The sequence below is a fragment of the Lolium perenne genome, chromosome 1 (genome assembly GCF_019359855.2).
Source record: "Lolium perenne isolate Kyuss_39 chromosome 1, Kyuss_2.0, whole genome shotgun sequence".
NCBI lineage: Eukaryota > Viridiplantae > Streptophyta > Magnoliopsida > Poales > Poaceae > Lolium > Lolium perenne.
Genome location: NC_067244.2, coordinates 4,789,936 through 4,860,981, shown reverse-complemented (window position 1 = coordinate 4,860,981; position 71,046 = coordinate 4,789,936). Strand labels below are relative to the sequence as shown.

The 71,046-nt window shown below is 48.1% G+C and overlaps 3 protein-coding genes and 1 long non-coding RNA gene across 5 annotated transcripts in view; all 4 read right to left on the bottom strand.

Moving 5' to 3' along the window:
* Window positions 1-21,832: 21,832 nt before the first annotated feature.
* On the bottom strand, window positions 21,833-24,252 carry LOC139835959 (uncharacterized). 2 transcript variants are annotated; one of them, XM_071825873.1, is made up of 3 exons: window positions 23,550-24,252; window positions 23,158-23,468; window positions 21,833-23,083 (listed from the first exon to the last, which is right to left on the bottom strand). In XM_071825873.1, the coding sequence occupies exons 1-3, from the start codon at window positions 24,045-24,047 to the stop codon at window positions 22,480-22,482; spliced, it is 1,413 nt and encodes a 470-aa protein (XP_071681974.1). In that variant the 5' UTR covers window positions 24,048-24,252; the 3' UTR covers window positions 21,833-22,479. The 2 variants fall into 2 exon arrangements, with proteins under 2 accessions (XP_071681974.1, XP_071681971.1); XM_071825870.1 differs by having other exon boundaries at window positions 23,158-24,252.
* An 18,037-nt stretch (window positions 24,253-42,289) lies between these two features.
* On the bottom strand, window positions 42,290-42,866 carry LOC127348441 (uncharacterized). Its single transcript, XR_011751367.1, has 3 exons — window positions 42,816-42,866; window positions 42,654-42,726; window positions 42,290-42,571 (listed from the first exon to the last, which is right to left on the bottom strand). It is a non-coding gene; the product is annotated as an uncharacterized lncRNA (long non-coding RNA).
* A 5,666-nt stretch (window positions 42,867-48,532) lies between these two features.
* On the bottom strand, window positions 48,533-50,246 carry LOC127311455 (uncharacterized). Its single transcript, XM_051342207.1, has 3 exons — window positions 49,203-50,246; window positions 48,796-49,122; window positions 48,533-48,718 (listed from the first exon to the last, which is right to left on the bottom strand). The coding sequence occupies exons 1-2, from the start codon at window positions 50,145-50,147 to the stop codon at window positions 48,904-48,906; spliced, it is 1,164 nt and encodes a 387-aa protein (XP_051198167.1). The 5' UTR covers window positions 50,148-50,246; the 3' UTR covers window positions 48,533-48,718; window positions 48,796-48,903.
* An 18,470-nt stretch (window positions 50,247-68,716) lies between these two features.
* LOC127341670 (phosphoinositide phosphatase SAC7) overlaps window positions 68,717-71,046 on the bottom strand; it is a 16,912-nt gene continuing 14,582 nt past the window's right edge. Inside the window, exons 16-19 of the mRNA XM_051367553.1 lie at window positions 70,261-70,354; window positions 69,949-70,032; window positions 69,767-69,833; window positions 68,717-69,193 (exon numbers count right to left, since the gene is read on the bottom strand). Of these exons, the coding sequence (XP_051223513.1) occupies window positions 69,063-69,193; window positions 69,767-69,833; window positions 69,949-70,032; window positions 70,261-70,354 (376 nt within the window). The 3' untranslated portion in view covers window positions 68,717-69,062. The remainder of the gene's footprint in view (window positions 69,194-69,766; window positions 69,834-69,948; window positions 70,033-70,260; window positions 70,355-71,046) is intronic.

Sequence of the window (71,046 nt, the reverse complement as noted above, 5' to 3'; positions counted from 1 at the left end):
TTAAATGAGAAGACAACCTCCCATAAGATTTAACACATAGTTGTAACTAGGTTAACACTACCATTGAGGTGATTTTACATCCTCAACAATTCATTGGCTATTCTAACGATACTTGTACTCATACCAATATTCCAATTACACCTATAATACAAAAAAGGGTGCATTGGTTGTGGGGTTTGAGAAAATAATTTCCTCTCTCTACATGGAAATGATAATTTCCATCTAGGGTTGGAGAAACACTTCTCTCTTATTGAAAACTTCTTAAGATTTAATTTCTCAAACAATCATACATGAAATCATGTTGACTCAGGTCAACCATTCATTATCATTATTTGAGAAATAGATTTAAATGAGGTAAAATACCTCATACCATTTAATAACACTACCTATGATTTAAATCTCTTAGCAATTCATATAGGTGAGTTTGGCCAGGGGTCCAAACATCACATGAATTCATTTGAGACAAGATTTAAATGAAGTATATGACTTCATATGAATTACTTAATAGTTTTGGACAATATCAACTAGTTAAACTAGCCATATTGCACACTGCTTAAGTTAGGGCATGATCATGCAAAGTGACCACCCCATTTTCTTGTAGAAACAATTAGTGTAAGTCAAATGTGAGCTAAAGGTGTTGGAATTAACTTAAAATCATTTGTGGTTGATTTTTAAGAATTAATCTAAGGCAGAAAAGTCCCTGACTTGTTATTTTTGTCAGATTAATTCTACAAAGAGATTGACCATGAGGCCAGTGGCATTGGATAGATATTTTCCTAAGCTTTCCAAAAATATAAAATTCACTAGATTTGGTTTAGCCAATTTGAAATGGCTGAATTTCAAAATGGAGGCAGTATTGAAAAAGTTTGAAAAGGATTTAAATAAAATTCCCTAGACGGGCTGGCGGGAAACTAAACGGGCCAAAAGATTTAAAAATGCCCGGGGGCAGCCCAACTAGCGCTGCGGGCCAGCTGACAAAGGGGCCCGCGCGTCAGTGAGTGAAACTCACCGAAACGGTACGGGAGAAGGTGGGCGGTTGGATTAGATGCAGATCGGGCGGCTGTGGATCGTCGTCGTCGTCGACGAGAGGCAGACGCGGGCACGGCGGAGGTAGGGGGTCGGAGCGGTCGTCGGAGCTCCGGCGGTTGACGGCGAGGTGCGCAGCGACGTTGTCGAAGACGGCGGTCCTCCTGGTAGCAGTGGCGTCTCCGGGGAGGGCTCCAATCGACGGCGGCGTCTGCGGCAGCTTGCGGGTCTCCGGCGACGAATTGGCTTGCTCCGGCGGCCAATGTGGTTGGGGAAGGAGTAGAGGGGGTTCAGAGAGGGGAGGGAATGATGCGGGTGTGCAGAAAGAGTCGAGGGGAGGCTCCCTTTTATAGGCGCGTGAAGGTGCTGAGGCGCGGCGATGATGGCGACTAGGGCGCGGCTTCTCCGGCGATGGAGAGGGGTAGGAGGGAGCAGGGCGAGGTAGAGGGTGTCTGGGCGGTGCTAGGGAGCTAGCAGGCGAGGTGGGGGACGGTCCGGTGACGACGCGCGACGGTGACGTTCTGGCGGCAGGGTTGCGGGAAAGCGGCGAGCTGGTCGTCGGCGACGGCGCTCGCGGGGACACGGGCGCTTGCCTGGCGGGTTCAGGGTGCGGCGGTGAGGCTCGACGCGCAGAGAGGGGGTCCAGGGGAGGCGTGCTGCGGCGAGGCGACGCGTGCCCAGTGACGTCGGCTGTGGGCATGCTCGCGACGTCCTCGGCATGCCGATGCCGTTCTGGGCGCGCTTCGTCCGGCGGCTGTCGTCGTTCTCCTCGACACTGGAGGGGCTAGGGTGGTGTAGGGATGCATGGTGGCGGTTTTGGGCACCAGGGCCAGAAGTGGAGAGCAAGGGGAAGAGGGGGAGCACGGCATGGCCGGCATGCTATGGCATGGCCATGGCTAGGCCATGTCTTGCCCTTCCCTAGGGTTGCTGTGGTGGTGTGAGGCAGAGAGGGAGCAAGGGGACAGTATGGTGTAGGTTGGGGTAGATTATGGGTAGTGTAGGACACTATTTCAAATAGTGTGTGTTGTTCCCTATTTATGTTTCATCAAATTTTGCCCAAATTTGAATTGGCTCAAAAGGTTGACAATTTTGAAAGGGGTGTAATTGGTTTGGTTCTAAATGACCAGAGGCAAAGAAAGGTGGTGGTGGAATTTAGAAAATCAAAATATAGCAAATTCCCTAAGTGGGAGATTGTTCCACTTAATTAAAAGTGCCAACTTTGGATGAGCAAAGCAATTGATTCATAAGGATTTTGGCAGGGTGGTCTTTACAAAAAGTGCTCATCTTGATGTCCTCTTGGATGGCATGCAAAGAGTTGAGAAAGTTTAGATTGAAAAACTTGAAATGGAGATGCTCAAAGTAGTGACCAGAATAATAATGGCAGAATTGACCATTATCACATGTGATCCCCAATTGAGTTTGAAATTGATTTGAATTGGGTTTCTTGGATTCCAAAAGTTGTAATAGATGTTTAGCATCATTATACAACTAATGGTGAAGGCCAAAATGGGCTAGGGTCAAAATTTAGAAAAATGGCATAAGCCCTATGTGAGGTTTTGTGAATTTCTAACTATTTAAACTTTTATTTTTCTTGGCCTTGCTTTGACAAGGGTGAGGTTTATTTGGTGTTAGATGAAGTTGGATGAAAGGTTCCAACCATTTTGAGGCAAGGTTGGTGCCTAGATCAAGAGTTGATAAATTGGCCCTATGTGTATGTGAGGAAAATGGAAATATCCCACTATTGGGTTTCTCTCCATTTGATTGGACTTGACTTGACTCCAATGTCATTCTTATTAGTTTAGAAGCAATTTCAAACCATTGAAACCATTCCAAGAGGTCTAGCTCAAAGATTTGTAAAATTGGCCAAAACACATAGGAGATGACAAGTCAAGATTTCTTATTCTTGTCAGATGCTCCCCTTGCTTTACTTGAGCAAGGGTGAGGGTCAATTTAGGATTAGACTGGGTTCAGAGATGGGTTCACACCATTGGGAAAAGGTAGAAGTGCCAAGGACAAGAATTGGTGAAAATGGCTACGGATCACATATGCCTCTATGCATATGTGGCACTTGATTTTTATTGAACTTGGCTTGACCCAATTGATGTTGTTGAGAGTTGAAATGGTATCTAGGAGTGATCCACCCATTCAACTTCAAGTCTAGGGTCAGGATCCTCAATTCCACAAATTGATATTTTGCTCTCATATACCTCTATGGCATTATTACTCTCTTTTTGAAAACCTTGTGTTCCACTTTGGATGGTGTTGGAAAAGTACTAGATAAGGTTTAAGAATACTTTCCAATTCTCTACATAAAGTAGAGAGGCCTAGGGGAAGTTTTACAAAATAGCCATAGGCATATATGCTTCTTTCTAAAATAAGATTTTTCCTTTTTATTCTATTTTTCAAAGATTGATGTCAAGAGGGATGTGGTTTAGGGTTTAACAAGTTTTACAATGGTGCACCACCATTTAGCAAAAAGAGAAAGTAGGGTTCAAGATTTACCTATTAGGGCTATAGGCCCACATATAGCTTTCTTCTATTTTGGGTTTCTCAAAACAAGATCCAAATGATTTTGGAAAAGGTTTAGGGTTCTTCTTATTTGATTTCTTTCTTCCTTAATTTTGTTTGGGTTAGTGATCTTCACTTGATCACTCTAGGGTTTTGGGGTTTATCACACAAGTATACCACACTCATCAAGGCAAGAACACAAGTAATAGGTAGGAGCACTAGGCATAACACTCTAATTCAGAAAAGCTTTTGTTGGTCCTCATTTTTGGAAAAAGAAAATTCATCTTTGCTTTGTTTTGAAATTTGGGGTGTTACAATAACTGTCTGGTTTTACATTTATGTTGAACTAAACAAATTAAACCGAGGCATGAACAGAATCTAGATACCAAATTGCGGGAAGGTGGGGATAAAACCTGATACAAAATTGACCTGATACAAAATTGGGAAGGGGAAGTGCCAGAATAGAACTTGATACTACAAAATAGAGGAGGGCAAGCGCCCTACAGAAAAATTGCTAGTTCACACAGTTGAAGATGCCACAGGAGACTTGTGACGAGCTACTACGATCACTTGGCATACGCAAATGGTACCTTCGCGGAGCGATTAATGGCGTGAAATATTGTGTGATGCCAATGTCTAGACGTGCCCACACAAGCGTTACCACCAAGGGGAGAAGATCAGGGCTGCAAAATTATGGTATCAAAAAGGCATTAGAATCAAGTTGCAAGTTAATCAATAGTTATTAAGTATTATAACCTAAACTCATTTCATTCCATCCCACTTAGATTGTTCCAACCAAACGGAATATGGGATCACCAAATATGGACCATTCCATCCCCAAAAATCTGGATGATCCATCCCATCCCTCTCAAGTCAGCAACCAAACGCACGCTAAGGGCATGTACAATACTACGGAAGACTAGCATCCTCTTACCGGTCCACGCCATCTAGAGAAGATAATATATATAAGTTGTACAATGCATTATCTCTTATTGTCATCATTAGCAACAAATGAGAATTAATTAAATTTTGGTAGAAAATTGCGTTGCTAAGGGAAGACAAATGGTATAATCGAGAAAATAGTCTTCTCTTATTTCGTAAGAGATCATCTCTTAGCTAAGGGAAGACAACTTTCTATTTCTTAATTCTCTCTCCTCCAACTAAGCAAAAATCCGACGTGGCAAGCGTAAGGGAAGGCTGACGCCACCCAGCACTTGTACTCTTCATAGAGGTGCGCCCGCACCATGTCGGCTGCAGGAAGGAGCGCGTGAAACTCCTCCACGAGGTCGATCACCCGCCGACAGTTTGAAACCACCTCCGCAGGCCTCTTACGTGCGCGAGCCCACTTCTTCGAGGCCGCACGAGTCCACTTAAGGGACGCAGATGGTTCTGCGGACGAGCCCACATGTCCGACACCAAGGCACGATACGAAAAACCCACGAGCGTTCAAATCGGAAGGTTTGGCTCGCAGGTGCGCGGTGAGCGTGGTGTTGAACAGCCGTTCCGCCCCCACCCCACCCCAAGCGGATTTGATGAGGGCTCGATATCAAGGTGTCCATTCGACCAGGTGAACCGCATGTCTAGCAGCGGCAGCTCCTGCAACTCCAAGTCATCAACGAGGCCGTTCAAACCATCGGCATCACGTACATCAAAGTTGTCGTTGTTCCAGTCCGTTGAAATCCCCAACAATCAGCCACGGGACGCCATCAAGGTCAGCGAGAGACCTGACCTCGTCGAGGAACGCGGTGTCGCAGGGGGCGTACACATTGGTGATGGCGAAACATTTAATCGAGAAATGATTGGTCTAAAGTTTGCCCTAACGAAACATAATATTTTTAATAAAAATATTAAACTGAAGCCCCATGCAAAATGAGCACCTAAGAAAAAGAAGAAAAAAAGAGTATCGCGGAGGAACCTGGGCTTGGACGATGTCGATTTCGTGGGATTATATGTCTCGGTGCCGGCTAGTTCAATTTATGGCACGATATGGCTGTGACCTGCTTGATTGTTTTTTGGTCCAGATTTTTCTGCCAGGACACAGACACAAGCACCGAAAAGCCTAATAAGACATCACACAAGTATGGCATTGTGAAGGACCGCGTGTGAGAGAAAAGAACCCCGTTGGGGAATATGACCGCTAGGTTCTCCTCTCGCGCTCTCTGGAAGGCGACTCTGAGGCAACCACGGGCACGACGCAGTGGTGCGCCGCCCCGCCGGCCTCCGCACTTCCAGGGAGCTCCACGCCCTGCGGTGGTCGCTTCTGCGCTCTGGCCAGCGAGTGCTTTGATGAGGAGGAGGTAGACGAGTGTGAGCTTGAGCCGGGGACCGGCGCAGCGGCACCCGTTCCTAGGGCGGGGCCAGCAACGGTAACCCTTGGGGACTACCTCGATCGGGCATGGACTTCGGTCAGGAAGCTTTCGCGGCGTGCAGAAAGACGCCGACGGGCGGCGCTTGCCCCTGGTTGTCGGTGTCGAGGGATCACCTCGCCAATGCCTACGGATTGTAGACTTGGGTTTCGGAGAAGAGCGATGATGGAGATTCCGGGAGCGAGATTGGGCACACGATATACCCAGCTTCGGGTCCCCTCGGTGGCGGATCCCTACGTGCTACTAGTATATTTACAGGGGGCCGCTGTAGGTGGAACTATGTCGTCTCTCTTATCTATATTGCTCTGTTGTCTCTATCCCCCCCCCCTATCGGGTGCCCTGGCTGGCTTTATATATACAACCAGCCTAGGGTTTTACAAGAGTCCTGGTCGACTACTTCTTCAGGTTGCCTTCTTGGGCCTTCTCCATATTGGGCCGAGCAGGGTATGGTAATAATGGGTACCCGAAAGGTATGCCCATGACAGTAGCCCCTGAGTATCTAGAGAAGTCGAAGACTTGCGTAAAGACTCCAATCATAATCATCTCCGAAGTCGAAGAAATACAAGGCGAGGCCATTGATCCGGAAATATATCAGGTCAATGCCGTAGATCATAAGTAGCATAGACGCTGTCAACGATTTTCGAAGTTATTTTTCTATCGGGTGCGCGACCAGCGCTCCCGATGGGAGTAGCCCCCGAGTCTATGGGCAGGTGTTTGCACCTGGGCATAGACTCAAGTTGTACTACTCGATGAAGAACTTGACTATATTCCTGGGCGCAGCCCCTCTTTTTATCGACTCCTGCTGGAGGACTTGATATAATTGTCGAGTCCTGTTGGAGAACTTGATGAAATCCATGTGCTCCCGATGGGAGTAGGCTCCACTCGAGTCGCAGAGTCGAGTTGAGTCTAGAAACCTTGATTTATTAACCATGAAAATATTGGATCGAAGAATCGGGTTGAATCTCTGAACCCTGACTTTTCTTCTTGATTTTTTCAACTCCAGGCCATCGCTATTTTTATTCGACATCTATATTGCACAGGGATATTGGTAAATGCGGCTGGTGCTTCTGACATATCAGGAACCAGTTAATTGCTCTTGTGGCAAATCCGGATAAACCTACTTCAGACCCGAGTCACTGGACTCGAATTCGGGATACTAGCGTAATTCAGGACGTGCCGCTTTAGAACTTATCGAAAACTGAATTCCAACTAAGTTATCGGGTACCCAACGCGTCCGCTGGGATTTTCTTCACATATGTTGATGTGGATAAAGTGGGAGAGCGCATTCGGGTGCGATGCCACGCCACACAGGACGGATCCTGGGGTCTTACCTTCGTGACCCTTTTACAATTCACGGCATTCAGAGTTTTAACCGCGGCGGACGCGCTCTGAAAATATATTGTCGAGTGCCTTTGTTCGGCTGATGGAACGACCCATTTTTTGGGTTCTTCTATATTTTTCTCGGGCGTGATGCAATAGCCAAATGTATTGGGTTTTTCTATATTATCGTCGGGTACACCGCCGGTGCTGTCGATGGGAATAAATAACAAGTCTGCGGACTCGAAGATTTTTCCATCTCTATTTTGTCATCTTCTTTCTTTGAAGAATTTTTTCGTCAACTTCCCTTGAAGTAATTTTTTCAGCTAGTATGCGATTGAAATAAATGACGAGTCAGTAGACTTGAAGATTTTTCCATCTATATTTTGTTGCCTCCTTTCTTTGAAGAAAATTATTCGGCGCAGCCCCCAAGTGTCGATGAAATCGTCGGGCACAACGAATAAGTAGTGTCAAAGTAGAAACTGTCGAGTAACGTATGTGAAGGCCACCAAGTCGTTGATGAAGAAACCGCCGAGCCCCCGAGTGTTGCTGGGACGATGTCATAATCATTCTTAGACGTCCTATTGCAATTGTGACCAAGGACAAAGTCGTCGTCGAGCCCCCGAGTGTTGGCTCCATGGATACGTGATCTTGTGTAAAAAAATAATACCAAGTGGAGAAAATTCGATTGCATATTTAAATTTACAAAATGAGACAATTAAATGGATGAATAGCACATGTTCTTTGTTTCGCCTAGAGAATCATGACCACACACGCCTGGATCACGACGAAGGTTGCGACATCTTCTGTTTATTTTTTACTTCCGATAGAGAATTTGATGAAATTGTCGACCCCATTGAAGATTGAAGATTACGCCATTAAATATGAAGCATATATTGAAGATGAATCCGCTGATATCATAGAGGATGAATCCATTGACCCGAAGAAAATAAATCCAATAATAATCATAGATGATAAATCCATTGACCCGGAAATACGTCGAGTAGTATTATATTAGATGAAACCAATGATAACCCGAAGAAGATAAATCCACTGAGCCGAAGAAGATAAATCCACTAAGCCGAAGAAGATAAATCCACTGAGCCGGGGAAGATACATCCAGAGCTGAAGAAGATAAATCCACTAAGCCAAAGAAAATAAATCCACTGAGACGAGGAAGATATATTCACTGAGCCGAAAAAGATAAATTCACTAAGCCAAAGAAGATAAATTCACTGAGCCAGGGAAGATATATCCAGAGCCGAAGAAGATAAATCCACTAAGCCGAAGAAAATAAATCCACTGAGCCGGGGAAGATATATTCACTGAGCCGAAGAAGATAAATTCACTGAGCTGAAGAAGATAAATTCACTGAGCCGAAGAAAATAAATCCACTGAACCGGGGAAGATATATTCACTGAGCCGAAGAAGATAAATTCACTGATCCAAAAGTGCATCAGGTCAGTATTATATAACTTGCCGCAAAATCCATGCAAACAATGGTAATGTTTCTTGCCCTCACGCATAGTAGTGCTTAGCCTTATCGCATAAGTGCACAACTTTTCCAATATCATAATTGAAGTCAAAGTAAATGGTCTTGCCTATCGTAACCAACAAATTCTCGTATAGTAGAAAACAAATTCACAAAGATAAATTACAATAAAAGATTAACATCCAAGAAAAATTATTGTTGAAATATTCTAACGATGAAAAAGACGTGTTTATGCATTTGATAGTCAGGTACTTGAATGCTATATCAATTAGGTCATTGCATATATAAATGAAATAATACGCAGAAAGAACGGGTTACCGATGAGTTTTACTTCGCAGTACCCGAGTAATCGAGTGTATTTGCGGTAACGATGTAATGGTGCATCCCCGAGTATTCGGGTGTGGCGAAAGTAAATAATAATTAACTCTTGGAAGAGGAAAACTTAGCTTTTTTATCGACTGCGACGGAGTCGACATGGAAGTAGGTCGTCCGGCAGACGGAGTCGACGAAGCGGACGCAGCCGATGAAGCGGAACCATGCGGCGTTTAGCCGAAAATATTCGACACGGTGGAAGTAGTCAGCATGGAGGAGAGAATCATCGAGTTCGCGGCGGTCGAGCCCCGAGCGAGGCAAGTGCGCGTTGTCGGGTTTACGGCGGGCGAGCCCCGGAGCATGTGACTGCACGCGGCGAAGTAATCGGAGCTTGTTCCGATCTGAAGTTGTATTGGAGCGCGGAAATCTGCGCGCAAATAACAGCACGAGCCGAAAAATATTTGGCCAAATAAATTTTACGAATAGTAATTAATTGGAAATATAGCACCTGATGATCTCTTCGTCGGATGACGAAATCGTGATGGTATGTCCGAACGGGATGAGTCCATGACGAGTTGTGCTCTTCCTCGGGACTTGATCTTTTTCCTTCTTCGTGGAAATTGTTAAGACATCTGGTTGCTTGCATCCTTGACGTCGCACGCGACGTACTGCTTGAGGCGACGCGTACTGTCGGGTACAACTTCGGTTGTCTGTGACGTTGATTTTTCCGAGTAGCGCGCCAGCTCTTGCGTACGCGCCTTTTTTCCGATTGACCCCTGCCGTAAATTGACGATGAACCGGCCAGATGAGATCTGGTGATTGTTGATGACGAACTCAATGGATCCCGCCCGAATAACGAAATCCAATCATCGTGATTCCCACAGACGGCGTCAATTATCGAGGGATCACCTCGCCAATGCCTACGGATTGTAGACTTGGGTTTCGGAGAAGAGCGACGATGGAGATTCCGGGAGCGAGATTGGGCACATGATATACCTAGCTTCGGGTCCCCTCGGTGGAGGATCCCTACGTGTTGCTAGCAATCTAGTATATGATCATAAGTATGTTTACAGGGGGGCGCGGTAGGCAGAACTATGTCGTCTCTCTTGTCTATATTGCTCTGTTGTCTATACCCCCCCTATCGGGTGCCCTGGCTGGCTTTATATACACAACCAGCCTAGGGTTTTACAAGAGTCCTAGTCGACTACTTCTTCGGGTTGACTTCTTGGGCATTCTCCATATTGGGCCGAGCCGGGTATGGTAATAATGGGTACCTGAAAGGTATGCCCATGATAGTCGGGGTTCGCGGTTTGGCCGGTGTGGCCAAATTGGGACATCGCGCCCCCAAATCCAGTGCTCGGCGGCCCCAGCGGTGGCCTCGGCATCCCGGATCCCATGGGGGCATCACAGAGCACCACGAGGCAGGGCTCTCCTTCTCATCCCCTGGCTTCGCCGGCCCCTTCATTGGCGGCGTGCAATCTCAGTGAAGGAGAGGGAGCTGGAGACGGTGGGAAGCAGAGCGGCCTAGATCGGGGCCCAGGGGCACAGTGGGCCGCGGCCTAGGCTACAGCCCACCGTGCGGAAGCTTCCAGACAACACTCTACAGCTCCGTTACATGACGGCCACGTTACCAGGCAGGCCAATCCTACGGCCTCGCCCGCTAAAAGGCCTTTCGGCCCAGCAAGAAGCCCACGCTCGAGTCAGTCACCATTTTAGTGGCTGTGGGTGCCTGTCGGAACCCTAGATCCCATTCTAGGCTTCGCCGCCACACTCACAGACATCCGTGCTTGGTTGCGTGCCACCAGATCCACAGCCACCATCCCCCGCCGTCTCTCACCACCATCCGTGCAGCCAGCTGGCTCTGGTGTGCCATTCTCAATGGACCGTGGGAGAAATGACAAACGCGCGGGAAGCAAGCGCTCCTTCGACGAGTTCAGGGTGGATGAAAGGAGAAGGTTTGATCTGGAAATCCTTCAGTGCAGGGAGTACGATGATGAGCGCCGTCGCTGGGAGAGGGGCAGCGGGGTGATCCGCGGCGGCGTGAAGCCGAGCCTCGATTCGAGGCGGGTCCCTCCAACACCTAGGACCGTCCCAAGAGAAAGAAGATCGGGGTTCGCAAGGTGAACTCCAGGACAAAGGCAAGGGCGGCAGAGCCAGCTCAGGTGCAATCTGCTCCGATTCCCTCGGTGGTTCACTCGTCGCAGATGGCAACACCTGACCCAATAGCGCCGGTGAAGAAGACAGGTCTCAAGTGCTTCAATTGTAGCAGGGACGGGCACTATCAATTGGGCTGCCACTTTCCAACTCACTAGAGTGTGTGCAATATGGACATCCATACTACAGGTATGTGCCCCAAGGCGACCAAGCTGGCGTCTCTCCAGTGGTACATGAACGCGGTGGATGGAGTTGGTTTCCACTGCTTGGAGGTGAATGATGATATCCTTGACCCTGGCGTGAGAAGCCCGGCCCACGCGGCGTCGGTGATTGCAGCGGAGAACAAGCTCTCTTGCCAGCTTCTCACACAAGATCTGAAAGAGCTGGTGGAGGAAAACTAGAACTAGCAAGTTCACCAGATGAATGCAACAGATTTCGCGGTGGCATTCCCATCTGAGGCTAGTTTGACCTTGTGCAAGCGTTTATGCAAGAACGTGGGTAGGATTGTACTCCCAGTGAGCAAGGTGTCCGTGCTTTTTGCTGATGTGCCAGCTGATCCACAAGCCTGCACCGTGCTATCCAAGGTGTGGGTTCACCTCAAGGGAGTGCGAGACTACTTCCGCAATTCTGAATTGTTGCTTGAAGGTACCAAGATGATAGGAAGGCCAAGTATGGTGGACGAGGAGTCCTTGTCGGACCTGCAGGGCCCGGTGCACATGTTGTTTCACTCTCAGGCACCGGACAAGCTCCCGAAGAACGTGCTCATCTACACCAACATGCAGGGCTTCAATATAGGAGTGGAAGTTGAATTTGCCAAGCGCACAGGGGGAGATCTTTCGCATCCGCCGCCAGGGCCTGATGATAAAGATCAAGATGATGATGATGAGGAGGAGGAGGACGACGAAACTGAGGACTAGAGTCAATATGAACGACACTGGAAGCGTCCTAGTGCTAAAGACAGGGCGAAAGGAAAATAAAGTGAAGTGTCGACCAAGCAGCGTGAGGGGACAGACACATCGCAGCCGGTGCAAGCAGTTCAGATCGCCAAAAGTCCAGTCTCAATCACTCAGGTGTACCAGAAGAGACGGGGCATGAAGGTAGGCGCCAAATCTTTGGTGGGTAGCAGCAGTGTGCCACTTCCCTCTGCGAAGGATCATTCCGCTACAAAACCTGCCTCGGCTCCGGTTAAAGTCAAGTTGCAGCCGATCCCGTTCAACCAGTATGGCTCCAATCTGTTTGATTCGAACGTGTTTGGCCCCTAGTTGATTACGATGCAGTCTCAGTCTATCCAAGTTGATATGGCTATGGACAAGGTCACTGAAACCCCGGTTACTCCCCTAGTTGACTCCACTACTCCCTCCCCTTCAATTCTAAAATCTGCTAAGCTCTCAGTGGCGGAGCGTGTGGAGATTGGGTGGGAGAGCCCGTATGATTAGGAGTTTGACAACGAAACTCTCGCATGCGAGCTTGCCAAGTTGAAGCAGAAACAAGATGGCGAGGTGGAGAACCCTCCGATAGTGGAGGAGAAGCAAGTGCTGGACCTTGCGGTGGAGGTGGCAGCTGCAACCCCGGTGTCCAAGGCCAAGCGTTCATCCCCTGTGGCTCCCGTATCTGGCACCCACCGAAGTGCGAAAGGAAAGGGCGCTGAGGCGGAGCCGATGCTCACGAAGGTGACGCTGCGCGCGATGGAGCTAGAAACAGGTAACTCTGTCACCCCTGACGTGATGTTTTTGGCTCTTCCTTCTCTCCCCGACTCGCATTTTCTTGGAGTGGCTCTCGATTGCGGTTTGCATTTCGATCTCCTCTCTGGCTCCACCACGGCTGTTATTTATCTCGTTCGGGCGAAGGAATTGGCACAAGCTAAACTGACAGAAGCGATTGCAACGCAAAAGATAGTGGAGGAAGAAAAGAAGAGTGCTGAAGCTCTAGCGCAATCATAGCCATCGTACCCACCTACTGCAACTGGTGCAGTTGCACAGGACTCGCAACCATCCAGTGCAGAGTGGGCTGACTGTTGTGGGTATACTTCATGGGTGTACCATCGACAGTGCCTAGATCCGGCAAGCCCGGGTGGCCCACAGACGGTGATGAGGCATGTGGCCCATCGGGCGGCCCAGTTGCTGTTGATCATGAAGGAAGAAGTCCAGCCCAGGATCAGCAGGCCGGATCCGTACCGACCTTAGGAGTAACCCGGATCCATGGAGGCCCATGAGGAACCCGGATCCAGTACGACGTGTATGGAAGGCGGATCCGTGACGTGCACGGCAAGATATTGTACCGTAGCTAGGCTATCTGTAATCCGGCTAGGACTCTCCATGTAAACCCTAGATCCGTGCGCCTTTATAAGCCGGATCCCGGGACCCCTAGAGGGACAATCACAACTCATTGTAACAACGCGAAAGCGCCCAGATAATTCCAGACAAGCAGCAGTAGGCCCTGTCATCGTGCAGGTGTTCCGAAGCTGGGTAACTCGCGTACCACCGTCCCGAGTGCACTCCGCCCTATGGCCCCTACTTCTTCTCCCCCTCGTGAGGATCCCTCCTCCGAGGTACCGTCGATTAGGCAACGACAGTTGGCGCCCACCGTGGGGCCTGTGGCGTCTGGAGGCCGGAACCGGGAGGGTTCCGCCATGGGAAGCTACGACGACACCATCGCTGTGGGACGCGTCCTTTACGCCGGGAATCTGCCGATCGTCCCTCCGGATGAGTGCTGGATTCCGGCTAGGACAAACCCCGTCAAGCTCTCCATCGTCCCAATTGGCGGCATACACATCTTCATCGGGGAAACCGTCGATTCCGACGGAAACCCACTGGTGAGTAACGCAGACGCGGCCGCCGCAGAGCTGGACGCTGTCGCGAAGATCCGATCTAAGACGCAGGAGCTTCCCAAGGAAGATTCTGCCTTGGATCTGGAAATTTCAAAGCCCACCCAATCCGCCCCTGAGCAGGAAACAAAGGTGGAAGACCAATGCAGATCCGCCTGGGTCTCCCAGGTGTTAGAAAAGCAGAGGTGCCACTTCGTACACTTCTTGGCCCATACCGCCGGAACCGCCCCTCAAGAAGACGGAGCCGGTCCTGAGCAGGAAGAGGCACCGGAACACAACGCGGATCCGGATCAGGCTGAGCTGGTCGGAGAGAGCGAGACTCCGGTTGAAGAGTCGATTTTGGGCAACCTGAGCCCAATTTCCGGAGATACCCCCTCCATGGAATCTGATGACTTCGTTCGCAAGATAAGGGAATACGGATACAGTGATCAGCCTGAAGTCGACTCCGCCCAGCCTAAGCAGGTTCTCGCAACGGTAGCAGCGCTGGGACAAACTGGATCTGGAGACCAAACAAGCCAATCTGACCCTCAACCATCCCAACAAGGATCTCCAATGTCTCGGGTACGACCCCAAAGGGATTCTTCCTCGGAGGAAATCCTGTCAGCAGAGGAGGTGGCCGCGCGAGCAGTTCTTAACACACCTATAACCCCGGGCGACGCCGCAGATCTGGAGGCCCTAGAAACCACCAGAAAGGAGATGCTGGCCACAGCCAAGAAGCTCGCCGATACCGAAGCTGCGTTAAAGGTAGGGAGGGCAGATCATGCAGCCTGGGCGGAAAACTTCGACAGACAGGACCACGAGATTGCTGCCACACTCGAGCAAGTCAAGAGCATGAGGGCTGAGTGGGAAGTAAAGATGATCTATGCACAGGCGGAGGCCGATCGAATTGTTAGAGAAGCAATTCCGCCTCGCAGGATACCCTTCAACACGCCCGCAGAGCACCAGCCGCTCGAAACCCCAAAGGACAACATGCTAAAAGCTGCGGAACTACTGCAGAAGAAGGACGAAGAGGTTGATATCAACTATCTTCGCACTCTCGTCGCTTCAGCAATGCAGCAGCAGAGCAAGGCGGATACTTCGCGCAGGTTGGAATCCAATCCGGATAACTGTATATCTACCGCGCAGAAGGACGCCCGCGCTGATCGGCGACCCGATGACGAATCACACACCGGATCCTCGGAGCGCAGAAGGAAAGCCAGGGAACACCCAAATCCGATCCCCGTACCGTCAAAGACGCCACCGTCAGACCCAAGAAAGGGGAAGGATGCGATGTACTCTGGACGAGACAAATACCGCAACCCCTCTCCTCCGCCCAATGGTTACCCGCGACCCCCTCGCCGCCGTAGTCCAGCCGGAAACACCAGGCCCCCAGGGCATGGTGGGATTGTTATCCGCGACAACGTGCTGCCAAGAAACAGAAACAGGGAGCGCTCGCCGGAACCTCGCCGGAACCAGAACATTGTTCATGAGCCCGAGCCCAGGAGGAGTCGGAATGAGGACCGCGGTCCAGAACCTCGCCGGAGCCGGGACCCAGAGCCTCGCCGGAGCCGTGATCCGGAGCCTCGCCGGAACGACCAGGGCAGCCAGCGCCAAGGCGAAGGCAGCCACAGGAGCCGGAGCCAGCACCAGGAAGGCCGAGGAGATTCAGATGGCGGAAGCAAGAGGTCAGACCGCCCACCTCGCAGGTCTCCCTCACCACCACCTAGCGGTGGCGGCGGAGGTGGAGGCGGAGGCAATAGCCGGAGATCTCGCTCTCGCTCAAAATCTCCTCGCCACGGCTCGCGCGACGCGCGGGACCGCCTTAACGAGTACAGAACCGACTACATTGGTCCGAAGTGCTTTGGCAGGATGATTCGAGAGGAACCAAAGCCAAGGATGAACCTCAAGCTACCCGGAAACCTGAAGCATTATGATGGCACCGAAAGGCCGGATACCTGGATTGAGGATTACTACAATGCTGTAACCTTCGCCGGAGGAACCCCTAACATCGCCTGCCGCATGCTCCAGTTGTACCTTGTAGGTCCAGCCCGGATCTGGCTCAGTGACCTCGAGAAGAACTCCATCTTTTGCTGGTTCGACCTGAAGAACGCTTTTGAGAAACACTTCAGGGGCACCTACAAGAGACCTGCCACAACAAGCGACCTACAGGCATGCATCCAGAAGAAGGGCGAAACATCGAGGAACTTCCTCACCCAATGGTTGGCATGCAGAAACGAGTGCGAGAACGTCGACAACCGCACAGCAATGCACGCTTTCATTGGGGGCTTGCAGCGGGGAGGATTGCTGCGACACAAGCTAACTTGCTTGGTCAATGCAAATAAACTGACGTTGGATGACATGATCACCATCGCTAGCGATCACACTGCCGCCGATGACGACGCAGGCGGTGATCTCGCAGCTACAGCAATCCCCCTGCATCAACAAAAGAAGAACCGTGACAACGGCGGCAGCAGCAGCCATAAGCGCAAGAACCCTGATGACCAGAAGAGTGGTGGATCCGAGATGGTCGCCATGGCGTTTCAACGCGGAGGTCCAGGAGGCGGAAGAGGACGCGGACGCGGAGGCGGAGCCAGCAGGGGTCAGCAGCATACCTCCGAGGTCACTGCTGCCGGATCCCGCGCCCCGCAAACCTATGAGGAGTACAGAGACATGCCCTGCCTGGCCCATCTGGATCCGGTTACAGGGAAGTCCACTCATACCAACCGCAACTGCAAGTGGGTCAATGATCTAAAGAACGACCCGGAGGCCGGATACAAGCGCGCCCGGAAGCACCGCCCTCGCGGAAAAGGTGGCAAGGGCAAGAACAAAGACAAGGAGGACGATAGTTCCGAGGCGATGGATGAGGATGATAACTCGCCGGATCCCAAGGCAGGAGCCGCAGGTAAATACAATCCATTCGACAAAAAGAGCGTGGGGGCTTACCACACTTTCCTCGGAACCCCAACAGTACGCGCCTCCAAGTCAGCTACCCGGATCCTGAACGCCATAGTTCCGGCTGTGCCGCAGTACGTCAGGTGGTCGGAAATTACGTGCACATTTGATCGGAAGGATCATCCCGCAATTGTGCCAAAGGAATGCTACGCCTTGGTTGTAAGTCCCCACATAGACGGGTATGACTTCTCCAAGTGCCTCATGGATGGCGGAGCCAGCTTGAACATCATGTACCTGGAGACTCTAGAGCGGATAAACCTCACCAAGGAACAGCTCAAACACAGCACCACTGAGTTTCATGGTGTGGTTCCGGGTAAGAAGGCAAACTCCCTCGGCAGCATCACACTTCCCGTGGCTTTTGGCGATGTTCATAATTTCCGCGAAGAGAAGATCACGTTTGAAGTTGTGCCCTTCAAGAGCTCCTACCACGTCATCTTCGGCAGGCCCACCTACCACAAGTTCCACGCAAGAGCGTGCTACATCTACAACAAGCTCAAGATTCCGGGTCCTAAAGGTATGATTACCGTATCCGGAGACTACAAAAAGGCTCATGAGTGCGAGTTAGGCGAAGCCGCCTTCGCAGAGTCTGTGATATCCGGAGAAGAGCTGAAAGGCTACGAGGAGCCGCGGTGGATCCGATCGAGATGCAGACCACCAAGAAGCAGATCTCCGAGCAGAAAACCTCCTTCAAGCCCGCGATAGAAACCAAGAAGCATGACCTCATTCCAGGTGACTCTTCCAAGCAGGTTTCAGTCGGAGCCAACATGGACCCCAAATAGGAAAGCGCGCTCGTCGAGTTCCTCCGCGCTAACATGGATATCTTCGCATGGCAACCTTCTGACATGTCCGGAGTACCTAGGGAACTCGCCGAGCACTACCTCAACATAAATCCGGGGGCCAAACCAGTGAAGCAAGCTATGCGACGCTTTGGAGATAAGAAGCGCCGCGCCATAGGAATGGAACTAGCAAAGTTACTAGAAGCAGGTTTTGTAATAGAAGTTATCCATACCGATTGGGTCGCGAATCCCGTCCTTGTACCCAAAAAGAACACTGAAATACTAAGAATGTGCATCGATTACTCTGGCTTGAACAAACATTGCCCGAAGGATCCGTTCCCCTTGCCGCGCATTGACCAAGTCATTGATTCGACGGCAGGGGCGGAACTTCTGTGTTTTCTTGATGCGTATTCCGGGTATCATCAGATCCGGATGAAGGAATCCGACCAAAAGGCGACTTCATTCATTACCCCGTTCGGTACTTACTGCTATGTTACTATGCCCTTTGGTTTGAAAAATGCAGGTGCTACCTACCAACGTACGATGCAGCGGTGCCTGAAGGACCAAATTGGCCGGAACGTGCACGCTTACGTCGACGACATCGCGGTCATGACCCGGAAAGGATCCGACTTGATCAGCGACCTCACAGAAACCTTTGACAACCTCCGTAGGTACAAGATGATGTTGAATCCGCTGAAGTGCGTCTTTGGCGTGCCAGCCGGAAAACTCCTTGGCTTCATAGTCTCTCACAGAGGCATTGAGGTTAACCCGGAAAAGATCAAGGCAATCCTGTGCATCAAAAGGCCAACTTGTCTCAAAGATGTGCAACGACTAACTGGTTGTGTTGCAGCAATCAGTAGGTTTGTTAGCCGTCTTGGCGAGAAGGCGCTACCTCTGTACAAGTTGCTGAAGAAAACAGACAAATTTGTCTGGGACGACGCAGCTGACGCAGCTCTACGCTTGTTGAAGGAAATTCTCACCTCCCCACCTATCTTGGCAGCTCCAGCAGAGTCAGAGCCAATGCTCCTTTATCTGGCAGCTACCAACAAAGTCATCAGCCTCGTCATCGTGGTGGAGCGAAAGGAAGAAGGTCATGAATATGACGTCCAGAGACCTGTCTACTACATTAGCGAGGTGCTGACGGAGTCAAAACAAAGGTACCCTCACTTTCAGAAGCTAGCCTATGGAGTGTTCCTGGGTAGCCGGAAGTTGAGGCACTATTTCCAAGAGCATCCAGTAACAGTCGTGAGCAAGGCTCCGCTGTCTACAATTCTCAACAACGCTGACGCAACAGGACGTACGGCTAAATGGGGCATCGAATTATCCGCCTTCGACATCGCTTACAAGCCCAGGACTGCGGTTAAATCCCAAGTCTTGGCAGATTTCGTCGCAGATTGGACAGAAGCTCCGGATGCAAGTCTGGAGCCGGAACCAGAAACATGGGTCATGCACTTCGACGGATCCAAGCAGCATCAAGGCTCAGGAGCCGGAGTCACCCTGAAGTCCCCTACCGGAGAAGAACTGCAGTATGTTCTGCAGATCCACTTCGAAGCTACTAACAACATGGCGGAATATGAGGCTCTACTACACGGTCTGCGCATCGCTAAGGAAATTGGGATCAAGCACATCATATGCTGTGGAGATTCCGACCTGGTGGCACAACAAGTAGCCGGAACCTGGAACGCCAGAAATTCCGTCATGGCGGCCTACAGAGACGAAGTTGATGAGCTCGCCAAGTGCTTCCTCGGATACGAAGTCAAGTACGTCAGAAGAGACGACAACACAGCGGCAGACATGCTATCCAAGCTCGGATCCGGCAGGAAACAAATTCCGCCTGGCATTTTCCTGGAGCATCTCCGGATACCCTCAGTTAAGGGCGCTAACCCGGAAAACCCAGAGGTGGCAGTGTCTCTGGCTAGGGAAGTGATGGCTATCATTCCAGCTTGGACACAGCCTTTCCTGGACTACCTCATCGATCAAAATTTGCCAGAGGACGAGGTCCTCGCACGACAGATCGTCAGACGAGCAAGAACCTACACAATAGTTGATGGACAGCTCTACAAACGAAGTGCAGCAGGGGTATTTCTTAAATGCGTCTCCAATCAAGATGGCATTGAAATCCTCAGAGAGATCCACGCAGGGGATTGCGGGCATCATGCCGCTCCCAGATCACTCGTTGCAAAAGCTTTTCGGTTAGGTTTCTATTGGCTTACAGCTAAAGAAGACGCTGATAAAATAGTCAAGACCTGCCGAGGTTGTCAGTACTACGCTACTCAACCAAACGCTCCAGCCCAAGAGCTGAAGACCATACCTATCACCTGGCCGTTTGCGGTCTGGGGGCTCGATATGGTTGGTAAGTTAAAAAGATCATCTCCTGGCGGTTTTGAGTACCTCCTGGTCGCTGTTGACAAGTTCAGCAAATGGATCGAGGCTAAGCCAGTGAGAAAAGCCGACGGTGCTACGGCACTAAAATTCGTCTGCAGCCTCGTGATGAGATTCGGCATCCCACACAGCATAATCACAGATAATGGCACAAACTTCGCTCAGGGAGAGTTAAGGGATTATTGTGACACCGGTCCTCCGCCTTCGACAGGTGAAAGACCATAAGCTGCAATCTCCATGGGAAGGACCCTTCGTCGTTAGCAAAGTGCTTCATAACGGGTCGTACTACCTTGTTGATTTCCGCGAGCTAAGGGATAGACCTGCTAACTGGCACCGGAAACGCAAGCGTGAGGATCCGGATGACATCTACGATGAAACAGATCGCCCTTGGAATATCGCACAGCTACGTCCTTTCTACACTTAGCATATTTTTTCCGAGTTATAAACTCTGTAATAGTTATACATGATCAATGAAATAAAGCTTATGGTTCACTCTTTGAGTCTTTTACCTCCTTTACTTGTTCATTTTAGATTGTGTATGTTTTTCCGACTAAAACCGCAGAGCTGGATATTTCCGCCTAGGCGTATATGAAAGTTGTGATTTTCAAAATCGTCCTTTAGGACGTAAGCTTAAGTTTTCTGATTAAGTTGTTATCTGTTGCGAACTCGTGGATTCCTAGTAGCGATTTCCGGCACCTATGCTTGGGGGCTTGTTTCCGCGGTTATGGACGGACTGCCATTGGGCTTCGTCGCCGCTGGCGAGCGTTTCCGGCTAAGGTTTTCCGGCTCGTGGAAGGTCAAGCGGGCAAGCCGAAAAATAACGAAGTCAGCACTTGCTTTCCGACATAAAACGAAACATGCACATAATATTTAACGGATAGCAGGATAAGTGTTTCGGCCCCATGCATAATCGTTTCGTTCCTAGCTACTTAAGAATTTAAAGTCTTATTACAAACCCTCGCTGGGGCCAAAATGATGCATTGTTTTTCCCGCAGGAATAAAAGTTTTCACTCCCCCTTAGCCGGAGAAGTCTTGCCCTCTGGATCCTGTTCCTTGGCGCCTTCGGCCGGAGAAGACACGTCTTCTTCACTTTCTTTCTCTTCAGAAGCAGCGGTGCTGGTCTTGGGTTCCTCTTGGGGAGCATCCTTGGAGCTGGTCCAGGTAAACTGGGTTCCGGATTCCGCAGGTCGCGCCTTGGCCTCGAGTTCCTCTTGAAGTTCCGCTTCTAAGGGCTCGTCCGCAGGGAGGACGACCTTGTCGTAGAATTCCTCGTGCCGGATCCTGCACGCGATACGGGTGTCGTAGCCGCTCACTGCATCAAGCAGCGCGCCGACATCCGCATCCGGAGGAACGCCCGTGGTCACTTCATCAAGTTCAAGACCCGGAGTATGTGCTAGGCACATGGTCAAGGCCATTGCAGCTGCGCCTCGGGCTGAAGATGCTTGCAGATCTGTCACCAGCTCCGGCAGAACATCCATCTTACCAATAAGCTTGCGCACGTCGCAAGTGCGGCTCCTCTTGACGTTCAAGTTATAGCATATCTTGCGGGAGGCGGAGATGAGATCTTTGCAGTCATCGCCCGCGAGTTGCAGAAGGTCGTCCCGCGGGAACAAATTCCGGCGCTGTTCCGGGTACCCAAGTGGCTCTGCATAAAAGATAATCAGGATATAAGCACGCAATTTGAGCGCAAAGTAAAAAAAATCGGAGCAAATATCTTGACAAGGTTCCGATATCATACCCAAGATGTTCTCATTGAGCAAGTCCCAGTGCTGCTCCGCCGTCTCCATATATTTCCGGAGTCCATTGAGCTCTTTTTGCTGCCTCCTGATGGTCTCGCTATCAGCATTCTTTTTCAGCTCCAGCTCGCCCTTTTCCCTGATATGCTCGGAGTTTCTCTCCGCCAGCTGCTTTTCGGCCTGCTCCCTTTTAAGTTCCGCCTCCTTTAGTTTCGTCTCCAGCTCTTGGTACGAGGAGCGCAGGTTCTCAAGTTCAGACGAAGCTGTTGCAAGGGAGGAGGATGCGCCTATAATAACATAAGTTAACAGCAAATCTAAAGTCGGAATTTGGTTAATGACGAAGAAGGCGGAAACCAACCTTGGGCGTCCGCCAGTTGTTTAGCCAGTTCTGCATTTTCATCCTTCAGGGTCCGGATATTTTCCGCCTGACTCAGAGTAACGCGGCGCTGCAGGGCAATGTTCTTGTGCAGCTCGTAGTGCAGCACCTGCTGTTCCTGTAAAATTTAAACAGTGCAGGAGTAAAAATTCCGCCTGTAGCAGTGGTTTCTTTTAAAGCATCATTGCCGGAACTTTTCCGCCATAATGCTTGGGGGCTACTGGTCCATTCTAAAAAACTTTCCCGGAAGTAATCTTTCTCTAAGCATCTAAGCGCTAACTACTTTTTGAGTTTCCGCCTACATGCTTGGGGGCTACTGGGGAGTACCTTTTGCTTGCAGATAAGTTGATCGCAGAACTGGCCAACGTTTTTCTTGAAGTCCTGGATTTCCGATGTCCTGGAATCAGGCTTCCCCCAGGCGTTGTTCAGCATGGCGTTGAGCAGGTCTTGTTCAAGCTCCCACTTCTCCGCTTCAGTCAGCTTGTTGAAAAACTTAGTGGCATACGCCTTGGGGGTGGAAGTGGTGTCAGCCGGATCTCCAAAGTTCTTCGGAAAAACGACCATGTCGCCAGCGCCCTCTCCAGCTTTCTCGGAAGAAGTTACTTCAACCTCTCCTTGGCCTTGTTTTTCCGCCTCTTCTTGGGCAGGGCCTTTGGCCTTAGGATCTTCTTCGCCCGCATGCCCGCTGCTAACCGGAATTATTTCCGGTGGAGTGTTTGCGGCAGGTGGGGGAGATGGATCAGCCTGAGGGGGCGACGGTTGGGGAGTTGGGTGGGAGACGCTTGGTGGAACTGGAGTAGAGGGACCAACAGCCGGAGATTTCTTCATGTATTTTGTGATGGGCTCCTGGCTGGTGGTCCGCGTGGCAGCGGTTTTCGGATTCCTGCAAACAAGTGAAAGGGTTTAGACAAGAGATAATTTCGCTAAGTTAAAATTGCATCATGCTCGGAAACTTACGGGGCGCCGGGGATGATGGGGCGTGTGCCCTGGCCAGCTGTCGAGAGCATTCTTAGACGCGCACGCTCCGCTTTCCTTGAGTCTAGCGGAGGTGGTTTTGTCGTCTTCGGCTTCTTGGCGGAGGCCTCGCCGCTAGCTCCGGCTTCAGAGCCGGAAGCTTTGGCGCGGGGACGCTTTGTAGGTCGAGGGGCCGCCTTGCGGGGTGCCTGGTCCTCTTCCTCCTCGTCGTCTTCCGGAGCCTCCTCCGCCGTGTCGCCGGTGACGGGGACGCGAATGATGGTGCGGAAGTTTTCCTCCGCCAAAGTGTTGAGCTGGAAGGAAAATGAACAAGAGTTAGAGTTAAACATCAAAAAACTTGGGAAGTTTGAAGCAACGGAAAGAACAAAGCTTACCGGAGGACACTGATCGTTCGTGTAAATATCCTTGAACAGTTCCGGGACCTGTTGGCCCCTCGGAATCTTCACCAGCGTCTTGAACCTTCTCTTCAGAGAGTCGGCCGGAAGATCGTGGCGGGTAACCCGGAGAAGATCATCCGCCCCAGTATAAGCGCACATCAGGCGCGCGTTGTAGCGTAGAGGCTGGATTCTCCGGGAAAACCAGCTAAGTGTGAGCTGGGCTCCGGTCAGTCCGTCGTGGACTAGCCAGGAGATTCTCCGCGCGGCCTTCTCCAAGATCGGAGTCAGGGCGAGTGAAGGGACGAAGCTCCAGCTTGCAAGTTCTTCCGGAGGTTCGTTGACAAACTGGGGCAGGCCTTCGTGGACTTCCGGGACTGAAGCATTCTTCTCATAGAACCATCCGGCATTCCAGTACCGGACGGATTCATGCGAGTCGTGGGGAGGATACATGCGGTTAGGGCGGAGCATAAATGTCATGCTTCCGCAGTTCACCATTGCTTTGTCCTTGGTTTCTTTCTTCACCCGGAAAAAGAATTGCCACAACTTGACATCTGGCCGGATCCCAAGATGTCCTTCACAGAGAGTCACGAAGTTGGACAAGAGAAGGTATGAATTTGGGCAAATGTTGTGGGGCTGGAGCCCGTAGGTGTTGAGGATGGAGAGAAAAAATTCCGAACAAGGGAGTGAAAGTCCGCGTTCCACCCAAGCCTTGGTCAAGACAATTTCTCCGGCTTCTGGCTTGGGGACGTCGGAGTCACGAGTGAAACTCCAGTGTGTGGAGATCATGCCCTCGTTCTGGAGCTCTCTAAGCTCCACGTCGGTGGTCGCGCAAGGCCACCATTGACCCCGTTCTCCTTCGCGGATCCGGGCCTTGGACGCCCTCTTGTTTTCCGCTTCCTGCACCTTTGCTGCCATCCGAGCTTGTCCCTCGAGTTCTTCTTGGAGCTCTTGGAGGGTAGGGATCCGGCCTGGAGCGGTGCTGGAAGATGCGGAAAAAGGTTGAGCTAGTCTGATGTCGGAAACATACGGTGGCAGGAATGATATGGGATCCGGGCATATGTGTTCTATTTGGTTGGGATCCGGGCTACTCGAAGAGCTACCAGTACAAAGTGACAATTTGAGTGGCATGCTTCCGGCTGCACCCATACAAAGTGTTTGAGTACCCGGATCACTAAGTCTATCTTCTACACTAGGTTGTCTTCTACAAAGCCGGCGTACTTACCGCTAATGGCGCGGTGGCTCGACGGAACTCCGGCGAAGATGAGGTCGCCGAACTTGAAGGAAATCGTCCCGCGTGACCACGAATCGGCGGCGGAGCGAATTTCTCATTCAAACGTGGGAATCTTGGCGCGAGGGGAACCTTGGTTCGGCGGCGCGCGAAGTTCACCGTGGCGAAGCTCGCCGGAATCGAGATCTGGCGGGCGGAGCGGCGCGAGGAGGAAGACGATGTGGTGAGAGGGGGTGAAAAGAATGGATTTTTACCGGGCCGCGGAGTATTTATAGGCCGCGCTCGGAGATTCGGGATCCGGATCCAATGGTGGAAACTGAACGGTCACGCCGTTGGATGGATGACACGTGTTTAGGTCAACTGCGGTAAAACGACGTGGAGGTAACTTAACCCTGCGCTCCCGAAAATTCCGGCTGAAGATTTGCATCTGCGAAAATTTAGCGCGGGAAATGAGGAAGTTGTGTGCGGGAAATGTGGAACTTCCGTTGTTAAGTATGATCTGAAGATGAAGGATTTCCGGAACCGTTTGAGTCTTTTAAGATTCCGGGTAATTCCGTAAAGATAAGTTGTCTCTCATTCGAGCAGGGAGTAACCCGGAAATGTTCTTTGGAACGTCGATGGATGAAGTCTCGCGGGATGGGAGCATTTTCCGGCTATAAGTTGGAAAAAGAAGAAAATGCAAAGTTGGAGCTCTTCAAGTTTCTCCGCGTTACCAACGTTTGCCGAAGATCATGATGGACCAGCAAGGCGGAAACTGCAGGCGAAACTCGGAGAACTCTGGGGGCTACTGTTGTGGGTATACTTCATGGGTGTACCATCGACAGTGCCTAGATCCGGCAAGCCCGGGTGGCCCACAGACGGTGATGAGGCATGTGGCCCATCGGGCGGCCCAGTTGCTGTTGATCATGAAGGAAGAAGTCCAGCCCAGGATCAGCAGGCCGGATCCGTACCGACCTTAGGAGTAACCCGGATCCATGGAGGCCCATGAGGAACCCGGATCCAGTACGACGTGTATGGAAGGCGGATCCGTGACGTGCACGGCAAGATATTGTACCGTAGCTAGGCTATCTGTAATCCGGCTAGGACTCTCCATGTAAACCCTAGATCCGTGCGCCTTTATAAGCCGGATCCCGGGACCCCTAGAGGGACAATCACAACTCATTGTAACAACGCGAAAGCGCCCAGATAATTCCAGACAAGCAGCAGTAGGCCCTGTCATCGTGCAGGTGTTCCGAAGCTGGGTAACTCGCGTACCACCGTCCCGAGTGCACTCCGCCCTATGGCCCCTACTTCTTCTCCCCCTCGTGAGGATCCCTCCTCCGAGGTACCGTCGATTAGGCAATGACACTGACGGTGTGACTGGGGATCCTGAGTTGATCCCGTTTTCTTCGCTGTGCTCCAGGTCTAAGAGAAAAAAGAAAATGCAGGTGGATATTGGGCCAAGAACTAATCTCAGAGACACTCGAGCTCACCAAGCACGGTCTTCTACCAGTGTGCAACAATGAAGGCTGTCAGCTGGAATATCTGAGGCTTCGGCAGGAGAGGCCGTCGCACTCAGTTGAAGGACTACATCAAAAAAGAAGCAATTGATATCATCTTTCTCTAGGAAACAATGCGCCAAGATTTTACAGATCAAGAGCTGAGAGATTTGGTTAGTGGGGAGCTCTTCCAATGGCATTGGATGCTGGCTAATGGCTGCTCTGATGGCATGCTGTTGGGATTCCGTGAGAGTCTGTTAGAAGTGGGTTCCATTGACAAGGGTGAGTTCTTCATCAGCGCCTCCCTTTTTCACCGTCCAACAGAATTCAAGTGGGAATTCATCGGCGTGTACGTCCCAGCTGATCATGGGCGATCAGCAGCCTTCCTCTCAGAGCTAGAGGCTAAATTCATCTCGTGCCGCTACCCTGTGTTGGTAGGGGAGATTTTAATTTGATCCGAGGCGACTGACATGGGTACACCTAATTGGGCCCATGGCATTGATACCCCTGGTGCATATTAGGGAGAAGCCTAGGAAGTGTTAAGGCCTGGAAGCATCCGAAGCCCAGGAACTAGATGAATCGAATAAGGAAAGGCCCATCTAAGGAGCCGACATAGTCATAGTTATTGTAAACCGACCCCAATTGGACTCTAAGACCTAGCCTCCAATATAAAGACTAAGAGGAGCCAGCGGGAGAGGACATCAAATCATTGTTGTAACCCTAACTTTTGTTCATAATCAATACAATCATCGGACCACCTTGTTTGTCTGGTAGCCGACGAGATCATCCAGCGCACCTCTCTTCCCCGAAACCCTAAGTCCATATCCATGGGCATTGTCGAGGTTAACCCTCATCAATTGGCGTCGTCTGTGGGAAGCTTGGGTGCTAGAGTCATGATTTCGGCGGTTTTTTCTTCTTCACCAAGCGACGACTCGACGATCTTCGGAGGCCAGATCCGCTTCAGCTCCATCGATCTTCACCCGCAACCACCCACCCCTCTCGCGTCCATCGATAACCTTGACCGGGAGACCGATCTGACGATCGGAAGCATCAACTTCCGTGTCGGGTCACAAGGCACGACTCATCTCTCAGATCCGATCTATTTGGGTCCGTCGACAGAAAATCCCGCATCAGCGGCAGCGTCGACATCCTATGTCGGCTCGTCAGGCGAGGAAAGCGGAGGAGATCTAGCCGATCTCTTCGACGGGATCTCCTACAATTTCGAAGGCGAAGACTCATCAGATCTACTACTTCAAGACGGCGGTGCCATGGACGTCATCGACTTCAACTTCACCGGCAACATCGACTCCGCTGCAAGCGAAGAGGATCTCGCCGATCTTTGCGATGGCGTCTTCTATGACTCCGAGGGCGAGTGGTCATCGGGTCTACAGCTGCACGACGAGGATCCGACGATCATCGACTTCGAGCTCGACAACAACACCAACCCCGGTACCAGGAAAGTTCACCCATACCCTGATGTTTGCACTAACAACGTTCGTTTCACACGTCATCAGATATGTGTGGTCATAGAGAACACATCGGGAGTAGAATCGGAGGATTTCGACTCCACCAGCAATCCGTTCGTCAATCTTGCAGATCTCACCAGAGGAACCAGGCGCCAGACAGCACCCAAAGCTGGCGGTAACACTAATGGGGCCAAGGGTCCGCGTGCTGATCGAGTCCAAGTTTGGATCCCGGTGGCACCCTAGGACAAGGCGAGGAAAGCCATGAGTGGCGAAGCTCCCATGGCAGAAGATGCAACCCGGCAAGAACTCATGGCATACCAGTACCTGCTCCATCGCCAGAAGCTTGAGCTCATAAAAATCCAACAAAGCCTCAACGAAAGAAGGGCAATAGCCGACGAGTCGAGTCGATGTCGGGCAAAGCTAAGTTCTACAGGAGGCACCCACGGAGGAGGACACCCGAGGAGATCTGCCTCTCGATTAAGTCACATCCTCGCAAATGAAAGAGATCATCTGGTGCGGGATCTAGATCTTTCCTTCATGTCAGTGGATGCATAGGGAAACATAGTACCCCAAATGTCGCAAGCAGCACTCGTAGCTGCGCAAACCTACCTGGTCGCCACCCAACCAGCGGCCAACGACCAGAGGGCGGCCATCCACCCTCGTAGGCCTCGGCATGACCGGAGCTTCACTAGCCGATAAAGAGGTCGCCCCACGACCCGAAAGATCTCCACGTCGTCGCGATAGCCCTCGACGTGAAGTAGCAACTCAAAGGTCCAGGTCACCATGTCAGGTACAGATCAATGCACGCGAAGGATATGCCAGGAATAACATTACTCAGCAAAGAGTCAACAAATCTCGGCAAGAATGCGATGAGCGTGATTGTGACGATGATGATGCCGAGATGTGCGGTGCAAGCTGCTTTACTTGTCGGGTTCGCAGAACGCCTGTACCCAAAGACTTCAAGTTACCTCATGATCGACAGAAGTTTGACGGTCTCCAGGAACCCGAGTCCTGGCTCAGTGATTATCAGCAAACTGTCAAGATACTAGGGGGCACGAAAGCCACCGCGATGCAAAGTTTACAATTGCACCTGAGTGGAGCCGCAAGATCATGGTTAAGGAAACTACCCAATGAATCCATCAGCAGCTGGGATGATTTTGCAGATCAATTCATCCAAAACTTCAGATCTACGTACAAGCGACCCGCGTCCATTGAGGAAGTGAGGGCGTGCGTGCAAAAATCTGGGGAGCCGATGCAGGCATACATCTAGCGTTGGAACATCATAAAAAACTCAGCCAAAAATGTTTCTGACGAGAGGGCAATCGATGCTTTCAGTAACGGACTGCCGAACCTCTTTGAAGCTGTAGGGAGCTTTTGATGAAAAGCAGAAAGAGGCGACAAATCTCGGGTTCGCGGGAGCTCCCGGAACTCTAGCACTCAATGCACCACCACCTCCTCCGCTGCCAGCACATGGAGCCGCACCAACCAGCAACAACCCGCAGCCAATAGGAACCCGAATGAAGGGTACCAGCCATCCAGGGGAGCGATCAACATGATCCAGAAGGGAAGATTGTCCAATAGGATTCAAAAGTTGATCACCCGACAAGTGAGCATTGCAACCAAATCACCCCCACCAACAACAGAATATCTCAACTGGTCCGATCACAAGATAGAATTCAGCAGAGATGACCATCCTCCTCGAGTACCTCGGCCAGGACATGCGCCCTTGGTTCTTCAAGCTCAGATTGGAGGATTCGACGTGGGTAGAGTTTTCATGGACGCTGGAAGCGGCATCAACCTCATCTATGCTAGCATGCTGAGATCAATGAACATATCGCTAACAAACCTCGCAGCTTCGGATACTTGTTTCCATGGCATAGCTCCTAGGAAACCTAACGTCCCATTGGGTAAGATCACACTCGACGTATTTTTCAGTTCACAGGAAAACTTCAGACGGGAGAAGATAGAGTTCGAGGTCATGGACTGACCATCGCAATACCATGCAATTCTCGGACGACCCGCATATGCATGGTTCATGGCAGTTCCTCACTACACATACCTCCTGCTAAAGATACCAGGACCCAACGGAATCATCACGGTCAAAGGAAGCTTCACTCTTTCAGACAACTGTGATAGGGAATTCAACAAAATCTCCGAGTCCTTTGGGATAGCGGCCGAATATGCAGAACTCAAGAGCGCCACCAACTACAACGTGCTGCTAGAGGCAGGTCGATCCTTGCCAGATCAAGCTTTCAACTCCACCAAGGACACACAGGAAGTTCAGGTCCATCGAATGACCCGAAGAAAACAACATTCATCGCATCCAACCTCGATGCCGCATAGGAAAGCGCGCTCGTCGAGTTCCTCCGTGAGCGCTGGGAAATCTTCGCTTGGTGCCAGGTGTTCCCAGAGAACTCGCCGAGCACGCACGTAATCTAGATCCCAACGCTAGACCAGTTAGATAACCTCTCCGTCGCTTCGCAGAGCCAAAGCGCAAAGCCATAGCCTCAGAACTTCATCGGCTTGAAGAAGCCAAATTTATCAGAGAAATCAAGCAAGCAACATGGGTGGCCAATCCAGTACTGGTGCCAAAGAAAAATACAGATGTCCTTCGCGTATGCGTCGACTTCACTGCACTCAATAAGCATTGTCCAAAGGATCACTTCCCACTCCCACGAATCTATCAAATCATCGACTCGACTGCAGGCTACGAGCGTCTTTCCTTTTTGAATGCCTATTCGGGTTACAATCAGATCAGGTTGAAAGTCGAAGACCAAGACAAAACATCCTTCATCACACCATATGGCGTCTACTGCTACCAGATAATGCCCTTCGGGTTAAAAAAACGCGGGTGCCACATATCAGCGTATGATGCAACAGTGCCTCGGAGGGGAAATCGGCAAGAACGTCCAAGTGTACATTGATGATGTAGTAATTACAACGAGGCGAGAAGCAACACTCATTGATGACTTACGTGAAACCTTCGACAACCTTGACAGGTATCGCCTCAAACTAAACCCGACAAAGTGTTCCTTTGGTGTCCCTGCAGGGCAACTCCTCGGATTCTTAGTATCGGCTCAAGGGATTGAGGGAAACCCCGAGAAAATTCAAGCAATCATGATGATGAAGAAGCCTACAAAGTTAAGGGAAATCCAGCAGCTAGCTGGTCGCGTGGCAGCACTGAGTCAATTCATTGCTCGGCTATGAGAGAGGGCACTACCGTTCTACACGCTGATGAGAAAGACAGATAAATTCGAGTGGAACGAAGAAGCCGACAGGGCCTTTGAAGATCTCAAGCAAGTGTTATCAACACCACCCGTGTTGGTAGCACCCAAAGAAAAGGAGCCGCTGCTACTATACATCGCCGCAACCCACTAGGTAGTAAGCACCGTCCTTGTCGTCGAACGAAGCGAGGAAGAAAAAACCCATGGGGTCCAACGACCAGTATACTACCTCAGTGAGGTACTCTCACCGTCCAATCAGCGTTACCTGCACTACCAGAAGCTAGCATATGGTGTCCTCATGACAGCGTGAAAGTTACGCCACTATTTTTCGGAGCATCCGATCATAGTGGTCAATGAAGCTCCTCTGTCGAATATATTGAATAACCCTGAAGCAACAGGACATGTCTCCCTCCGGGGAATTGAACTTTCCCCTCGGGACATCACTTATGAAAAGTGAAAAGCTATAAAATCGCAAGTGCTGCCAGATTTCACAGCAGAGTTGCTGGAACTCCAGAACGCGGGTCCTCCGGATTTATCAAGTGCTTGGACCATGTATTTTGATGGATCCAAAAGACTTGAAGGAGCAGGAGCAGGAGTAGTACTTGTGTCACCACAGGGAGACAAAATGCGATATGTGCTACGGATGAGTTTCCCCAACGCATCCAACAACGAAGCTGAGTATGAGGCCATGTTGCACGGCATGCGGATGGCAAAAGCTTGTGGCGCAACTCGCCTCAAAATCTTCGAAGATTCGAATCTTGTCACTCAACAGGTGATGAATCAATGCAAGCTAGCCGGCGGCCATGAAGATCCTCTCTTCTGGTGACAATGGATGTGCTTCTCCTTTGGGACTTCTCCCCTGGAAGGGCATTGGCTACTCAGGTGCGTCGACGCTTCAAATCATCTGTTCACTTCTCCCCTTCCCCTCATGCCAAGGAGTTCTTTCTGGTGGTCTCGTTTCTGGAAGCCTCCTTTCCTCTTTCCGAAGAAGCAGTGGTGGCTGCTTTGGAATGTTGTTTGGGTGGATCCGCTGCTGGTTTTCGTGTGGTACGTCTGGCTGATAAAAAATTCAGATTCTCAGTGGCTTCCAACAAGGTTGGACATTTTATTTACTTCTTAAGAGAAAGAGTGTGGCCAGATTTCCACTGCATTTTTTCTCTCTTTCGGGGCGATGGCTTTGCACCTTGTTTTTTCCTCCAAGGACAGGATCTGATAAGAATGTGGAATCTGCTTGGTCTTCTAAGCCTAGTGCATCTCAGATTTGCATGAAATGGGTTCCACGTACATCTTCCCTGGCTGTGAAAACTACTATGGATGTTCTTAGTGTTAATGCCTTTGATGGTTCCTCCTCGGCTGAACTTGCAAAATTTGGTTTTAAGGTGCCATCTTCTTCTCCATCACCGATTTTGTCTTCACAGTAGCTTGATGAACCATCACCTTCTGCCTCAAAAGTTGATCCAAAAATTCTTGAGCATCATTTCGTGGTGGGAAGCTTGAACTGCTCATTATGGGATAGATCCTTGGATCAAGGGCACATTAATTCGGGATTAATTTCCAGGACTTTTATTGGACACAATTTTAGGAAACCAAATTACTGGCAGGACCGTTTCAGGTCAGATCCGAAATTTTCTCCTCTAAATCTTAATTGTATCTTGGACCAGAGACAGGCGGGATACTCGGATTTTGAAATTGAGAGGGCGATGGGTATCTGGGGCCTGCCTTCCTCGGATATCATTCACGAGCTGCTTAATGGGCCAAAGCCCAATTGCCCGGATATTCTATGTCTACGGTGTCTGTGTTGGGGTCACTTAAAAAAAGATTGCAGTTCAGAGATAAGATGCCGTTGCTGCTACAGTCTGGGCCATATGGGCCGTTATTGCTCTAGTCGGTGCAGACAATGTGCTAGGCCTGATCACGTTATGGAGCAATGCCCAAAGAGGAAAATCTGGAGAATTAAAAAGCATTCCTTGCAGGTGGATTCTCTGGTTAATGCAGACGCTTCACCTCCTTCGGAGAAATATTCTTTACCCCTTGTTGACCAGGAGCAGACGATTAATGAGTCTATTAAGGAAGTGGATCAGGGGATTAACGATTTTAACGGAACTGCCGTTCCCCCTTCCAATTCTGTCTGTCTGCAGGATACTTATATCTGCGAGGGGAGCGCTTTTCTCCCTTTTTCCTCCTGGAGTGCTCCGCCACCTCCGCCTACCTCTCCACCACCGCCCCCCCCCCCCCCCCGTTACCCACCTCACCACCACCGCTAGTTGCGCCGCCGCCTTCACTGGCGGAAGGCGGGATGGCAAACTTCCCTGTGATGCCGTTCCGCTTCCTCCCCGGTCCCGTCACCATCGAGCCAAGCCCAGAGGATCGGCTGCAGAGGAGCCCGTTGATCGTTGGCGATCCGCCGCTTCAGCACGAGGAGTACGCAATCATCGCGGTCATCCCAGAGCTGGAGGACATCGACAAGGAAGAAGCTTTGGCAGAGGTTTGTACCATTCTGAATCGGGATCATAATGCCCCAGTTACTGGCAGAGTTTACAGCATTGGGGTGGGCTTGGTTAGAATCTGCTGATATTAGGGATCATTTGATTGAGACTGGGCCGCATGTTATGGATAGAGATGAGATTCACATGTTTTCTGTTGTTCGCCATGACGAGGGTCTGAATATGCGTTTGCCTGTGTTTGAGAGAGAAGCTTGGGTACTCATGTTGAATTTTCCTTTGGATTATCAAACCAACTACTATGTCAACAAAGTTGTTTCCCTATTTGGCAAGTTAGAGCTGTGGCACAACCCCCGCTTGGACATGACTAGAGTGCTAGTCAAAGTGTTAATCAAATCTGTGCGCTTAGTTCCTTTTAGTTTGGTGGTTACCCGTGCTGCAAACCTGTTTGGTGTGTTAGGCAGATCATGGTATGTTCCTGTCTATGTTCTGCATGGCAGATCGGTGAACCCTCAGTTGGTTGGAAATGAAGACCTGGTGCCACCCATGAATGCATCACCTCACCCTTACTCTCTGCCCTATCTGAATTTAGCACAGCAGCATGCACATGATATGCAGGTTTGGCAGCAACAGAATGCTGATGCGGCTTGGGAAGCGCCGCAAGGTTTGCAGGCAGACAATGGGGAGTGGGGTGATTGGCCGTATGAGGGCGAGAACTGGCGTGCCATCACTGGGTATGCTAGCAGCTCTATGATGGATGGAGTAATTCCTGAAGGCAATATCTCGGATGATCCAGACACATGGTCTCCTTCACTATCTGATATGGAGGACGCTGCTGATGATGTAGTCCATGGCAGACAAAGTGGGGAGGTACGTTTCCTTAGAGCTGGGGGAGATAATTTGCTGCTGCAGGTGGAGGCTCTGCCAGGAGCTCAGAACTCCTCCTTTGAAGTAGGAGAAAGTTCTTCCAGGCTTAACTCCATGATTGTGATTCCATCTCCTGATACTGCTGCTGCTGATCCCTTCTCGGTTCTGCACACTGATGCTCTGGGGTCTTTTGGAGTTGTGCAATTTAAGTTGCTGTTTGCTTTCCTCAGTAACAACATTTACAGTATAGTGCAGTTTCTCTTGGATGGTGAAGCAGAACCTGTTTTGCCCCTGGTGTGCATGGAGGAACACTCCTTGGAGAATCTGTCAAATTTCAGTACTGAATTCAGAGACAACATCTTTGGTGCTTCTGTGCTCAGGCTGGTGTTTGGTTCCTCTTGCTTGGATAAAGTTTCTGCCATTGCTGTATCCAACCTGCTTCACCCTACCACTGGAACTGGGTCGTGTGCTTTTCGGTATCTGTTTCTAGGTGAGGATGGAGAGCTGTGCTGGGTGCCAATTGAGCTGGAGCCAATGGATTCAAACGCTAGCTGGGCTGATGGACATTCTTCGGTCAGCAATGCTGGGCTGGATGCTGGGCCTGTTGCTGGGCCGAGACGTCCAGGAAGGCCACGCAAGTCCCAGGAGGCGCCTAAGGTGAAGTCTCTCGTCAGATACTGCACTCGCAACAACAATGAAGGCTACTGTCATCAGGTGTTGGCTGATACGCGTCGTCCTCGCAAGACAGAAAAGGCAGTTGCCCCAGCCGTCCTACAGATTGAAGAAATGCAACGCATTGGAGTTGAAGAATGCCAGATTGATCCTTCTGAGCTTACTGCTGAGCGCCTCATGCAGGAGAAGAAGAAGTCGAGCTGATGGCCTTCTTCACGTTTATCTTCTGCATTCCATTTCCCTTTATGTTTATGAACTATGGTGTGGTTATTTTCCTGGTGTGTGGTTGCTTTTGTGAGTGTTACTCAGTATGAATCGTGGAACTCTTAATTTTAATCGTTTGTGGTATGTGTTAAGCTGGAATATTAGGGGAATTAATGATCCTGCTAAATGGCCTTTGGTTCGTAACAAACTGGAGGAAAGTAATGCTGCTATTGTTTGTTTACAGGAAACTAAAAAGAGCTCTTTTGACTCCAGCTTTATTAGAAATTTTGCTCCCAAATGTTTTGATCAGTTTGCTTTCATACCATCTAAGGGAGCATCTGGGGGTCTGTTAATTTTATGGGTTGGAAACCTTTTTTCTGGCAATGTGTTGATGGAAGAGAGCTTTGGACTTGTGGTGAATTTTACTTCACATCTATCTGCTGAAGTGTTTAATGTTGTTAATGTATATGGTCCATGTGAGGGAGTGGCTAGAGAAAATTTTGTTGCCTGGCTTTTCTCCCTGGAAATAGCTGATGATTCTCTTTGGCTTGTTCTCGGAGATTTCAACTTCTATTGCTTTGTGGAGAATCGTAATCGTTCTGGTGCAAACATGACAGATATTGCTACTTTTAATGAGATTATAAGTTATTTGGGGCTCATTGAACTGCCCATCAAAGGAAGATCCTTCACTTGGAGTAACATGCAAACTGACCCTCTCATGGTGCAATTGGATTGGTTTTTTACCTCCAACTCTTGGACTCTTAAATATCCTAACACTATGGTCAAGCCTCTCTCTAGGCCCACTTCTGATCAAACACCATGTGTAGTTTCAATTGGCTCTTGTATCCCCAAAGCAAAGGTCTTTCGTTTTGAAACTTTTTGGTCTAGGCTGCTTGGTTTTATGGATGTGGTAAGACACATTTGGGATATTAACTGTCCAGGGGATGGAGCAAAGTGTTTATCAGCCAAACTGAAATTATTAAGAAAAGGCCTGAAAAAATGGAGCTCTAGTTTTCAGGTACTAGATTCCTTGATCAAAAATTGCAACTCTGTAATTTTCCAATTGGACTCTTTTGAGGAGCAGAGACCATTGCATATTTCTGAATGGAATTTCCGCAACATTGTTAAGCAGAGACTGCAGCATCTTCTCACTTCTAAGCAGGAATATTGGAAAAAAAGGTGCACAGCTCGTTGGGTTCGTTTGGGGGATGAAAATACCTCTTTCTTTCATTCTATGGCAACTATTCGGTTCAGAAAAAACACAATTGCAACCCTTGCTCGACCTGATGGTTCTCTGGCAGTTGATCACCAAGAGAAGGCAGGGCTTCTTTGGCATGTGTACAAGGAGAGGCTTGGAGTTTCTTTACCTATTATGGAGAATTTTGATTTCTCTCAATTCTTTTCGCCTTTGGCAGGATTGCAAGAGCTCTCTAAACCTTTTTGCACGGATGAGATTGACCTAGTAGTGTCACATATGCCCTCTGACAAGTCGCCGGGACCTAATGGGTTTTCTGGACATTTCCTTAAGGTTTGTTGGCCAATTGTGAAATATGATTTCTATAGGCTTTGTGAGGAATTTTGGGTGGGCACTGTTAATCTACAGAGTATAAATGATTCCTTCATCACATTGATTCCCAAAATTCTTTCACCTGAGGGTCCAAACGACTTTAGACCAATTTCTTTACTCAATATCTGTCTCAAACTGATCACTAAAATTTTGGCAAATAGACTACAAGAGAAGATTCTACATTTGGTCCATGTTAATCAGTATGGTTTTCTGCAGTCAAGAAATATTCAGGACTGTGTTGGATGGGCCTATGAGTATATTCATCAGTGTAAGCAGGGGGAAATGGAGACAGTAATCTTAAAACTGGATTTTGCGAAAGCTTTTGATACAGTCGAGCATGAAGCTATCCTCAAAATCTTCTCGGCCTTTGGGTGCGACCAGCGTTGGATTTCATGGTTAAAAATGATCATGTCAAGTGGAACCTCAGAGATTTTGCTCAATGGGGTACCAGGCAAGAAGTTTCATTGTCGTAGAGGTGTTCGCCAGGGTGGCCCTCTTTCCCCTTTATTATTTGTGGGAGTTTCAGAACTACTCCAGGCAATGGTGAATGGTCTATTTCACTCAGGGGTTTTGATAGCCCCTCTGAACATTCCCAACACTGATTTCCCAATTGTCCAATACGCCGATGACACTTTGCTAATTCTCCAAGCTTGCCCAACCCAACTTACTGCCTTGAAAGAAATATTGGAGAATTTTGCACAAGCTACTGGTTTGAGAGTTAATTACACCAAATCCTGCCTGGTTCCTATCAATGTTGCACAAGATAAGCTACAGAGCCTTGCAAATACATTTGGATGTTCAGTGGGTCAGCTGCCTTTTACTTATTTGGGGTTACCTCTGGGGGTTACTAAACCAACCATCCAGGATCTCTCTCCATTGGTTGGACTAGTGGAAAGAAGGCTTAATGCAGGTGCACGCTTTCTGGGATATGGCGGGAGATTGGAATTTGTAAGATCAGTCCTCTCCACCTTGCCAACTTTTTACGTGTGCTCCCTTAAAATTCAGAAAATTGTTATTAATCTATGTAACAGAGCACAACGCCATTGCTTGTGGGCAAAGGAAGAAGATTCCTCTTCGATGAATGCACTTGCGGCTTGGAGCAAGGTATGTAGGCCAAGACAGCATGGTGGCTTGGGAGTAAAAAACCTTGAAAATCAAAATAAGGAACTTCTGATGAAACAACTGCATAAATTTTATACTCGAGCTGACACGCCATGGGTTAAACTTGTCTGGTCCCTTTATGGGGATAGTGCTCCTCATACTAAATCTGGCAAAGGCTCGTTCTGGTGGAGAGACATCTTCAGTCTGGTGGGAGATTATCGCAGCATCTCGAGAGCCAAAATTGGGAATGGCACTTTGGTTCTCTTTTGGAAAGACTTTTGGCAAGATGGGACACTTCTGTGTGACAATTTCCCACGCTTATTCTCCTTTGCTTTGGATGAAGATATCTCGGTGGCATCTTTGTTATCTGCGGAAGACATTACTTCCAAGTTTTTCCTCCCTCTCTCTATAGAGGCATTCCAGGAGCTGCAGGTGGTACAGCAAATTGCTCATGACAATCCTCTTTCGCTTGAAGCCCATGACCAAAGAAGATTTGTTTGGGGGGATAAATATACTTCAGCTAGGTATTACCGATTCTTGTTTGAAATAGTGCCTAAGAATGAGAAAATGATTGCTATCTGGTCCTCAAAAACTCTACCCAAAATCAAGGTTTTTCTATGGCTGCTCATGCTTGATAGATTAAATACAAGGGATATTATGAATCGTAAGAATTGGATAATAGATTTGGGACAGATTGCTCTCTATGTCCTACGGCCAGCCGGGAGACAAGTTCTCATTTATTCTTTGAGTGTGAATTTGCTCGAGGTTGCTGGAATGAAATCAATTTGCAATGGCCGAGCAACAGATCTTTGGCAGAAGGGTTTTGGGAAGCAAAGAGAAATTTTCAAGGACCATGTTTTGTGGAGGTTTTTGCATGTGCTGCATGGAACATTTGGAAATCTCGCAATGACTTTATCTTTCAGGACATCCCCTTCTCCCTAGACAGATGGAAAGTAGGGTTTAAGAGTGATCTTTGGTTACACCACTATAGAGTTAAACATACGCTAGTTCAACCTCTCCTTGACTGGCTCCTAGATTTCTCTTTTTAATCTTTCTCTCATGTTCTTTTTAGTAGCCTTTCATCCACCTTGATGTAATCTTTTTCTTGTTGGGGGCTTCTTTACCCCTTTGTACAGTTTTTTCTCTTTTGTTCATATATATATATAATAAAATGAATCAATGCAACGCCATTAGCAACAACATGACTGCATATCGGGACATGTATAATAACTTGGAGGGAACTTTTGATGGCTACGAAGTCTCCCACATCAGTCGAGCAAGCAATGACGAAGCCGATAGTCTCGCCAACATCGGATCCCAATGTTTGCCCATACCATCTGGAGTTTTTTGGGAAGAGATCAGCGAGCATTCAATCACAATCAAAAAACCAGCTGATACCATCAAGCTGAAAGATCATAAGGGGATAAGGTGCAACCAGACTCGGGGGCTGCGCCAGCTTCAGAGCCATCATCAGAAGCACCCAACCATGATGAAGAACCCAAAAAAGTCATGATGATCGAGATCCTATGGATGCAACCATATTTAGCATACTTGGTAAACAAGGAGCTCCCAGAAAATCTAGTCGAAGCTCGATGAATCACTCGACAGTCAAAAGCATTTGCAGTAGTAAAAGGTGAGCTTTACAAGCGAAGTATATCGGGTGTCCTCCAGCGACGCGTCACACCCGACGAAGGCAAGAACATACTCAGAGACATACATGAAGGCATATGTGGGCATCACGCGAGCAGCCGCGCAATTGCGGCTAAAGCTTTTAGAGCGGGTTTCTACTGGCTCACAGCCGTCCAGGACGCGAAGGACATTGTGCGTACTTGTGAAGAGTGCCAGCGGTTCGCGTCAAAACCCCACGCTCCCGCAGCAGGACTGAATCCAATACCTTTGGCTTGGCCCTTCACCCAATGGGGACTCAATATGGTGTGGAAACTACACAAGTCATGGCCAGGAGGACACGTCTTTCTGCTAGTCCCACTCGACAAGTTCACCAAGTGGGTCGAAGCAATGCCCATCACCAGTCAAGTGCTATATCGGCAGTCAATTTCATCAAGTCCATCGTTTTTCGTTTCGGAGTACCCAATAGCATCATCACCGACAATGCTTCTAACTTCACATCCAGAGAATTTGGAGAGTACTGCGAAGAGTTGGGGATACAACTAAATTTTGCGTCGGTTGCTCACCCACAAACCAATGGTCAGGTGGAAAAATCCAATGGGCTCATCTGCAATGGCCTCAAGAAAAGGCTACTAGCGCCACTCGAAAGAGCAAAGCACGCTTGGGTAGATGAACTGCCCTCCGTCCTATGGAGTCTGCGCACAACTCCAAATGCTACAACTCAAGAAACACATTTCTTCCTGGTCCATGGCGTCGAGGCCGAGCTTCCAGTCGAGATAATCCATGAGGCCCCTCGAGTCTCTGAGTATGAAGAATTTTCTTCCACGAAAGCACTCGAAGATGATGTCGACACACTCAACGAAGCAAGAGATGTCACACTCGCCAGGTCCGCGGCGTACCAGCAGAATCTGCGCAACTACCATGGTCGTCGAATCCAGCCCAGGTCCTTCGAAATAGGAGACCTAGTCATTCGACTTAAGCAAGAAAGCCACAGCAAGCTGGAGTCCCCATGGGAAGGACCATATATTGTCACTGGGGTGATTCCTGGAGGAGCTTACCGCCTCAAGGACAAGAAGTCTGGGAAAGACCAAGGCAACCCATGGAACATCGCGCAGCTGCGGCGGTTCTACGCTTAGCATTTAGTATTAAGTTTTTACTCTCAATAAGGCCTACGGCCAGGCTATTCAGCCAAAACTTCGTGTTCGTCATAAATAAAGGACTACGGCTAGGCTATTCAGCCAAAATATCGAGACTGTCATAAATATAGGCCATCAGCCAGGTTCTCCGAGCCAAAACATGTACCTCCATACTCGTCGTTTAATAAAGCTAAGTTCCCTATATTGAGTTCTTGTTTTTACTTATTCTTCATACTTTCACACCCGATACTCAGGGATATATCACCCGAATATTGTTAATGAGCCATCGGCTCCGAGCGGCAAACGCCTAAAACAATACGTTTTGACCCGAGTAGCTGATATAGCCACAAAAAGGCATCAGGCTAACGAAACAGGTCTCACGTAAAGCAAACATATATTCGAGTTCTCAACAAAGATCTTGCATTAAAAAAAATTATGATACAATATATCAAGTTTCATATACTTCACATTGGGTGCGTTATTTTACAGGGGATCAAATCAACAACTCATACAACAAAGTTAATAAAATAATCAGCATCCTCATCAAGCATACGACGGAATATCCTCATCGCCGGTGTACGAGATCGAAGCAGCGTAATGCGGAATCATATCAACAAATCCTCCGCCGGGAGGAAGAGGAAGGTCCCCAGAAATAGCTTCGAGATCAATCCCTGGATGCTGAATGCGAACGAAAGCAAGAGCAACCTTGGCACCAGCAACCAGTTGAAGCCTGATATACCGCCGAACTACCTCAACACCTTGGAATCTCTCCATTAACGCAACAAGTCCTTCGGGTTGAGGATCTCTGGGGAACATGGTGTTCCATACCATGGCCGTAAGCACGCGGATAGCTGACGTGGCCTACCTCACGTCTCACCTTGGCCCACACCAAACGCTATTATACGTGCACGCGGGAGACTCCAGTCCAAACGCTATTATACGTGCGCACGCGGAGGCTCCAGACTCCACGCGGGAGACTCCAGACTCCACAGCACGCGGGAGGCTCCGAGCGCCATGGCCACACAGCACGCGGCGGCGCCCGTCCTCGGCCTGCGGCGGCGCTCGTCTCCGGCTTGCGTCGGCGTTCGTCTCCGGCCTGCCTCGGCGCCCGTCCCCGGCCTGCGGCGGCGCCCGTCTTCGGCGTACGTCGGCGCCCGTCCCCGGCCTGCGGCGGCGCCCGTCCCCGGCCTGCGTCGGCGTTCGTCTCCGGCCTGCGTCGGCGCCCGTCCCCGGCCTGCGGCGGCGTCCGTCTCCGGCCTGCCTCGGCGTCCATCCCCGGTTCCCGCCGCGGCAAGGCGCTCAACTCCGGTTCCCGAGCTTCTCATCCCCGACTCCTCCCAGAGATGGTGTGGGAGCTGAGGACGACGTCGCCAGAGCTACGTGGCGGCCGCGGCCATCCTCGAGCGTCGCCGCTTCCTCCTTGTCTCGGCCACCCTCGAGTGTCGCCGCGGCGAGCGGGCGTGGGCAAGCATGCGGTGGCCAGCGGGCATGGGCGTCGCGCGGCGGCGGCGACCTGGCGTGGGCGAGCACGCGTGGCGCCATTTTTTTTTAATTTTGCTAAACCTCTTCGCCGTGCGTCCAGTTAACACGGCAAAGAACGTCCGGCGCACGGCAACGAAGTGCCTCACGGCAAAGTCGACGGGCGCACGGCAAAGAACGCCCGCACGGCAAGATTCTTTGCCATGCATACTTGCCAAAACGCACGGCAAAGATCATTTGCTGGGACAAACGTTGCCATCTAATCTTTGCCGTGCAAATTAGTCCTTTGCCGTGCAAAATGGCCGCACGGCAAAGCCAGCTTCTGCCGTAGTGTAGAGTATCTAGTCGTTGGCGGATGTCTGCTTCGTGGGTTGCCATCTTCGACTTCTCCTCTTCCCACCTTTTCTCCTCGGATGTGGCCTTGGTCCGGGCCTCTTCGAGTGCCTTTTCAGCGGCTTCGAGCTTCTTCTCAAGCTCATCGGCACGCTTGATGGTGTCCTCTCGGATAGCCTCAGAGTTCTCCAAGGTAACTGCAGCACCAAGGCAAGAAAATTGAAATTTCTACTCGAGTCACGAAAAAAATGAAGTACTTGAAAAAGTAAAAGTTTTTACTCTTGAGTTGAGCGGCCTCGTCTCGAAACCCGATAGTGCAGGAGGCCATGGCCAGCATCTCGAGAACACTTGGCTGAAAAAGACGAAGAGGATTACGGTCACCAAGAGATTCGAGTAGAAGGAAGAAAGCAACAAAATGCAGGAAAGTTCAGAAAAACTTACGTCGTCCCTAGCAGGAGAACGCGGGTTCTCAGCAATTTGGATGCCCTTGTTTTTTTTTTTTTTTTGCGAGGGAAAAGGAATTTTATTAACTTTGGGTAGAATTACAATCAATGTCTAAAGCACCAGCCACTTCCTGGGGGAAATGACGGAGCCACACACGAGTCCATCCATGAGTTCTACCTAAATTCGCTAACAGATGACTAACATAGTTACTAGTACGATCAACCTTAGCGACTTGAACTTCCCTTTCCCGAATCATCTCCCTAATTACTTGAATTCTTGAAGCATACTTCGTCAGGTTCGGAGTGCCTTCCTTGATCAGAGTAATTGCTTCCACGCAGTCTGACTCGATCATAAACCTGCCAGTGGTAACTGTCATGGCCTGGGCAATACCCAATTCCATTGCTGCTATCTCTGCCTCTGTAGAGTCTATGCAATGTTGAAGCTGCCAACAAGCAGTGAGGATCACAGTTCCATCGTGGTCTCTGATTACTATACCTGCTCCAGCCGAATCATTGGCATAGGAGCCATCAACATTGAGTTTCAGTACACCCCTCGCTGGAGGCATCCACTTCTGCTTATTCTTCTTTTCTCCTCTACACATGTGTTTGTTAGGCTGGAACCCTGCCTGTGAGATCACCATCTTCCCCTTCTCTAAATCTGCCATGGGATGTTGCTTAATTAGCAAGAGTGAATCCAGGTAGCTCATTAAGAATCGTTTGGAGCCTTCAATCGACGGTAGAGCCTTGTCATGTGTAGTTTCATTATGTGCAAACCAGATTCTCCAGAGCACCATCAGTGTCATCACTCGCTGTTCTTCGGTGATTTGGTGCAACAACTGAAGCAGCCACTCCACCCCCGTATGGATCAGTAGGTTGTCGGCTGGCAGATTCCAAACCTCCCTCATCGCTAACCAGAGATTTCGAGCATGCTGACACCTGATGAATATATGGAAAGTGTCCTCTACTTCCTGGCCGCAGATCAGGCATGTTGCTGGTGTTTCCATGCCGCGGCGTCGTTTGTTTTGTTGTGTAGCCAAGGCATTCTTTGCAATTTTCCAGCCAAGGTGCTTTACCTTCGGTGGTACTGGGCACTGCCATATTAGCTTCCAGTCTGGCCGGCGACCATCAGGCCTAGTGCTAGTCGCTTCTAATCCTTGTTGTAACATTTGGTTCTCTAGTGCCACTCTATATGCACTTCGTACCGAGAAAGAGCCGCGCTTATCTGGCTCCCACGCTAGGAAATCTTCATCATTTCTTCTAGATGGCTTAATTTTCAGAATTAGTGACACATCTTCAGGGAGGAAGTAGAGTTGCAGTCTAGGCACATTCCAGGTACCATCTGGATGGAGGAAGTCTGAAACCCATCGATATCTACATCTTCCTTTGACAGAAATAGGTTTGTAGTTTGGGGTTCCAGGTATCCAGGGGTCTCGCCATACACGGATGTTTGCACCATTGCCCACTCTCCATATAACACCTTGTTTCAACAATTGCAGTCCATATTCAATTGCGTGCCAAGTAGATGATCCATTACCTGTAAACACGGTATCAACTAGAAAGCCATTAGGATAGTATTTTGCTTTCAAAAGCTGAGAGCATAAGGAATTAGGGAACTCAATCAGCCGCCAGGCTTGGCGAGCTAGTAGTGCTTGGTTAAACAGCCTCATATCCCGAAATCCCATGCCACCTTTATCCTTTGGCCGCAGCATGGTATCCCAAGAGATCCAGTGTGTTTTCCTTTTTCCCTTGTCCGCACCCCACCAGTAATCCCGGATCAGCTTGGTTAGTTCATCACACAGTCCATATGGTAGCTTAAAAATTCCCATGACATATGTTGTGAGGGCCTGGGCCACTGCCTTAATCAAGGTCTCTTTTGCTGCTTGGGATTTGTGAGTGTCATCCCATTCAACTAGGCTTTTTGCTAACTTCGCTTGAAGACTTTGAAATTTTCCTTTATTCATCCTCCCTTCCGGTGTTGGCAATCCCAAATATTTAGTTTCAAAAGACTCCTGCACCACTTGCAGTATCGCTTTAACCTCTTCCCGTACTTCCCCTGGACATGATGCTCCAAACATGATTGAGCATTTGCTGGGATTAATTAGCTGCCCCGTGCTGTTTGCATACTTCTCTAGAACCTCCTTTACCTTGTGTGCTTGTTCCTGCTTTGCTTTAAAGAATAGAAGTGTATCATCTGCGAATAACATGTGAGATATCCTTGGTGCTCTACGGCAAATTTTCACTGGCTCAATAGTTTGGTTTTCCACCTCTTCTCGCAAGAGCGGATAGCCCATCTGCAACAAACAAAAACAAGAAGGGGGACAAGGGATCACCTTGCCGGAGGCCCCGGGAAGGCGAAAACGAATCCAGCAGGGTTCCATTGAATTTAACCTTATAACTCACCGTGGTCACACATGCCATTATCCAGTTGACCCACCGGGGAGCGAAACCCAATCTTTGCATCGCTTTCTTTAGAAAATCCCAATCCACTCTATCATATGCTTTTGAGAGGTCTAGCTTGTATGCACAATAATCCTTATCAGTATTCACATTTTGCTCAATAAAGTGCATGCACTCAAATGCCACTAAAGCGTTGTCCGTAATGAGCCTGCCAGGGACAAAGGCGCTTTGGTTTGCTGAAATGAGTTCACCAAGAATGGGTCGTAGCCGGTTAACCATGCACTTCGCCAGTACCTTGTACAACACTGTACACAAGCTAATAGGCCTGAAGTCCTTTAGGGTCTCGGGTTGTTCAATTTTCGGTATCAAGACTATGGCAGTATCATTTACTCCCTCAGGCATGCGCCCTGTCACAAAGAAGACCTTCACCGCGTTAATAACTTCCTCTTTCAGTGTGGCCCAGTTCCGCTGATAGAACCTCGCTGGAAACCCATCCACTCCTGGAGCTTTTAGAGGACCTATCTGGAAGAGTGCGTCTCCAATTTCAGTGTCTGTAAAATCTTTGCATAGGTTCTCATTCATATCTGCTGTGACTTTATCCTGAAAAAGGTTGATCAGATCGTCTGCATTTAAGGATGGGTCACGGGTGAATAATTCTTGAAAATACGAGGTGGCCATCCTCTCCATATCCGAGGGTGTGTCCTTCCACACCCCTTCAGCATTCTTCAGCTTTTTTATTTTGTTCCTGCGGGCTCGCCAGACCGCCTTTTGATGGAAGAAACGCGTATTGCGATCTCCTTCTTTGAGCCAGCTTATCCGCGACCGTTGCAACCAGAGCATCTCTTCACGGTAGAGTAACTCATTCATATGATCAGTCTCCTTCCTTATTTCACTATTATCTGCTCCTTTAAGCATTAGTTCTTCCAACCTCTTCCTGGATTTTCCTAGTTCACAAAGGACGTTACCAAACTTCTTTTTACTCCACTGCTGCAGTTCGGTCATGACCCTATCCAGTCCCTGGTGCACTGACCTCAGATCATTTTTCTGTCCTGTGCTCTCCCAGGCTGCAGCAATCTTTTCTGGCAATTCCATTGACCGTTCCCAAAACACTTCATATTGCCTTGTCGGTGCTTGATTGCATCTCCGTTGTTCCTGCATCAAATTAATTAAAATTGGTTGATGATCAGAACAGGGAGAAACCAAGTGCTGCACAGTTGTGTCACAAAACAAATCTCTCCAAGAATGAGTTGCAACTGCACGATCTAATCTCACCCTAACATTTGCATTCCCCTTCCTTTTATTATCATAGGTATAAGGTGTGCCAGAGAAGCCTAGATCATGCAAATGACATATGTTAAGCGCATCTCTAAAATCTTCCATTTGCCTCACAGGCCTGGGGGTACCCAAAAAGTGCTCTTCTGGCCAGAGACATTCATTAAAATCTCCAAAAATTAACCAGGGAAGATCAGATTCCATACATAGATTTTGCAGAGCCTCCCAAAAGGAGTGACGATTTTCCACTCGAGGCTCACCATAAACACAAGTAAGACGCCAAAGAGGGGCGTTTTGAGACACACGAACATACGCATCAATATAGTTTTTATTCATAGCTTTGATATCTACAAACCAACTCTCATGCCAAAACAAAGCGAGACCACCACTAAGACCTTCAGAATTGACACCATCAAAACCTTTAAGACCTAACCTAAGACGAAGACGACGCATTTTATTTTTATTTTGCCTAGTTTCACACAAGAAGACTAAACGAGCATCTGAAGCCCGGGAAATAGTAACGATATCACGAACTGTCGGGGCGTTCCCGGCCCCCCGACAGTTGAAGGATAGGCAACTCATTGCTGCTGGCGAGACCACACGTTTGGTCTCGCCAGTTTACCCGCTAGCTTTGCGCCAGCTTGAGTCGTCTTCTTGTTTCTCTTGTACACCACCTCCACCTCACGCTGACCGGCCTTTCCATGCCACACATCTTGCAATTTCCCCTTCTTTGGGGTGCCGCCAAGATTCTTCTCCGCGTGCCCATCTGATTGTTGGTCATGAAGTTCCCCCTGAGCTTCTTGATCAGCCAAGCGCTTGCCGAGCACAGAGTCAGCCGCTGGCATAGAGGTGTCATTGACAGACCCGAAAGAGACCTGCAGGCTAGATAGGCCTTGCAACGCAGGTATCATATCGCTCGCATGAGGTCCTGACATTCTGGGCAGATTACCAGGCCCCTGTCTCATTGTATCGAAGGCGCTGGACATGTGCCATCATCTCTACGTAAACTGAAACTCTAGCCCCTCCACACCCATGGTCTGGCCATCCTCATCGGGGAATTGAATGATGGGCTCAGAGGTGTTCCGGCCTTTGGACTCTGCACCACTCCTCTCATGCTGGTTCGGAGACATATCCAGTTCCGCAATCCGTTCAGCGAGCCTTCTCTCTTCTTCAGATAAAACAGGTTGCCCAACGATCTGGCCATCGGCATCAATCACTCCTGTGCACAATGTCATCCGCAAGCGGGGGCATCTCTGGGTCAATGGAGTTTGAGCGAGGCTGGCTTTGAGCACTATTACCACTTGTACGTTGTGTTCCATAGTTGCTGCCCCGGTTGAACTGTTTCCGAGATTCAGCACTCCCAAAGCTTGAGAAGCTCAGCCCGCGTTTTGCCTTGGGGTGCCCAGCTGGAGGAATAGAATGACTCCGATATTCGAATTTCTTATATGGGCTGCATCGCAGCTCTATGGCATCATACTCCAAAGATGGTATCCCCAGACGCGACTTCTCGCAATCATCCTTCTTGTGCCCCATGAATCCGCAATGTGAGCAGTAATAGGGCACACGTTCATACATGAGCTTGAACACTTTAGTTTGTTCAGGTTTCCCTTTGATCCCTGCTGTTATGTGTGTTTGTAGCCTCCTATCATAAGGGAGATTCACCCTTACGCGAAGAAACTCCTGCTTTTTAATTTCAGACTCTGGCACATCCACCTCTAAGGCCTCGCCTAGACCATTGCCATATCGCATACCCCATGTATAATCCTGCTTCTGGAACGGCACATCATATATTCTTACCCAAACAGGAACGGCATCGAGTTTGATCTCAGATGGCTGGACAAGATCTTGTCAAAATCCTTCACAATCAGAGCGTTTTTCTTATATATCCACGGTCCTCCTCTTCTAACAAAGTCATAATCACCTTTTGAGTACAAGGTGATCATATAGTAGTTTTTACCTTTCTCGGCATAATCAATCCCAGTACGCAAAAACCACACTTCCTCAACAAATCGAGTGAACATTGCTTTAGTATTGGGTTTGAATTTGGATGCCCTTGTTAGCATCACTTTTCTTACTCTTCTTCTTGGGAGGCGCCAGGGGGTTTTCCTCTGGATTCTTCAATATTTGTGAGTCCACGGTCTAGTCCCGCGGACTCATTGGCTTACTTGGCTCACGATGAACGCCTTCAGCAGCGTGTCAGCAGTAGCGTCCTTTGGAGGTTCTTCCTTGTCCCTGCAGTCCAAACTTTGGGTTAAAGAAAGTGGCAAATATAGGTCACGGAAGAAGATTGCAAGACAGAAGAAACTTACGAGCTGATGTTCTCGGTCATGTCAAACCAATCATGGGGAGCAGGAGCAGCCGAGCTAATTGGGACAACAAACTTCGGCTGTGAAGCACTCGAAGACTCAGAGCCCTCGTCAGCATCGGCTCGTTTCCTTTTCCCTCTGGCCTTTTCGTCCTGCGAATTGGCAGGGGGGTGAAACCTCGGTATGGTAAGATTCGGATAAAGCATCCTCCTCTTCCTCGATAGCTTCTGCGTCTCCCTTAGGATCCACCGTAGCTTCAGATTCTTTAGCGGCTTCGGGTTCTACCCCTCCCTCATGCACTGGAGGAAGGCAAGAAAGGAAAATGTAATCCTGCGTAGTCAAAGAAAAGCATTGAAAAACTAAGGAAAAAGTAAGCAAGTCAAGAAGAACAAGTAAAACCAAAAACTTACAGATGGTGGTGGATGTTTCTTGTCAAACGGTGTAACTCGACAAGGGGAGGGGATGTTGTCTGAAGCGGTGAGCGTGGTGAAGTGTCGAGCTATCTTCTCGAGTTCAGCGGTGGACAAGTCCTCCTTGGAAACCCTTGTCGGGTCCTTGGATCCCGAGTAACACCACATGGCATGGACTCTCGCTTGGATGGGCTGAACTCGCACCCGAAGGAAGTGAGTCATGATTTGCAGACCCGACAGATCTTTGCCTTCCCCGGTTTGCAGGGCGTGGATCCGGGCCCCAAGAGGCTTGGTTTCCTGGAATTCGGCTTCAATCAATGGAAGATCCCACGACTTCAGCTTCTTCACTTCTTTTGTCGGGTCGAAGGGGGCAAGACCGAACTTTTGTTCTCCGATTTTCTCGTCCTTGATGTAGACCCATTTCTTGCGCCAGTTCTGGATGGACTCGGCCATCTTGAAGTCAAAGTATTCGGCTTCGGCTCGAACAAAGATGATGGTGCCACCGCCGACATGGACAGAGGTCCTTGTCGCGTTTCGCCGGATAAAGAACAAACGCCTCCATAGGCCCCAGTGTGGGTCGATGCCCAGGAAGCACTCGCACAAGGTAATGAAGCACGCGATGTGCAAGATGGAGTTTGGCGTGAGCTGATGAAGCTGCACGCCGTAAACAAAAAGAAGCCCAAGAAGAAATTCGTGGGCAGGAAGGGAAAGACCACGGAAAATGAAGGCGAGGAACATTACCCGCCAGCCTTCGTCAGGACGGGGAACGGTCTTGTCGCCGGCAAGCTTCACCTCCGCTGCCGCGGAAAGCAGCCCAAATTGGCGCATCTTGTGGAGGTCGTTTTTGGTGCACTTTGACCTTTCCCATCCTGTGGCTCGAGACTTCCCTGAGGTAGCGTCGCCGGCGGTGCCCGTGGTGCGCGTGGCTGGTTGTTTCTTCCCCATGCTGGCAGAGGAAGTGATTGGTGAAGGAAATTGGAGAGGAGAGAAGAAAAGCTTGAGCTCTGGAGGGAAAGAACAGCGGCGAGAGGAAGAACGTGAAGATGGGCGGCGCAATGAGAGAATGGGCGCGGGCACAGTGAAAGATTCCCTTTTATCCTATGGATCGACCAAGGAGAGCCGTTTGATTTTATGGACGGTTCCCGCGGCATCCATCTAGGGTAACCGCGTGGCACGATGAAAATGAACCGTCCAGCCATTTGCCCCACTATGGCGAAAGTCAAGGAAGTAACTGCACGACGCGCCGCACGATGCCTCGGTTTTCGTGCGGTCGTGCGGTCAAATCTGGCATTGTGGACATCATCACGCCTGTGTCAGACTGCATCATGGGCCCATCTATGATGCGTCAAATCACAGCATCTGCTGATGAGCTCGAACTCGCCATCATCGTCAGCAATGACGTCATTAGCGAGGAGGAAAAAAGCTTCGGGTAGAGAAAAAGTGAAACAAAGAAGAAGGTTCAATCGAGTAAAAATTTGACCGGAAGAATAATTTCTGAGCCTATGATCGGTTGCACGCACCCGATCATAGCCTCGGGGGCTACTCCCATCGGGAGCGCTGGTCGCGCACCCGATAGAGATACAATCTGCATATAAAGGTAAGTAAAAGCATAAACAGGTAAGGTGAATGATGCCTAAGTAAAAAAGAATTCGGCTACAAGTTTTTTCGGATGCATAAAAATCTTTGAGCCTATGCTCGGCTACAAGTACCCGAACATAGCCTCAGGGGCTACTCCCATCGGGAGCGCTGGTCGCGCACCCGACGGAAAGAAAAATCAGCAAGGAAAGTTAGCCAAAAGAAGAAAAGAAAAATTCTTCGAGTCCATTATCGGTGGTAAACACCAGATGCTTAGACTCATCAATTACTCCCATCGGGAGCACCGATTGCGCACCCGAGTAAAATGTCAAAACTTCAGGTAAACAAGAACCCGACAACTTTAGCAACTGCAACAGCCAAACAAGGCAGTCGATGAAAAATAAAAATATCCTCAGACCGCGTTCGCCGCGATAAATGTCTGAATGCCATGTTCGTAAAGACATGAAGGTAAGACCCCAGGATCCGTCCTGCGTGGCCTCGCACTTGCACAAGCTGCGCTCTGCTAGATGTTTTCCATATCAATGATATGATGCAAAATCCCGACGGACGCGTTGGGTACCAAAAAACACAAAACTGGAATTCAGGATTCGATAAGACCTCCGCGGCACGAACTGAATTACGCCAGTATACCGAATTCGAGTCCGGGGACTCGATTTTGAGGTAGGTTCTCGTTGTTTTTGCCCAAAAGCAATTAACTGGTCCCTGATCCATCTAAAGCACCAGGCTCGTTTACCAATATCCCCAAGACAAAATATATGTTAAATCACAATAAAGTTGCTTACCCGAAATATCGGGTTCGTCTTACAAGAGAATGAGTCAAGATTTGGAGATTCAACCCGAGTCTACGACTCGAGTAGAATCTCGGGGGCTACTGACATGGGTACACCTAATTGGGCCCATGGCATTGATACCCTTGTGCATATTTGGGAGAAGCCCATGAAGTGTTAAGGCCTGTCACACCCGGATTTTTAAGTCCAGATGCCTATTATGCCATTCATCGCAATCCCAGGAATATTGTTTTTGCGAGACATAATAGATTGATATCACCGAACATCATTCATTACAACATCATAATTGTCTTACAACAAAGGATCACATGATCCAGTCTCATTACAATAGTAGAGGATCTATTGATCAATTATAAAACACATAGCGGAAGCGAAGTAGCGTAGTAGCAGTCCATCTATTCCACAGGCAACTGTTGACGTCAGGAGTGATCCTAGTTGTCATAGACGTCCCGCTGTCCTTCTTCCTGGTTCGGGTACTCCTCTTCATAGTCTGGCCATTTGAATAGCCAGGGACACAGCCGTGAGTACTTTAAAGTACTCGCAAACTAATACTAGTGTAAGCACTATCAACTATAATAAGGGGGTGCTAAACTCTAAGTTTATTTGCATAAAGCCAATTTTAATTCACAACATTTTAGTAAAGCCTCTTTATTTGCTAATTAACTCAAGTGGGAACATTAGTGTCATTCCCACAACTCTGTTGTGATTCAAGTCAAATTCACCATTCACCTTTCAAGTTCAAGTCACAAGTTATATGCCACATTTTTGAAAATGGTCTGATGACGGAACAGTATGGCCTTTCCAACCGTCCATAACCGTGGACGCGGCTATTCGAATAGTTCTACCCTCTGCAGAGGTCGTACACTTGTGCCACAACATTTGCAATAACCCGTCAGGGTTAACTGGCCCTGATTTATCACACTCCGTGTGCGGACTACCAACCATAACCATTCACTTACATACCCTAGTATAGGCACCTCTCCCCATGAGCTTGGCCTCCCAGTGAAGACAACCGTCAGCCTGGGAACTGCACAGGGCTTGGGCCGGACATTCACCTCATTTCACGTCATCTCACATCATTTCATATTTCTTTGTGGAGGCAGCCCTCGGCATAACCCCGACGACGCTTGTTTAGAGGGAACCCATACTAAAGCACATAAATTTCTAGTTAAGCCTTTACCCATAATCAGGTATTGTGGGGGTACTCAAAAATTGGAATGGTATCGCATCCGAACCCAACCATCAGTTTTTGTAAAGTTCACCATGGCATTCACAAGTCATATTCACCTTCAAAATCTTTCAATAGAATGACTCGTCATTCCAAGGTTTTCAAAGTCATTGGTTTTCACAAGTTCCCATCTAGAGTAGTCAATTTTAGTTTAGCACTAGCAACTAGTCATGAGGGGTGCTAACTAGCTTGTAGCTATCTAGGCTAAGTTTGATACTCTTGTACTATTCTATACTTAGACCAAAGTTAACTATAAAAGTAAGCTTTAATAAATAAAGTAACAACTTTGCAAGAATAAAACTTGGGATGGGATCATGAAGCATAAAGTAATAGGTGAGTGTGCCTTGCCCTGGTAGAGCTTTGCACTTTGCAAGAATATTAGCTTGCCTTGGTTGGGAAATTGGTCAAAGTGGTCTTCTTCTCCTTGGAAGTAGACCTCCTCCTCCTCTTGGTACTCCTCGGTACTAGCGTCTAAAATACGAATACGGGGTACACAATCATCATACCAAACTTATTTACTAAACTAGGCACACGCATGAAGCACACAACTTAAACTAGCATCACATATTACTATTAAGTTGGTGGATGTGTTTTTTCTTATTAATTAGGAAAAATAATTTCCTCTCATACTAAATTAGGTCTTACCTTTAATTACTTAGAGAAATAATTTCCTCTCATTGTCTTATTAAGATTTAATTTCTCTCATGAACAATATGTGACCTAGGTTGACCAAAGTCAACCTCTTCACACTTATTATTTGAGAAAATGATTTAAATGAGGTGAGCACCTCATACACTTTAGTCCTAGCATGGTAGAGATTTAATATCATCAACCAATCATATGAGACCTAAATGACCAGAGTCTCTACCTCATTTTGAATGGTTGGTGACAAGATTTAAATGGGAGAAACATTCCCATGAGATTTATTAATAGTTTTGGACAATATCTTTGACTATAAATAGCCATATAGTCCTTTAATTCATCTAGGCCATGATCATTCAAAGTAAGCATGGCATATTTTTGCATAAACAATTAGTACAAGTGTAATGTGATTTATAGGAGTTGGAAACAACTTAAAAGCATTTGTGGTTGATTTTTAATAATTATTCTAAGGCAGAAAAGTCCCTGTCTTGTTTATTTTCTCACTTTAATTCTACAATAGCTATTGGTTTGAATCCAGTGGCATTGTGTAGAGAAAACTCTAAGCTTTCCAAATATATAAAGTTTGTAAAATTTGGTCAAGTAGATTTGGAGAAAATTAAATTTGAAGTTGGCACCAGTTTGTAATATTTATCTACTCTGAAAATTTTGAATTCAAACTTTGGGCTGGCGGGAGGACTAGTGGGCTGCACAGCGAGGGAAAGAGGTGGGCCGGCCCAGCATCTCAGCGGGCTGCCTGACAGTGGCCCCCGCTTGTCAGCGGGTGCTCACAGGCGAATCGGTACGCCACGCTGAGGCCGTAGGATTAGAACGTGGATCGACGGCTGGCGGCCATCCTCATCATCGACGAGGCTCACCGGAGACCAAACCCTACCGGCGGCCAGCATAGGGGGTCGGGGAGCTACCTGGTGGCGGGAGAGCGTCGGCGAGGTGGGCGGAGGTCGTGGAAGATGGTGGTGAAGCTCCTGGCACCAACAGCGGCTCCAATGGGGGCTCCAGTCGCCGGCGAGGTAGCAGGGGTGCTGGCGGAGCTCCGGCAAGCGATTCGAGGGCTACGGCCTAAATTGGTGGGCGGCGTTGCTCGAGGGGAGGTAGTGAGATGAGGGAGGAAGGTTGGCGTGCTCAATTTGATCGGAGGGCGTCTCTATTTATAGGGCGAGGGGGTGCTGCGGGGTGCCGTGAAGGGTCGATGACGAGCTCGTCGTTCCAGGGCGATGAAGAGGCAAGGCATGGGCGTGGATTGTTGGCGACGTCAAGGCGAGACTGACGCGCGTCGTGGCGAGGTAGGGGAAGGAAGGGTCGCGTCGTTCTCTTCCTTGCAGCATGGCAGTACGGTGGCGGGAGTTCGTCGTCCGTGACGATGGCTACAGGGCGAGCGAGGGCAGGTGAGCGTGTCTGGGAGATTGAGGGCACCGTGGCGACGCGATTGGTGCCTGGGGAGAGCGAGGGGAGGCGCGAGGCGACGGGGCATGGCGGCGTCCTGTCGCGTCCAGAGGCGTCCTGGTGCGCGTCCTGGCGAGCTGCTGGGCGTGTCTGGGCGTGTCTGGGTGCGCGTGGCCTGGGCGGTGTCGACGTCATCTTGGTCAATGGCTTGCAGGAGCAGCTTCAGGAGGGTCAGGGGAAGGCAGCTGACATGGTGGAGTGGCTTGGATGGGAGAGGAGAGGGGGTGAGCATGTGGAGTGACAAGGTGGCCGGCATGGTCTGATTCTGGTCAAGATGGTCCAATGCAAGGGCAGGCAAGTGGAGGGTGAGGTAGAGGAGAGGTGCAGGGATGTTCCAGAGCAGCAGAGAGGGGCAGAGGTGGACTTGGTCCAACCAGAATTGCAGCATGGGCTTCATAATAGATGCTGCCCACAAGGTGCTTGTGAAAATGGCCGCAAGAGAAAAGTTTTCAAAGTTTGGAAATTCCTTTGGTGGATCTTATTTATATGTTTAATGTGAGGGAATGGGGGTGGTGGTATTCATTTTGATGAAGATTTGCAAAGTTTCAAAATTGGTATGATCTTCTCATAATTTCAAAGTCTCCACTTGTCAAATCTCTACTGGTCAACCTGGTCAAAGTTAGCATGTGTGGTCAACATGAAAGTTGTTCACCTTGACATGGTCTGAGATGACATGGCAATAGTTGACCAAGTTTGGTTTGAAGAAAAGTCAAAACCAGGGGGTAAAGTAGGGAACATTTTATAAAAGTCACTTTTGACCATTATCACATGTATGTTGATTTTGATATTTGCTTTGATTTTATTCTTGTTTCTTTGATGAAATTGTGTTTGTTTATCATATATAAGAGTTTTACAAACAATAGATCAAGCAATGGTGGCCTTTGGTGAAGATTTGCAAAATTGGCCTTATGTGTATGTGAGTGAAATTGGGAATTTCTCACTATTTGGTTTCTCTCCATTTGAGTTGACTTTTCTTGACTCTAAAGTGATTCTTATTAGTTTAGAAACATTTTCCAACCATTGAAACCATTTCAAATGGTCTTGTTCAAAGATTTGCAAAAATGGCCATAACACATAAGAGGTGATATGTCAAATTTCATTATTCTTGGAAAATGTTCATCTTGCTTTACTTGGACATGGGTTAGGGTCAATTTAGGGTTATATTAGGTTGAGAGATGGTTTCACATCATTTGGTCAAGGTTTAGAGTCATAGGGCAAGAATTGGGTATTATGGCTAGGTGTCACATATGCCTCTATGCATATGTTGCATTTGATTTTTAATTTGACTTGGCTTGACCCAATTGATGTTGTTGAGTGTTGAAATGGTATATAGGAGTGATCCAACCATTCACCACAAGTCTTAGGGTTAAGATCCTCAATTTCACAAATTTGCTATTTACTCTCATATGCCTCTATGGCATTTTTAGTTTCTTTTTATTTTCTTTGGTTTCAACTTGGAATTGGTTTGAGGAGTACTAGATAAGGTTTATGAAGGTTTTCCAATCCTCTAAATAAAGGGGAAAGGCCTATGGTAAAGTTTTATAAAAATAGCCATAGGCACATATGGCTTTTTTTCTTATTTAAATTCTTTTTATTTTATTTTAACTTGGATGGTAAAAAGGAATGTGAGGTTTAGGGTTTAAGAGTATTTAAAATACTAATTAAACAAGCAATCATGGCAATAGCACAAGAATTAAACAAGATCTCTATGTATCAAACTTAATTTAATAAAAGTTTTTGTTGGTTCCAAAATTTGGAACTGAGAAATTCATTTTGTTTGTTTTGAAATTTTTGGGATGTTACAAACCCTTCCCCCTTAAACAAATCTCGTCCCGAGATTTTAAGAAAAGTTAGGTTCCTAAGAAGATGGAGCTGTGAGATTAACAGGGGAACATACTTGGCATGGCCTGAGGGGCTTCCTGGGCTTCATTGGCAGTCATGTGGTAGAAACGGCCGTTGTTGTTGTTTTGGTTCCTTCTTCCTGCAAAGCGGCGCTGTTGCTGAGCAGGTGTAGCGGTGTTGGCGGCAATCTTGGTAAGCTTCTTGGGGCACTCATTGGAGTAATGACCCACAACTCCACATTCATAGCAGTTTACAGTTGACTTGTCCTTGGGAGTGACGGGAATGGCATTGCTTCCCGTCCTCGGGCCAGTGTTGTTGTTGTTGTTGTTCCCATTGTTGTTGTTGTTGTGGTTGTTATTGTTGCTGCTGGGGTTGTTGGTGTTGTTGCCTCCGGGCTTCGGGGGTCCTCCATTGTTGTTGGTGTAGTTTGGGCGATACGTCTGAGCAGTTGGCTTGTTGTGCCTTGGGGTAAATCCTCCAGAGTTGTTGCGGTACTTCTGGTTATGGTGGGGTCCATTCTGGTTCATCATCCTGCGCTTGCGGTTCTCATTGGCTTGGTGTAGCTTCCCTTCCATCTGTATGGCAGAGTCCACCAGGGCTTCCAAGTCAGCGAACGGAATGTTCACTAACACGGTTTGCATCTCGTCGTGCAGTCCGTTCAGAAATCTCTCCTTCCTTTTCTCGTTGGTGTCGGTCTCATCCGGGGCGTACCTTGACAGAGTAAGAAACCTGCCGCGGTATTCCACCACGGACATCCTTCCTTGCTTGAGTTCGCGGAACTCGTCTCTCATCTTCTTGATTAGTCCTTGGGGCACATGGTACTTGCTAAACTTCAGCTTGAAGTCTTCCCAGGTCATCATCTGTCCTGCGTTCATTGCACGGGCACTTGTCCACCAGGCTCTTGCTGGTCCTGCTAAGTAGTGCGTGGCAAACAGCACTTTCTCTGCGGCTTCAACTCCCGCAACTTCGAGGTTGTTCTCCATTGTCTGGAGCCAGTCATCAGCATCTAGGGGTTCTTCAGTCTTGTTGAATATTGGAGGGTTGGTGTTCTGAAAAATTTTCAACTTTGATCCAGGGTGATCGTGGTTTCCATGGCCCTGATTGTTCTGAGCTATCTGTTGTAGTGCAGCTACGTTGGCTTGTCTTTCAGCTCTTTCGGCTTCGCGGTCTGCCATCATTATCTGCATCATCTGCATCATGGCGTCTTGATTGGCGCTGCGGGTTGGTGGGGCCATCTGAATATCGAGGTAGATGATGAGATAAGAGGGAAATTTCTATGGTTTGTTTTGTTAAATTTTAAAAAGTTCATCACTTGAAAATTTGAGTAGTGTTGCGGGGGTAAAAAACCAACAACACTTTTTCATTCATACCAAGCATCACACATTACAAAACTAACACACCGTTGGTTTGAAGAACCATTCCCTCGTTCTACGATACCAGGGGATCCTGATACAACTCACACCTACGAAAGTGCTTTAAAGATACTACTCTTCAGGGGGGATTCTTCGTCTTCACGGGTAATGTGCTTGGTGAAAGGCGAGGGCGTTGTCTAACTCCTTGCGGGTCTTGTACAGCATGAAGTCCAGGTGTGCTACATAATGGTTCATCTCCGGGTGCGGGGGCATGGTTATTGGTCTTCCCAGGGGATCATGTCTTGGGTAGTAAATGAAGCGGGTATTCTTGATCTTGTTCACATTTTGTCCGCACCGACGGGCAAGTGCTTCCTGCATGGCTCTAGCTATTCCATCCTTCCAAGTGTTTCCTGTTACCAAAAACCATATGGTTTCCCATATTGGGGCTCCAAGCTTTCCTCGTAGATCTGCAGTAACTTCCCACCGAGGTTGTCCTCCTGGTTGATTATTGAGTGGTATTCCGAAGAACTCGGGGTACGGCGTCCTAAGTATTCAACTAGTTGCTTCAAATCCTTCTCGAACATCAGGTTTCCTCCGTGACCAAGTTGATAGGACTCACATTGGTACTCCATCTGTGAGCAATTTGGGTAAGTAAGTTAGAGAAGTGATCAAGTGTGCAAACTTTTATGTAGAATTGCAAAGAAAATAGAGCATGGATTTTCTTTCTTTGAAAAAGATCTCAAGGGTAAGAGTGAGAATAAGCTTTTATAAATATTCACTTCATTGTTTTTTTTTTGAAACTAAGTTTTTCAGACGTCCATTCTAACTAGGGTCTCCTAAGGTCAACAATGGCTCTGATACCAACTTGTCACACCCGGATTTTTAAGTCCAGATGCCTATTATGCCATTCATCGCAATCCCAGGAATATTGATTTTGCGAGACATAATAGATTGATATCACAGAACATCATTCATTACAACATCATAATTGTCTTACAACAAAGGATCACATGATCCAGTCTCATTACAATAGTAGAGGATCTATTGATCAATTACAAAACACATAGCGGAAGCGAAGTAGCGTAGTAGCAGTCCATCTATTCCACAGGCAACTGTTGACGTCAGGAGTGATCCTAGTTGTCATAGACGTCCCGCTGTCCTTCTTCCTGGTTCGGGTACTCCTCTTCATAGTCTGGCCATTTGAATAGCCAGGGACACAGCCGTGAGTACTTTAAAGTACTCGCAAACTAATACTAGTGTAAGCACTATCAACTATAATAAGGGGGTGCTAAACTCTAAGTTTATTTGCATAAAGCCAATTTTAATTCACAACATTTTAGTAAAGCCTCTTTATTTGCTAATTAACTCAAGTGGGGACATTAGTGTCATTCCCACAACTCTGTTGTGATTCAAGTCAAATTCACCATTCACCTTTCAAGTTCAAGTCACAAGTCATATGCCACATTTTTGAAAATGGTCTGATGACGGAACAGTATGGCCTTTCCAACCGTCCATAACCGTGGACGCGGCTATTCGAATAGTTCTACCCTCTGCAGAGGTCGTACACTTGTGCCACAACATTTGCAATAACCTGTCAGGGTTAACTGGCCCTGATTTATCACACTCCGTGTGCGGACTACCAACCATAACCATTCACTTACATACCCTAGTATAGGCACCTCTCCCCATGAGCTTGGCCTCCCAGTGAAGACAACCGTCAGCCTGGGAACTGCACAGGGCTTGGGCCGGACATTCACCTCATTTCACGTCATCTCACATCATTTCATATTTCTTTGTGGAGGCAGCCCTCGGCATAACCCCGATGACGCTTGTTTAGAGGGAACCCATACTAAAGCACATAAATTTCTAGTTAAGCCTTTACCCATAATCAGGTATTGTGGGGGTACTCAAAAATTGGAATGGTATCGCATCCGAACCCAACCATCAGTTTTTGTAAAGTTCACCATGGCATTCACAAGTCATATTCACCTTCAAAATCTTTCAATAGAATGACTCGTCATTCCAAGGTTTTCAAAGTCATTGGTTTTCACAAGTTCCCATCTAGAGTAGTCAATTTTAGTTTAGCACTAGCAACTAGTCATGAGGGGTGCTAACTAGCTTATAGCTATCTAGGCTAAGTTTGATACTCTTGTACTATTCTATACTTAGACCAAAGTTAACTATAAAAGTAAGCTTTAATAAATAAAGTAACAACTTTGCAAGAATAAAACTTGGGATGGGATCATGAAGCATAAAGTAATAGGTGAGTGTACCTTGCCCTGGTAGAGCTTTGCACTTTGCAAGAATATTAGCTTGCCTTGGTTGGGAAATTGGTCAAAGTGGTCTTCTTCTCCTTGGAAGTAGACCTCCTCCTCCTCTTGGTACTCCTTGGTACTAGCGTCTAAAATACGAATACGGGGTACACAATCATCATACCAAACTTATTTACTAAACTAGGCACACTCATGAAGCACACAACTTAAACTAGCATCACATATTACTATTAAGTTGGTGGATGTGTTTTTTCTTATTAATTAGGAAAAATAATTTCCTCTCATACTAAATTAGGTGTTACCTTTAATTACTTAGAGAAATAATTTCCTCTCATTGTCTTATTAAGATTTAATTTCTCTCATGAACAATATGTGACCTAGGTTGACCAAAGTCAACCTCTTCACACTTATTATTTGAGAAAATGATTTAAATGAGGTGAGCACCTCATACACTTTAGTCCTAGCATGGTAGAGATTTAATATCATCAACCAATCATATGAGACCTAAATGACCAGAGTCTCTACCTCATTTTGAATGGTTGGTGACAAGATTTAAATGGGAGAAACATTCCCATGAGATTTATTAATAGTTTTGGACAATATCTTTGACTATAAATAGCCATATAGTCCTTTAATTCATCTAGGCCATGATCATTCAAAGTAAGCATGGCATATTTTTGCATAAACAATTAGTACAAGTGTAATGTGATTTATAGGAGTTGGAAACAACTTAAAAGCATTTGTGGTTGATTTTTAATAATTATTCTAAGGCAGAAAAGTCCCTGTCTTGTTTATTTTCTCACTTTAATTCTACAACAGCTATTGGTTTGAATCTAGTGGCATTGTGTAGAGAAAACTCTAAGCTTTCCAAATATATAAAGTTTGTAAAATTTGGTCAAGTAGATTTGGAGAAAATTAAATTTGAAGTTGGCATCAGTTTGTAATATTTATCTACTCTGAAAATTTTGAATTCAAACTTTGGGCTGGCGGGAGGACTAGTGGGCTGCACAGCGAGGGAAAGAGGTGGGCCGGCCCAGCATCTCAGCGGGCTGCCTGACGGTGGCCCCCGCTTGTCAGCGGGTGCTCACAGGCGAATCGGTACGCCACGCTGAGGCCGTAGGATTAGAACGTGGATCGACGGCTGGCGGCCATCCTCATCATCGACGAGGCTCACCGGAGACCAAACCCTACCGGCGGCCAGCATAGGGGGTCGGGGAGCTACCTGGTGGCGGGAGAGCGTCGGCGAGGTGGGCGGAGGTCGTGGAAGATGGTGGTGAAGCTCCTGGCACCAACAGCGGCTCCAATGGGGGCTCCAGTCGCCGGCGAGGTAGCAGGGGTCTTTGGCGGAGCTCCGGCAAGCGATTCGAGGGCTACGGCCTAAATTGGTGGGCGGCGTTGCTCGAGGGGAGGTAGTGAGATGAGGGAGGAAGGTTGGCGTGCTCAATTTGATCGGAGGGCGTCTCTATTTATAGGGCGAGGGGGTGCTGCGGGGTGCCGTGAAGGGTCGATGACGAGCTCGTCGTTCCAGGGCGTTGAAGAGGCAAGGCATGGGCGTGGATTGTTGGCGACGTCAAGGCGAGACTGACGCGCGTCGTGGCGAGGTAGGGGAAGGAAGGGTCGCGTCGTTCTCTTCCTTGCAGCATGGCAGTACGGTGGCGGGAGTTCGTCGTCCGTGACGACGGCTACAGGGTGAGCGAGGGCAGGTGAGCGTGTCTGGGAGATTGAGGGCACCGTGGCGACGCGATTGGTGCCTGGGGAGAGCGAGGGGAGGCGCGAGGCGACGGGGCATGGCGGCGTCCTGTCGCGTCCAGAGGCGTCCTGGTGCGCGTCCTGGCGAGCTCTTTGGCGTGTGCAGGCGTGTGCAGGCGCGCGTGGCACAGGCGGTGTCGACGTCATCTTGGTCAATGGCTTGCAGGAGCAGCTTCAGGAGGGTCAGGGGAAGGCAGCTGACATGGTGGAGTGGCTTGGATGGGAGAGGAGAGGGGGTGAGCATGTGGAGTGACAAGGTGGCCGGCATGGTCTGATTCTGGTCAAGATGGTCCAATGCAAGGGCAGGCAAGTGGAGGGTGAGGTAGAGGAGAGGTGCAGGGATGTTCCAGAGCAGCAGAGAGGGGCAGAGGTGGACTTGGACCAACCAGAATTGCAGCATGGGCTTCATAATAGATGCTGCCCACAAGGTGCTTGTGAAAATGGCCGCAAGAGAAAAGTTTTCAAAGTTTGGAAATTCCTTTGGTGGATCTTATTTATATGTTTAATGTGAGGGAATGGGGGTGGTGGTATTCATTTTGATGAAGATTTGCAAAGTTTCAAAATTGGTATGATCTTCTCATAATTTCAAAGTCTCCACTTGTCAAATCTCTACTGGTCAACCTGGTCAAAGTTAGCATGTGTGGTCAACATGAAAGTTGTTCACCTTGACATAGTCTGAGATGACATGGCAATAGTTGACCAAGTTTGGTTTGAAGAAAAGTCAAAACCAGGGGGTAAAGTAGGGAACATTTTATAAAAGTCACTTTTGACCATTATCACATGTATGTTGATTTTGAGATTTGCTTTGATTTTATTCTTGTTTCTTTGATGAAATTGTGTTTGTTTATCATATATAAGAGTTTTACAAACAATAGATCAAGCAATGGTGGCCTTTGGTGAAGATTTGCAAAATTGGCCTTATGTGTATGTGAGTGAAATTGGGAATTTCTCACTATTTGGTTTCTCTCCATTTGAGTTGACTTTTCTTGACTCTAAAGTGATTCTTATTAGTTTAGAAACATTTTCCAACCATTGAAACCATTTCAAATGGTCTTGTTCAAAGATTTGCAAAAATGGCCATAACACATAAGAGGTGATATGTCAAATTTCATTATTCTTGGAAAATGTTCATCTTGCTTTACTTGGACATGGGTTAGGGTCAATTTAGGGTTATATTAGGTTGAGAGATGGTTTCACATCATTTGGTCAAGGTTTAGAGTCATAGGGCAAGAATTGGGTATTATGGCTAGGTGTCACATATGCCTCTATGCATATGTTGCATTTGATTTTTAATTTGACTTGGCTTGACCCAATTGATGTTGTTGAGTGTTGAAATGGTATATAGGAGTGATCCAACCATTCACCACAAGTCTTAGGGTTAAGATCCTCAATTTCACAAATTTGCTATTTACTCTCATATGCCTCTATGGCATTTTTAGTTTCTTTTTATTTTCTTTGGTTTCAACTTGGAATTGGTTTGAGGAGTACTAGATAAGGTTTATGAAGGTTTTCCAATCCTCTAAATAAAGGGGAAAGGCCTATGGTAAAGTTTTATAAAAATAGCCATAGGCACATATGCCTTTTTTTCTTATTTAGATTCTTTTTATTTTATTTTAACTTGGATGGTAAAAAGGAATGTGAGGTTTAGGGTTTAAGAGTATTTAAAATACTAATTAAACAAGCAATCATGGCAATAGCACAAGAATTAAACAAGATCTCTATGTATCAAACTTAATTTAATAAAAGTTTTTGTTGGTTCCAAAATTTGGAACTGAGAAATTCATTTTGTTTGTTTTGAAATTTTTGGGATGTTACAAGGCCTAGAAGCATCCGAAGCCCAGGAACTAGATGAATCGAATAAGGAAAGGCCCATCTAAGGAGCCAACATAGTCATAGTTATTGTAAACCGACCCGAATTGGACTCAGAGACCTAGCCTCCTATATAAAAGCTAAGAGGAGCCAGCGGGAGAGGACATCGAATCATTGTTGTAACCCTAACTTTTGTTCATAATCAATACAATCATCGGACCACCTTGTTTGTCTGATAGCCGACAAGATCATCCAGCGCACCTCTCTTCCCCGAAACCCTAAGTCCATATCCATGGGCATTGCCGAGGTTAACCCTCATCAGGGACCAAGAGAAAAACAATTCCAACATTAACTGGCCGCTGGTTAATCTGTTCAACGACTGCATCGCAAGGCTAGCGCTCCGTGAATTGACGCGTACTGGTGCGGTGTTCACATGGACTAACAAACAAAGAAACCCTGTCAGAAGTGTTCCTGACAGGGTCCTTGTCTCTCCAGAATGGGAAGCCCAATTTCCCATGTCTTCGATGCTGGCTGAAACAAGAATTGGATCTGACCACAGTCCCCTGGTGTTGAGCACTGGAGAGGAAGCTTCTAGACGGTCCCCTCGATTCTTTTTCAAGACTGGATGGTTCGATGTTCCAGAGTTTATGGAACTGATTCTGAAGAGCTGGTCTAGTCTGCGCAAATTGCACACTAGATACAGAGGCCCAATTGACATGTGGCATTCCCAGGCAGGTGGATTGCGTCAATTCCTCAAGGGCTAGGGCACTAATCTAGGCAGACAAGAACACATCACCAAGGCTAGACTAATAGCAAGGATCCAGGAGCTGGATCAGCAAGCAGATGGCCAAGGGTTAGATGAGGATGGCTGGACACTTAGATACCATCTTGAAGAGCAAATGGTACAAATTCTCACTGCGGAGGAGTACTGGCATCAACGAGGGCGCCGGAATTGGATTCTAAAGGGTGACGCCAACACCAAATATTTCCACGCCTTCGCTAATGGGCGGCGTCGCAAATGCGCAATAACGTGCATCAACTCTGAGGCGGGCCCTGTAACGGACCAACAAGCTATCCAAAGACACATTTACGACTTCTACCTAGCGCTGATGGGCACGGAGGAGCCAAAACCCATCTCGATGGACCAGATCTAGGAGGAAAATAGCATAGTCTGCGAGGAAGAAAATGCTGACATGATGAGATCTTTCACATCTCGGGAACTAGACGAGGTTCTGAGTGAAACCAAAACCGACACAGCGCCGAGACCAGATGGGTTCCCGGTGGCTTTCTTCAAGAAGTTCTGGCCAATGCTTAAGAGCTTGGTGCTGCAAATTCTTAACGGTCTTGCTTTGGGGACGGTGGACATATCGAGATTGAATTTTGGAATTCTGTTGCTAATCCCCAAAGTGACTAATGTTGTGTTTGTTTGGGCTTCTACTTCTGCTTTTGGGTTAAAAAAGCAGAAGCCCAAACAAACACCCAAAAACTGAGAAGCGCTGGTGAGAAGCGCGGAAGCAAAATGAACTACCACACCGGCCGCCAAGGAAAGCTAGTCGAGAGCTGCTTCCGCCCGCTTTTGCCTGCTTCCCGAGTTGCATCATACAAAAATACCCTCTCTACTTGAGACTATCTACAAATCAATTGCCACTCAAATGCCCCCGTGCAAACGAGTCCACCCCAACAGCCTATGTTTCATTTTCCCCCTTCGCTCACGTTCGTGTTGTGACAGAGCTAGGGTTCCCGGCCGCCGCCGCCATTCCCCTCAGCCACCGTCGCCATTCCCCGGAGCCGCAGTGCGAGCTCCCCTCCCCTGCTCCGTTCGAGCTTGTCCCCGTCAGCCGCCGGTGATAGGAGCTCTACGAGCCGCCGTTCCCCGCCGCCCCCGTCCACGGTCTGCTCCTCCACGCTGTTCCATGCCTCCTACAACCCTCTCCGTCACCGATTCAGCCGGGTGCCCACGGTTCGATCTTGTCTCCGTCGGTCGCCGGTGACAGGATCTCGAGCCGCCGGCGCCTCGCCGTTTCTCGTCAGCCGCCATCCCGCTGAGCTTCTGCGACGATTCGGCGACGTGCTGCTCCAACCCCGCCAGGTGCTCTTCACCGCCAGCCACCTCCGTCGCCCTGCTGCACCAACCTCCTCCAGCGACAAGGTGAGGCCATCCCCTCCCCTCTCTCGTTGGTCTTTTGGGTTCATATGGACAATACTTGTAATATAAACATCTTAACACTCGTATTATCCTTGAATATATGTGATGTTTTATATTTAATATGAACACGTCAAAATTAAAATTGGGGTTAGAATTATGTTAAAAACAGTCAGAATTAGCTAATTTGTATCAAACCAGCATTTATACAATTTTTTCAGGGTCATTTCAGACATTTCATCCTTCATACCAGCAACAGCACGCTTAAAAAGCTCTACTGCCAAACATCAAATCTCTGCTTCCAACAGCTGCTTCTCACAGCTGCTTTAACACAGCTCAACAGCTACAGCTGCTTTTCAAAAGCTGCAGCCCAAACAAACAGACCCTAAGGCAGACAATATCAAGCAATACCGCCCAATTGCGCTCATCAATATGCTGTTCAAGATGATTGCTAAGGCCTACGCAACAAGACTTTCTCCCGTGGCACACGGAACGATTGCGAATACACAGACAACATTTATTAAAGGGAGACTCAACCACGATGGAGCCCTAGCCCTGCATGAGATCATCCACGAGTTGAAATCAAAAAACTTGCCTGCAGTCTTGCTCAAGCTGGACTTTGAGAAGGCATATGACAGAGTGAGCTGGCATTTCCTTCGCGAGGTGCTCCTAAGGAAAGGATTTGATGGGGCCTATGTTCATAGGATCATGCAACTGGTTAGTGGTGGGCAGACGGCAATTGCTATCAATGGGGAGCTTGGGCCCTACTTCAGAAACAAGAGAGGAGTTCGACGGGGTGATCCTATATCCCCTCTGCTCTTTGATTTTGTGGCCGACGCACTTGATGCTATTCTCTATAAAGCAAAGCTGGCAGGTCATATCGAGGGTGTGGTACCTCATTTAATACCAGGTGGTATCACTCATTTGCAGTATGCTGATGAGACAATGATTATGATTCAGAACACAGACCTAGGAATCGCAAACCTCAAGTTTCTGTTGATCTGCTTTGAACTGTTATCAGGCCTGAAGATCAATTATCACAAAAGCGAGGTGATTGTAATGGGAGTGTCGGACACAGAGCAAGCCAGAGTGGCTGCGCTTCTGAACTGCCAACAGGGCGCCTTCCCATTCCAATACTTGGGTTTCCCCATGAACGATAAGAAGCTAACCATTGCTGATCTCGAACCTGTGGTAGCTATGGTGGGGAAGAGGGTGGAGCCGTGGTAGGGGAGATTTACGTCTTCAGCGGCAAGACTAACTTTCATTGATGCCTGCCTATCTAGCCTCCCTCTATTTACCATGGGTCTGTTCCTTCTGGCTGATGGGACCCACTCAGGCTTTGACAAGCACAGAAACAACTTCTTTTGGGAAGGACAAGGCCATAGGCCCATAAGCACAAATATCATATGGTCAGCTAGCCAGAGATTTGCAAGCCAAGAGATCAGGGGGGGGGCTGGGGGTGCTTAACACGAAAATGATGAACATTGCGCTGCTGACCAAATGGATCTGGCGGCTGCTGTCATCCCAGGATGAGAATCTGCTATGGGTGAGACTGATAAAGGCAAAGTACCAAGTGCAAGATCTCTTCAGCGCCAACCCAGCAGGAGGCTCACCTTTTTGGCATAGTATCCATAAGATTAAGGATCATTTCAAGCTGGGGGCTAAATTTATCCTTGGTGATGGAGCTAGTATCAAGCTCTGGACAGATCACTAGATTGGTGAGGAATCGCTCAGTGTGAGATTTCCTCGCCTTTTCGAGGTATGTGGTGAGCCATCTGCGTTGGTTAAGCAGGCCCTCAGCATGAATGGGTGGCAGATCCCTTTCCGAAGAAACTTTGGTCAAGAAGAGCAGGCCTTATGGCTGAGTTTGATGACCGAGCTCCAGGAGATATCTCTGGCTGACACACCTGACTCTGTGAGCTGGAAACTTGAAGCGTCTGGACTGTTTTCGACAAAATCTATGTATCAGGCCCTGTGCAGAGGACCGAAGATAAACGTAACAAAGCTGTTCTGGAAGGCCAGAGTGCCCATGAAGATTAGAATCTTTACTTGGCAGATGGCTAGGGGACGGCTCCCATCGAACGATCAGATCCTAAAGAGAGGAGGGGCCTCTCAGGGTCTATGTGCCCTTTGTGGACAGCCAGAAAACGTCGATCGTATTTTTTTTTCAACTGTATCCTTGCCCAATTCACTTTATGTTTTAGGTCGGATTCTTGGGGATCATATAACAGTTACTCCCTCCTTTACAAAATAATTGAAGTTTTAGGTCTGTCCTAATTCAATCCACTTTATGTTTGACCAAGATTATAAGAAAATGTGTCAATATCTATAACTTCAAATCTATATAATATGAAATTATATTGTACGATGAATCTAATAGAACTAAATTTATGTGGTTGATGTTAATGTATTTTTTACAAACTTGTTTAAACTTAAGATAGTTTGACTTAGGACAAACCTAGAAACTCGATTATTTTGGAACGGAGGGAGTATATGGGATGCCTTCATGAGTAACAATCAATTCCTTCTACAGCAAATAGAGTTTTAACTATTAAGTTTCCATGCACCGCCATAAGTCCGAACTGACGGAGAACGTTGAGCAATCTGCATATACTTTAACATTGACAAGCATATTAATGATTAGAGCTAGATATATGGAATAGTAGTGCATGTACATCATTTAATTGCTATTGCATCACAAAACAATTTTACAATTATGTGGAACTAAACAAACCTTGCCATGGTGGGACAGGGAAAGAATATAAAAACAAAATTGCAGGATGGCGGCAATGAAACTTGCGATACAAATTGGGATAGGGAAGTGCTAGGATAGAACTTGATACAAAATTGAGGAGGGCAACTGCCCTTCAGAAAAAAACTGCTATTGATAAATCTTCACACAGTAGAAGATGCCGCGAGAAGAAGCTTGCGACGAGCTACCGGGATCAATTAGCATACCGGTACCTTCACATACCGATCAATGGCGTGACAGGAAAAACCGAGGTCGGTTGCAGAACTTCCGACCGTTCTTTTTGACATATTGTGTGATGCCAATGCAGAGACCAGCCCACACGAGGGCTACCACCAAGTGGCGAAGATCGTTCCGGGCTGCAGATTATGGTTTTAAAAAGGCAATCGAATCAAGTTACATGTTGATAAAGAAGAACTTCTACAAGAATTCGCTGAAGAATCAATTAAACTTCCCCGCCTTGGATTGTGGGATTTTCATAAGTTTCGAATCTTTCGGATTTTATCATATAGAGGCCATTTGGAGCATAGGAATGATTCTACCAAATTCCTATGAGTTTCTTTCATATGCCATTGATTCCAAAAGAGTTTCAACATCCACTCCAACCTCTTTTTTCTACTCATGCACGCAGGATCGAGGCATTTTCCTGTGGTATTCCCGTGTCCTATCCGAATGACTACCCGGGCCATTTCCGTGTGTTCTGCATTCCTCTATAGTTCTCTTTGTGCATAGAGAACATCAAGTCAACAATATTACGGAGTACATTTATGAACAGTCCACAGTAATGTATAGATTAACAAAGGGATGGCGAATGCCACCACTTGCCACAATGTACGTAAACACTAAACACTTACGAGCGCCCTAATCAGCTTAAAGCGTTAAACTAATTAAAACCATTCAACCATGTGAATTTCTGTAGTCTGAAACCTTACCTTGCCGTAGTGATATCATCATGAACATAGCAGCACCCAGAACCAATGCAAAAGCAACGTGAAAGGACTGGGAAGGAGAAATCGTGCAAGTAAGATAGCCTTCAGTGCAATGTAGAACTAATAATTATTGCAATGTCATACGTTAAAGAAGTGTCGGTCAGTGGACCAGCTAAAATACCCACCTCCAGAGCTCCTGGTTTGCCTGGAACTGTGACGTCCCGACTAACAGATGATACATAATGTCCTTGAAGAAGATCCATCGCATCCTAGAAACACAAGAAAAGATAACAAAACAATTAGGCATCTATGCACTACATTTCCATCTTAAGACATCTGCTCAGCCAGATATTTGACTTAGCTTCCCATAAACTAGTGTGCATTCCTATACAATCAAAGAAATCAGCTATATTTTAGCCCGGTCTACAAATCAAAGTCTTCTCATGTTGCAGATACTTCCCCTGGGCCAGAAAAAGCATGAAAAGAGAGCAAACTACCTGCTTAGTACCATCTGCAAAGTTGTTCAAGTAGTATCTAGCAAGTGCATTCCACAGATCATTTAGAATCCCCTGAGTAGTTCGTTTCCCGTACCTAATAGAAGAAAACAAATTCATAAATATGGACAACTTAAGTACAAGAAAATAAAGTGTGCAATAATATTTTCTTTGTAAAGATTGAACATAAAAATGGATATACAAATATAAAGCTGAATAACCTCAAAAGTCAACAGAACAGAATATAAAAACACAATAAAATATTGTCATTGGTGTTAGTCGCTGAAATTTTACTCTCATCGAGGGAGAGGATGGCACTAGGAGTTGGGGCAATTTTCTGGTTTATTTCTCATACAATGCCATTACCAACCTGAGGGTTGGGGATACAGATATATAGCTGCTAGCCAGCCATGAATATGCTAGTCTAAGATGCTGCTAACTGCCAGTGCTTGATGCCCCTAAAAGCAGTCAAGGATGCTATCCTATCCTAACAGCCGGTCCTTCACAAGGACCATGCATGTGTTGCAGCCAGTCCTTCACAAGGACCATGTGCAGCAGCATCTCCACAAAGACCATAGTACAGAGACTTATCCAACATTCTCCCCCTAAGTCTTGTATGTCGTCTTGTGGGAGCGCTGAGCCACCCCGATCCTGGAGCAGAGTTCCAGGAACTTGATCCTCCCAAGAGGCTTGGTGAGCAGGTCCGCAAGCTGATCCGTGGTGTTGATGTAGCTTGCCTTGATGCTCCCTTCATCCAAGCAGCCTCGGTTGAGGATGTAGACAGCCGTC

Excerpts from the sequence above, each read along its gene's own strand:
- LOC139835959 (XM_071825870.1), bottom strand. The coding sequence starts at position 24,047 with ATGGTGAACTGCGGAAGCATGACATTTATGCTCCGCCCTAACCGCATG. Across the intron at positions 23,084-23,157 it reads CCCATCATCCCCGGCGCCCC|GAATCCGAAAACCGCTGCCA; the intron begins GTAAGTTTCCGA and ends ACTTGTTTGCAG.
- LOC127311455 (XM_051342207.1), bottom strand. The coding sequence starts at position 50,147 with ATGGGGAAGAAACAACCAGCCACGCGCACCACGGGCACCGCCGGCGAC. Across the intron at positions 49,123-49,202 it reads AGAAACATCCACCACCATCT|GATTACATTTTCCTTTCTTG; the intron begins GTAAGTTTTTGG and ends TTGACTACGCAG.